Source organism: Lycium barbarum, chromosome 5 (genome assembly GCF_019175385.1).
Source record: "Lycium barbarum isolate Lr01 chromosome 5, ASM1917538v2, whole genome shotgun sequence".
Lineage (NCBI taxonomy): Eukaryota > Viridiplantae > Streptophyta > Magnoliopsida > Solanales > Solanaceae > Lycium > Lycium barbarum.
In genome coordinates, this window is record NC_083341.1 from 136,847,324 (window position 1) to 136,901,365 (window position 54,042).

At 34.6% G+C, this 54,042-nt stretch overlaps 2 protein-coding genes and 3 long non-coding RNA genes across 6 annotated transcripts; 3 read left to right on the plus strand and 2 right to left on the minus strand.

Moving 5' to 3' along the window:
- Positions 1-7,419: 7,419 nt before the first annotated feature.
- On the minus strand, positions 7,420-8,950 carry LOC132641786 (ethylene-responsive transcription factor CRF2-like). The gene has a single exon (XM_060358875.1). The coding sequence runs from the start codon at positions 8,852-8,854 to the stop codon at positions 7,622-7,624; it is 1,233 nt and encodes a 410-aa protein (XP_060214858.1). The 5' UTR covers positions 8,855-8,950; the 3' UTR covers positions 7,420-7,621.
- A 19,990-nt stretch (positions 8,951-28,940) lies between these two features.
- LOC132641787 (ethylene-responsive transcription factor ERF118-like) lies at positions 28,941-31,268 on the minus strand. Of its 2 annotated transcripts, XM_060358878.1 has the most exons (3): positions 31,155-31,268; positions 30,596-30,781; positions 28,941-30,485 (listed from the first exon to the last, which is right to left on the minus strand). In XM_060358878.1, exon 3 carries the CDS (start codon positions 30,274-30,276, stop codon positions 29,248-29,250), a length of 1,029 nt encoding a protein of 342 aa, XP_060214861.1. In that variant the 5' UTR covers positions 30,277-30,485; positions 30,596-30,781; positions 31,155-31,268; the 3' UTR covers positions 28,941-29,247. The 2 variants fall into 2 exon arrangements, with proteins under 2 accessions (XP_060214861.1, XP_060214859.1); XM_060358876.1 differs by lacking the exon at positions 31,155-31,268 and having other exon boundaries at positions 30,596-30,985.
- Positions 31,269-37,258: 5,990 nt separating this feature from the next.
- On the plus strand, positions 37,259-39,013 carry LOC132642786 (uncharacterized). The gene is made up of 3 exons (XR_009583334.1): positions 37,259-37,611; positions 38,041-38,099; positions 38,937-39,013. It is a non-coding gene; the product is annotated as an uncharacterized LOC132642786 (long non-coding RNA).
- Positions 39,014-41,815: 2,802 nt separating this feature from the next.
- On the plus strand, positions 41,816-43,570 carry LOC132642787 (uncharacterized). Its single transcript, XR_009583335.1, has 3 exons — positions 41,816-42,168; positions 42,598-42,656; positions 43,494-43,570. It is a non-coding gene; the product is annotated as an uncharacterized LOC132642787 (long non-coding RNA).
- Positions 43,571-46,374: 2,804 nt separating this feature from the next.
- Positions 46,375-48,129, plus strand: LOC132642788 (uncharacterized). Its single transcript, XR_009583336.1, has 3 exons — positions 46,375-46,727; positions 47,157-47,215; positions 48,053-48,129. It is a non-coding gene; the product is annotated as an uncharacterized LOC132642788 (long non-coding RNA).
- The last annotated feature ends 5,913 nt before the right edge of the window (positions 48,130-54,042 follow it).

Sequence of the window (54,042 nt, forward strand, 5' to 3'; positions counted from 1 at the left end):
GAACCGAAGGGAGCTCCATCCGTTCCCTTTGGAATCAATTGACAAATTCACGCAATAACTCGTCATCCCTTTGGGATATACAGAAAATATCCGCCCTACGGGCCTGTACCTTTTTGGCACCGGCGTGAGCTTTCACGAACGCATCGGCGAGCATTTCGAAAGAAGTGATTGAATGCTCGGGCATATGGTCGTACCAAGTCAATGCTCCTTTTGACAGAGTTTCCCCGAAATTTTTCAGCAGCACGGATTCAATTTCATCCTCTTCCATATCATTGCCTTTTATAGCGCAGGTGTATGAGGTCACATGTTCGTGAGGGTCCGTTGTGCCGTCATATTTCTAGATATCCGGCATCTTGAACCTCTTCGGGATTAATTTCGGAGCCGCACTAGGAGGAAAAGGCCTTTGGATGTACCTCTTCAAATCCGTCCCTTTCAAAATAGGCGGAGCCCCCGGGATTTGATCCACCCGAGAGTTGTATGTTTCCACCCTTTTCTCAGTAGAGTCCACCCACTTTGCCAATGTTTCGAGCATTCTCAGGACTTTGGTGGACGAGCCGACTCCGGAGCCATTACTCTCGGCCATTCGCATCTCGTCCCTTCGAGGTTCAGCAACACCTTTTTTGTCCTCTCCGGGATCGTTTTATCATTTTTGCTTTGCAACTTGGCGATTGCGATTCCTTGTTCGGCAATCGCTGCTCTCTGTTCCTGCAACATTTCAAAAATTAAACATAAGTCAATATTATCATCCAGGGTATCCGGTACTTTCCGGCCTTGTGTCCGGGACAAAGTAATTGAATTGTGAATATTTAAATGATCGGTGGCCGGCGAGGCGGCATTCTCCTGATTCACAGTGTTTTGCCGGTTGGGGCCCTCCCCCGAATCAACGGGGTTCGGGTCAGCGGGATTTGCTGGTAATCCTCGTTGCCCACTGTTTTCATTCTCGGCCACAATCTCGTTGTTGTTGACGTGACCAGATTGTCCACTGTTAGCCATTTGGTCCGTTTTCACAGAGACGAACAAAAGGTTTTTTCGATTCTGACGAGTAAGATAGAGACTAAGATCAAAGACCACTATTATCCTAGCCCCACGGTGGGGGCCAAACTGTTTACCCCGATTTTGGATAATCAATTAAATTTGTATGTGAGGTATATGATATGTGGTTGAACTTTAATATATTTGGTTGAAGAAAGATAAATATGAATATGTATATGATAATGTCACGACCCAACCCCGTGGGCCGTGACTGGTATCCTAACTGGATACCCGTACGTAATTACCTACCAAAGTTGGCGTGCCCAAAAAAACTAATTCACATTAGCTGTACACGGATCCATAATAAAATAAAATACAGCGCGCGAGAACATATACATACATAAGCATACTTAGACTTACACTTAAGCCGTTAAGGCTATCATAGCAGACAGAATAGCAAACTCGTACATACCTACCTGAACAGTGACAACCCATAACCCACATACATATCTACAGGCCTCTAATCGGACATACAGAATCAAATGACGGGACAGGGCCCCGTCGTACCCCAAGTTACCATACATACAGAATATATAGATGTCAGAAGATATATACCAAAAGTACACGCTCCGGATCAAAGGAGCTCTCCCAAAACAGCAGAATCAGTGTCCTAGACTGGCGGCGTATCACCGGGTGCGTTTGTACCTGCGGGCATGTAACGCAGCCCCCGAAGAACCGGGGGTCAGTACGAAAAATGTACCGAGTATGTAAAGCGAAAATATAACAAATATAATCATAGTCTGAACCAGAAGCACAGAAATATAGCGGACAGAATCATAATCCAAACGGATGGGCAGAAATGTACCGGACAGAATCATAATCCAGCCGGACAGACAGAATCATAATCCAGACGGACGGAATCATAATCCAGACGGACGGACGGAATCATAATCCAGACGGACGGACGGAATCATAATCCAGACGGACGGACATAATCATAATCCAGACGGACGGACAGAATCATAATCCAGACGGACAGACAGAATCATAATCCAGACGGACGGACGGAACCATAATCCAGACGGACGGACGGAATCATAATCCAGACGGACAGACAGAATCATGCATGCAGAGTCATATAGAGTCATATGCTTATACAGATGCAGATAGCATATACATACATACATACAGATCCCGGCCCTCTCATGAGGGACGCGGTAACAGAACCCGGCCTTCTTAGTACGGGACGCGGTGGACAGACAGATCAGATCATATGCCATCCTGGCCGCCAACCCCATACACACATCATAATATCATATACAGATGTAAACAGATCCCGGCCCGCACACCGAGGGACGCGGTGAACAATGCAGTGGAATATGCACGATAATAGAACCTGGCCCGGGCGCAGTGAAGGAAGCGTTGAGGCATCCACGAACAGATTAATGAGAAACCACATACATACAGACTCAATGGAACTGAAATAGGCCAAACGGCAGGTCAAATCAAAGTATTCGGACAGTATTCAAAATACGCGCCTATATATCACTTGGGATGGCACGACAGATTATTACCAGGATCAGATTTCCAGATGTCAAAAATATTTTGTCAGATTTATGAAAATAGCCATAACGCTTGCCATATAACGGATAGAATATTAGTCCAGATATTGTCTGAGAAAATCGGACAGAAACAAGGTAGTTAAAGTTATACAGAAAGTATCGGGCTTTGTGGGCCCACCTCGGACCAACTCGAGGCGGCGTACGTAAATTACAGATAATAGACCTTATGAGGTCGTCCATAATCATTTAGAAGCATACCGACTCCGTTTAGGAAAGTTGCATACATAAAGATTACTTTAAGGGCAAGTTATAAGAAAACTGATTCAATCTTACTGAAGGAAATGGAGCGGATTTCAATCTCGAATTCCGAAGAACAGAGTCGTATCTAAGGCTCACAGCCAAGCCTATTACGTCTAGAACATGCCTAAGAATGAAGGGGTAGGCTTTACATACCTTATTCGCTCCTTACGCCTTTCCAAATTCAAATCCCGTTTCGTCCGAAATCTGCATTTGGTCATGTTTACCAAATATTAATCATAGGGCCTAAAGGTTCAATTTTTGCCAATACTTGTCTACGGAAATTTGGGCAGCATCTCCCCTATACATACAACATCCCCGAGATTCAACTCGGCTCAAATAGCAACAACCAACCCAATCAACAATGCCAACAATATCAACAATCCATTAGAAATGCATTCTAACATAAATTGTCTTCTTTTTCAAATAATGCAACAACTTCCAAACCAACTTTACACTTTCAAGTCAATATCAACCTTCTCATATTCATTTACTAATCAAGATCATTACAATACAATTTGGAAATATTTCATATCATTTCCACAAAATATTCACAAGGTATACAAAATATACAAACTTTCCACCAAAGTCATAATTCATCCAAAACTTCTAATATTCAACCTACCTATCCATAACATATTTTCATCAACCATAATCATAATTCACATCTTAACAACTTCATTTCCATAATATAACAAAATCATTCTAAAGTGACATAATCTTCTACATTCCAACTTCAACCAAAATTCATTCAACTTTCATTCCCAATATAATTTTCACCATAACCACAACTAAAATACAACATAAAATTAACTCATTTTGGCTATACAACATTCACATGCACACGGCTACTTACACACATATAAACACCATACAAACTTCCATACTTTCATGAATTCTAACCATTTCTACATACTACAACATAAATAAACCCTTCATACCACATAAAAAGGGATTAATTCTTACCTTTTTCTCCTTACTTCTTCACTTGACCAAGGTGTGCATTTGATGAACCAAGGGTTCTATCTTCCAAAATAATTACACCAAGTTGTAGAGGACCCTTGAATTAGTGGGTATACAGCAAGAAAATAATTTTTAGAACAATATTTCATGGGGGGAAAATTCCCCCATCTTGGCTGAAATGGCCATGGAGTTTTCTCCTTGTTCTTTCTTTTCTTTCTCTCAAGTTTTCTTGAAACTTCTATGCTTTATGACTCATCCAAGGCTCTTATATTAATTAGCACATGGAAATTTAATTAAACCATGGGTTGGGCCTCACTTGGCCGGCCACCCCTTAAACATTGGGCCTAATATTTTTTTTCATTTCATTTTTTTTTGGGCCAACTCGGTTGGTCACGAGTTGGGCCTAGCCCACTGACCTTTCAACCTTAAAACGTCCATATCCCCTTGTACCGATGTCACCTATAGGCCCACGACCTACCGCTGAAAAGCTATTTCAATTATCTACAACTTTTATTTCTGGGCGTTTTCCAAAATTCCAAACTTATAATGCCGATTTTGCCCCTCCAAGTCAGGTCATCCGAAAACGTTTTCTTAAAAATATCCGTTTGGAGGGCTTCCACTTTGATTTGGCCCCAGGGCCCTTCACGAGTTGTGTTTAACTTTACATATGCGATTCATATAACTTGTCACATGTCCCAAAAAAAAATCTTGACGTGTGGGCCCCACCTCGACTTACAAATAATCTGACGTTCGAAAATACAGGATATAACAGATAATCTATGTAGCAATCGATGTTTTGTACTGAATGCATATATTAAATAATATATTGAGTACTTGTTTGATTGAACAAAGCTAAAGAGCACACTGAATCCGGACCAAAATCTGATAATGAGAGAGATTTGATATATTTTGCTATTACAATGTTCTAGAACTCAAGAAGCCAACTCCTAAAGGTAGGGTAATGGCCCCTATTTATAGTTTTGCCTCATGGGCTTCATACAACATAAAGCCCTTTTGAATAAAGAAAAACCCTAAAATGGATAAGGTTGGTCGTACGACCTGACACCTGTACGATTGACAGTACAAGGTGGCAGAACGGTTTTGATGCGTGGCATTTGTGTAACAGATTACCCGGGCCAACGGTCACGACAACCCGGCCAACGACCACGATCAACCGGGCCAACGGCTACGAACACATCGGCTATGGAGAAACCGGACCAATCGATTTCCCCCGCTTTCCTCGGATCAAACACTCCTCCGGTTCGAAAGAAAGCCTTCGTGCTCGTGCTCGTGCTGTTCCTTTCTTCACTCTGTCTCCGATCTTGCCGGTTTAGCATATATCCGATTTTTACAGTATACATATACGTGGATAAATAATGTAGAGACTATAATACAAAAATAAGTAATATAAAATTTGAAATGCATGAATTAGTAAGACGAAACTATTTATCTTTATATGTTTCATTTGATGTGTTAAAAATTAGCATACGATGTATAACCGAAATATGTGTTTACTTTTTAAACAAAATAAGAGTTTGTGCGCTATTTGAGCGTTAATTTTGTCACTGATACATGTTTGCCAATATTCACATACATATTCCACGGCCAAATGGCCTCTAATCACCCGAAATAATCGGCTATTACACGGCTCATTAACTTTGTCGTAATGTGGGTACCTGTTATGGTATGTGGACGCACACCTACAATACAAAGCCACCATGCTCTCCCAACTCACTTAAAGGATGTTGATTAATTCTATTATTGCCAATAAATTTCTTCCACGTTTGATTCTGCTCTATGTTGAAATATCTCTGTGAATGATATTCTGATCTAAATAGTCTTAGTTTTGCTAAATGCTATTAAGAACTAGCTAGAAGCTATCGCTTTGAGTCGGAGCACTAAAAGAAAAGGATAGAAAAAAACAATGATATAGGAACCACAAGAACCACCTACGAGTAAAGAGATAAGTCATCCCGCAAAATAATACACAGATTTTTGTAGAACTTAATGCAGATATTGTTTATGAGGAAAATAAAACAAAGTAACCAATATTTTATTAATAATGAGAGTTTGTCTATGGACTATGGAGATTAGATCTTCTCATGAGACCAACCAAACGACCGCTAGATCTCTGTTTTCTAAATCTAACTATTTTCATTCTGAAAATAAATATGTCAGTAGGAAATTTATACTCTCTTTACTAACAAACTCTTATGAAGTAGGGAGCAAGATGGCAAATTTCATCAAAACGAAGAGACCCTAATTAACACAAACTACAAACGAAGAGACAAGAACTCAAATTTCGATTGGAGGAACAAACTCATTGCCATGATCAAGTAAGAAGTTTGAACCTATATTGTTACGGTCTCCCCATATATACAGCACTTATATTAGATCCTTCAAATATTCATTACTTTTGGAGAATTCATCACGTACCCGTCGATATTTGAAGAGTCACCATAATCTATCTATTAGAATACTGACAATTCTAACCCACGTTTGTCGCTGATACATGTATTGCTAATATTCACATACAGATTCCACAGCTGACACAAATGGCCCCGAATCACCCGAAATAATCGGCTATTACACGGCTCAGTAACTCTGCCGTAAATGGCGGTACCTATTATGGTATGTGGACGCACACCTACAATACAAAGCCACCATGCTCTCCCAACTCACTTAAAGGATGTTGATTAATTCTATTGTTGCCAATAAATTTGTTCCACATTTCATTCTGCTCTATGTTGAAATATCTTTGTGAATGATATTCTGAGCTAAATAGTCTTAGTATTTGTTAAATGCACTAAAAGAAAAGGATCGGAAAAAACAATGATATAGGAACCATGAGAACCCTCTACGAGTAAAGAGATGAAGTCATCCCGAAGGATAATACACAAATTCCCATATAATTTAATGCATATATAGGTTACGAGAAAATACAACAAAGTAATCAATATTGTATTAACAATAAGAGTTTGTATATGGAGATCAGATCTTCTCATGAGACCAACCAAACGACCCCTAAATCTCTGTTTTCTTGATATCCACCCACCTTTTTTCAATCTGAAAATAAATATGTCAAAAGGAGTTCTATAGTCCCTTTTACTACCAAACTCTTATGAAGTAGGGAGCAAATACAGATGGCAAATTTCATCAAAATGAAGAGGCCATTATAATAACAAAATCTACAAACAACGAGACAAAGAACTCAAATTTTGATTGGAGGAACAAATTTACATTGCAGCGATCACGGTTTGAACCTATATTGTTAATGCTCTCCTCATATATACCGCACTCGTATTAGATCTTTCAAATATTCATTACTTTTGGAGAATTCGTCACGTACGTCGATATATTTGAAGAGTCACCATAAACTATCCATTAGAATACTGTCTATTCTAGTCCACTCATTTCATTTAAGACATGAAATTGAAATCTTTTCTTTTGATTTCGTTAATAGCTAAGAACTCAAAGTCAAGTTTCATTTAAATTAGTGTATAAGTAATCGTTTTGACGGACTATTTTCACGTAAATGATACGTAGAAAAGCAGATAATAAATTTTTGCATGTAATTTCAATGAATGAATATTAGATGATCTCGAATCAAATCAAAATCATGTAACATAAGTTTTAACCATCAATAAGAGAATCCATAATATATGAGCAAGCAATAACTCTTTTCAATTTCCTCAATCTCATAAACACTTATTCATTCACAAGCTATTCATTGACTTGCAATTGCTACTAACATTCACAAATAGACCTAAATATCTAAACTTGCTGCAAGTTTTAAAAACATGAGTATTTATGGAACTATAGTTATCTCAAACAGAAATACTAAGATCATCCAATTTGCTAAATTCACCTAACAAAAACCCATAATTATCAACTGGGACCCCCAATTTCATTGAAAACTTCACCTCTTTATCCTCGGAAATTTGCACCCAATGTCCCATCCATAGTTCGTCTTCACTTTTTAGCCCATCTTTTTCCTCAACTCCATTTGATGAATCCGAGGTCTGGGAATTAACCAACAATGCAGGATCACTAGAAGACGACCCAAAATCAGATTTTGCAGAAATAGCCTCTTTCACTTTTTCATTTTTAGCCTTCTCCAATTGCTCAACAAACTCATTCGATGAATCTAAATTCTGAGAATCAACCATTAATGGTGGATCACTAGAGGAAGAACCAAGTTCAGATTTTGCAGAAATAGCCTTTTTCACTTTTGCATTTTTGGCCTTCTTCAACTTCTCCTCAAACTCAAATTTCTTAGATTGATAAACTTGAGAAGCTTCTTCAGCAGTATTAAAAGTACCCAACCAAATTCTTTTCTTGGTAAATGGGTCTTTAATTTCAGTAACAAATTTTCCTGATTTTCTCTTTCTAACCATAGGAGGCAATTTTTCAGAAAAGTGATCAAAACTTAAAGACTTTCTTTTTTTGAATGAATCCGACTTCTGAGAATCAACCATTAATGACAAATCACTAGAACAAGACCCAGCTTTTGCAGAAGTAGCCTTTTTCACTTCTGCATTTTTAGCCAATTTCATTTTTTCCTCAAACTCACTTTTGAGTGAAAATCGAGTCTTTACCTTTGATGAATCAACCATTAATGGAGGATCACTAGAAGAAGACCCAATTTCAGATTTTGCAGAAATAGCCTTTTTCGCTATTACACTTTTAGCCATCTTCATTTTTTCCTCAAACTCAAGTTTCTTGGATTGATAAACATGAGAAGCTTCTTCAGCAGTATTAAAAGTACCCAACCAAATCCTTTTCTTGGTAAATGGGTCTTTAATTTCAGTAACAAATTTTCCTGATTTTCTCTTTCTAACCATAGGAGGCAATTTTCCAGAAAACTGGTCATAATTTAAAGGTTGCATTTTTAGCTTTTCTTGAAGAATCTCATGAACAATGAACTTGGTTTTTTTTTCTTGTTCATCATCTGAAGATGATTCTGTAGCATATGGGTCTGAGATTTTTACTTTTATTTTTCTCTGAAATTTGGTTTCTTGATTTTCATCTATAAAGTCCTGTTTGGTTGGAGATTTCATGGTGACATAGTGAAAAAATGGGTGTGTGAGATGAGATGAGAAGACGAATAGATTATATATTAGGATGTCTGAGGAATATAAAAGTTCTAGATTATATTTGTAAGGGGAAAGAAAAGGTCAAATTATGTCTAATTTTGAGAAATTAGTGATTCATGGTGTGGAAAGTTTGCCTTAAAAGATTATTACTCATCCTTTCATTATTAGTCTGACCCAAAAAATATCACATTTTTATGATTAAAAATAATTTAATTTTAAAATTTCACTTTTACAATTTTATTGAAATTATTTATAGCCACATAAATATCTAACATTTGTTTTATACGACAAATTTCAAAAATCTTCTTTTATCTTCTTAAACTTTGTGACAAGTCAAACAGTTTCATATAAATTAAGAAGGGAGTATAATTTTAATAATTCATATGGATTTTTTGTAGTTTGATCATGCATTTTATGATTTTTATCTCTATTTTTTTATAATCTCTGAAATACTTTATTCTATAACACAATTTTTAATTTTATTTTATTTTCGTCCATGGTCCTTTTGTAAAAGTCCTTTAAAATTTTATATTTTTATGAAAAACTTAAGAATATTTCGGTCATTTTAACTGAAAGAATATTTATTAATTCTTTTTATCAATTGCACTAATTTCAGATTATCTGATTCAATACTTGTAATAAAAAATGCAGTTGCTTAGTTATAAAATCAGCTTCAAAGTCTAAAAGTTCTTTTAAACACTTGATAATTATCAACTACTTTTAATAAGTTAAACCCGATTATAGCTTTTGATTTATTTTGACTTATAAGCACTTGAATTGTAAATTATGATAATTAAAATGCATAAATAAATCAATATGTATTTATTAGTTAGTTTGATCAGCTTATAATTTTAGCCAATCACCCTTTAAAGTGTATCATATAAATGATATCATCTAGGAGAAATTCTGTAAAAATATTTTCAAAAATATATATTCTTTTTGTTTGATATATTATATTAGATACTTAACCAAATAAGAAGAAGAAGAAGAAGTAAAAAGATAAAAATTCATATGAATTGGCAGATTGGGTTATGACCTGTTTATTAGTTCATTTTAATCCAAACTCAAAGTAGCTTTTTGGTGGCTCAAATAATCCACTTATTTATTAACAATTTAACATAACACCCGCCCAAATCCATGCAACTCTCTCATTTAACAACTTCAATAATTACCATTTTATAAGTGAAAGACACGGGTTAAAAAGAGACTTTGACTATGTAAAATATTTCTTCCATCTTTATAATCAATCAAGGAGACTTCTAAGTCCACGGAAAAAGAAAAAAAAAAGAAATTTACAAGACCAGGCAGGAAGTTTCACAGTACTATATTGTTCTCATTAGATGATTGATAAGTCCACGTAAAACCAAAAAGAAGAAGACCTCTAGGTCCTTAAAGCAAATCTTTTTTAAAGATAATACAGTTTTAATTCTTCTATTATGTAATTTTGCGTCTCTTAATCGAACATTAAATTTCCTATTGTAAGTATGTTTGTAATGATAAATAACATTTTTCAGAAAACAAATTTGGTATTTGATTACGAAAACATATCTTTCAAGGAACATATTTTTACCAATTAGAAAAATAAATTGATTTCCCTAATTGCTTGTACAAAAGTCATTTTTAAATTGGTTTTCTTTTATTTCTTTTTCTCTTTTAATAGTAACGTTTATGTCATAATTAGTTTGCTTGACATAAACGTATAAAATACTTATAAAAAGGAAAAAAGAAAGACTAGCTACTTTTTTACAGTATTGATATTTTAGAACTTAATAAAAACTACTCAAATTTTCATATTAGTAAACTGTTAGGTTGCATGACCTACTTCCTATCCTATGCGTACCTTATTTTTGCTTATAGGATGGAAGACGTTACTCTACATGTTCAATGATAATCGTCTTGCAGAATTTAATCAACAGGTAAGTAAAGGACACATGATATTTATGTAGAAACCACCCGGCTCAAAAGGTGATAAAAATCACAACCTACAGACCTGTATCATATATGCCTTTTACTTTTGGGAAAAAAATACAAAATACTCCTAAAATGTAAAATATTTATCCGAGTACCCCCTCGCCCAAAACCCTTCCTTCATAATACCATCGTAGTATATTCATATATCATGATTATATCATTGAGGATTAATAGAAGGATTGAAGCAGACCGACATGATACCATCTCAATATATTTATCTATCACGATGGTATTACGGATGATTTGTGAGTGTCTCATTGAAGGACTGAAGCAGTCCTTCATGATACCATCAAATATATGTATATAAGATATTGGCATCATAATTTTGGGGGCATTTGAGGTAAATAATTTGACGGCATGAAAGTAAAAGGGTAAGAGCGGGAAATTATTTTATTTTTCAGGAGAGTGACGTTCCTTCCCCTTTACTTTTTATCAGCTCTTGCTATCAAATTTTATCATGCAAGTTAATGATGGCAAGGCTAGCCCATGAAAATATAATCCATCCAACTTGTTCATATTTGGCCAGGTCATTAACCGCTCGTTTTGACTCTCCTAATAAAGCCCATCTAAAAGTGACTTGATATTTAGCCCAAATTGATCTAGGAGAAATTTAGTAAAAATATTTTCAAAAATATATATTCTTTTTGTTTGATATATTATATATATAGATACTTAGCCAAATAATAAGAAAAGAAAAAAAAAGTAAAAAGATAAAAATTCATATGAATTGGCAGATTGAGTTATGACCCGTTTATTAGCTCATTTTAATCCCAACTCCAAGTAGCTTTTTGGTGGCTCAAATAATCCACATATTTATTAACATAACACCGCCCAAATCCAGTGCAACTCTCTCATTTAACCCCTTCAATAATTACCATTTTATAAGTGAAACACACGGGTCAAAAAGAGACTTTGACTATGTGGAATACTTCTTCCATCTTTATAATCAATCAAGGAGACTTCTAAGTCCACGGAAAAAGAAAAAGAGAATTTACAAGACCAGGCAGGAAGTTTCACAGTTCCATTTTTTTTTTCTCATTAGATGATTGATAAGTCCACGTAAAACCAAAAAGGAGAAGACTTCTAAGTCCTTAAAGAAAATCTTTTTTAAAGAAAATACAGTTTTGATTCTTCTATGATGTAATTTTGCGTTTCTTAATCGGACATTAAATTTTCTATTGTAAGCATGTTTGTAATGATAATAACATTTTTCAGAAAACAAGTTTGGTATTTGATTACGAGAAAATATCTTTCAAGGAAAATATTTTTACCAAATAGAAAAAAAAAATGATTTCCCTAATTTCTTGGCCAAAAGTCATTTTAAATTTGTTTTCTTTTATTTCTTTTTCTCTTTTAATAGTAACGTTTATGTCATAATTAGTTTGCTTGACATAAACGTATAAAATACTTATAAAAAGGAAAAAAAAAAAAGACTAGCAACTTTTCCACAGTGATGATATTTTAGAACTTAAAAGAAACTACTCAAATTTTCATATTAGTAAATTGTTAGGTTGCACAACCTAACAAAGAAGCTCTGCAGGTTGGTTAACACAAAATCCTTTCCTAGTCGGTCAATGACATGTAATAAGGTTTGTGTAGTATTTGGATTCTTTCCTTGTTGAGTCTGCTCCTTGTACGTGTAGGAGGCTTACTAATCCCTACTAATATGGTAAGGAATCTTTCAAAATTGACAGCCAAATTCTTTCCATAAATTTGCAAATCCTAGTTATTGTAGGACGTACCCTGGAACGAGTGCGGAACCAAAATGACTAAAAAAAAGACTTGAACCAAAATACCCTAGAAGAAAAAAAAAGGTACAAAAGTATCTTTATCGCAGTAAAATACTGCATTAAAGGAGCTCCCAGTTTTTTTTTTTTTTTTGGTTAAACTCTCTTTGGTTTATATTTCACACTTTTTTACGTACTTTAGCCATAGATTAATCATGCTTCGGGATTCCGGAACTTCAATATTTTATATAGAACCCGACTTATTTTTGTACGATTAATAAGCTATGCTCAATACATCAAGGATACGCAAAACTTCTGATTGTCGTTTTAGTGGTTGAAAATTGCTCAAAATCCATATTTGTTTGAAGGTAGTCAAAATTGCATCATTCATAACAATGTGAAAAAACTTAAACTTGTTCATTAATAACAAATAGTTCATTAATAACAAACCCAAACTTGTTAAAATACAATCATCAAAGAAAGAAAAAACTTAAAATACATTCATCAATTCATGCTCTTGAGTCAATGCAAAACTAAACATACTAATATTCTTCAAATTAACAACATCATCATAAATTAAACATATAACTAAAATCAGAATATTCTTAATCATCATCAGAATTGAAGTCTTCAATATCGTCCTCAGATAAATATCTTGGGTTTCTTAAGACAGATCTTCTTTCTGTAGATGCTAGTATGCTACCGGTTGATGATGTTTGTTCTTCAGCCAACTTGACCATGTAAAATCTACAACATCGTGCTAGCATTCGTTGTTCTCTTTTCTAATCCTTTGCACCACAACCTCGCAAGAATCTTGATCAGTTCGAGGCATGCTCAATGAAAATTTTGTTGGGATTGGAGCGTTGAGATTTTCTAAGTCACGAACAAGACGTTGTGATTTGGTGTACCAATATGCCCATTCGCGACGTAAGCCACAATAATATTCACGTACATCTCAATATTTATCGCGAAAATCGTCATTACGCTCTATTAAAAGGTTGGGCTTAAAATCGTCTAGCACGAATTCACAGTTATCGGTTAAGGAATCACCGGAATAGTTGCTTATATTTGAGTTGTCATCACCACTGCTATTCGAATCCTTTGAAAACAATACCGACCCATCTACATTTCTACTATTCGACTTTGTATTTTTAGTAAATAGCAAGTAGCAAAAGGCTACTTACATAGGTATCAAACTCAATAGGTTGTGGGGTTATGACTATGACCCCACCAACTTGATTTAATACAGTACAACTATTAACAATATCATGGGGAATCATCGTCATCGAATATCTCACAGTCCGAATCCCACTTGGAGCTGAATCTGACGTAACCATGTTGACCATATTCTACCCTGAGGCAATGTATTTTCATCTAATTGTTCTCTTCGCAAAAACGGTTAAGAGAAAAATTCAACTCTTGTGGAGTGCTACGAGGCATTGACATAGCACGATTTTTTGGACATTTAAGCCCTAATGACCTCAAATTTTGTTCCAGTGCTGCAGGCTCCCTAATACGCCAATTCCACTCGTCTGTCATCATATTGTTGTAACGTTGATTGTATCTCTCGTTTGGGTTATTCGAGTATTCAAAGTCTTCACCCAATTCCCATGTCCTACCCATTGCTTTGAATATGTCTCCTGGAGAGTACGTTGTAAACTTGTAATACGACTAATATCTCCAAATTGGTTAAAAAATGACATAATAACTCAATTTTGTGTGGTTGGTAGTTATTCGTCAATTACGTTATCTAACACTCGCTAGCATCAAACGCGTGCATTCTGTTGCCAATCATGTTGGTGTATAACACAAATTTTAGATGCATTATGACGTTTTTCTGTATGACAACTTCGATTGATAACACACTGCACTAATTGACAACACGAGGCATGTGTTTGCCCAGCTTTAGGGCAGTAATTTACTGCGTTATGTTAGAATAACGCGGTAAATTCATGCGTTATGCTAGCATGCTCGCATAACGCAACAAATTCATGCGTTATGCAACACTGCACTGAATGACAACACGATCCGTACTTGATTTGACTTGCTGTAATGCTGTAGGACACATCACATGCGTTATATGATACAAACGCATTCAAACCTTATATAATACGGATTCTGGATGAAAGGAAAATGCAATTTCTAAGTTTCATCCAATTTCTGCATTTTATCCAATTTCTAAGTTTCATCCAAATTCTGCATTTTGTACTCCTAAATTAGTCAAAAACTGGAAAAAGTTTCAACTATTAGGGTTTCTTTATTCTGGGATGGAGAAATTATATTCGAGGATAATAGTTTGCATTATGACTCTCTCCCAAAATATCATGTTAAGTTTTCACTAAACTTAAAATACTCAAAACTACTCCAAGCCTTGTATAGTAAACTAAAAGTGAGTAGGGGAGATTTTGATTTAACTATAATTGCAAGATATTCAGTATCATTTACGCCGCAAGGTGTAGTTAGTCATAGACGGTGGCATATTGTAGACGATGATTCTTTGACGGATTATTTGAAGGCGCCTTACGATTATAGGGAATGTATAACTTTAAACGTCCTTGAGATGTACGTAGAGAAGGTCCCCATTAATCGTGTTGAAGTCATGGCTACAACTCCTCGGGAAGCTCGAAATAGACCTCGTCGGGAACCCACGTCTAGAATTCAGGCTGAACCCACTAAAGCGGACCTACTCATGAACACAATTACCCTGACATGAGTACTTATGGAGGCATTTTGAAGATTCAAATGCCTCTGAACAGTTTAAGTCAACAATTTAATGAGCATTATTATTATTATTATTATTATTATTATTATTATTATTATTATTATTATTATTATTATTATGTGTAGTAGCATATGTTTATTACTTGAATGCTACTAATGATGTTGATTATATCTTTTAGGGGTTATACACCTGATATGGATCATATCGGACAGTCCTCTCAATCGGGTTGGATAAATCAGGTTGGAACATCCTCAGCCTATCCAACTACTCAAAACGATGGTCCTTCCTCAAGTTTCGATGCAGTTGATTACTATCGGTACGTCTACTTTTTTAACATCAATAGTATTATTTTATGTTTAGTAGTTAAAATACCCTAGTTTCTTATGTAGGGAGAATGAGGTCGTTGCACCAAATTATTGGAAAAGACCTGCTCTGGATGGTGTGGATAATCCGAATTATATAGATACATCATCGAGTGATAGTGAGGAAATACCTAATGCGGAGGAAAATGAAGATGAAGAAAGTGAGGACGAGATTGAGGTTTGTACTAATCCCCAAGATCAAGTAGAACTGTTGCAAGACATGATGAATAGTCCGGCACACCGAGAAGAATTGAATTCACAGCACCCATTTGATCAGCAAGAGCCTTTGCCGCAAAGTCAATTTCAACAGCAAGAGTCGACCCCGGTTCAGTGGCATTCTGATGAGATCCCCTATCTTGATTATCTTCAAGATTGCCCTGATGCCTTTGTCTTTACTAGGGATGGTGATCATATTCGGCAAAGTTTATGGAAAGAGCCAGTGGATCTTGTAAAATAGATGATTCATATTGAATACAATTGAGATTATTAGGCGGACGGATGAGGAAGCCTTCCTCTGGTTGAATATAATTAATAAAAAAATGGACCTTACACTAGGCTGAAGGTAGGAGATAGGGGATGCTGACAACAAATAGCTCTGAGTCATTCAATGGCTTGTTGAAATCTGCACGGGAACTACCCGTCACCGTAATGGTGAGAATAACTTTTAAGCAGGTTGTGGAGCGGTTCGTCACTGGATCAAAAGAGGCCAAAGGACTTGCGGCAGACGGTCTAAAATGGATGCCAAAACCGTCACAATTGTTTGAGCATCACAAATTTAAGGCTCAACAACATGACCGCATGGAGTACAACTATGCAGAGCGCATATTTGGACTCACAACAAGTGTGCACCAAGGTAAAGGAGGTAACGTCCACACAATTTGTGAGATTCCAAGAACATGCACATGTGGCAAGTGGCAATCATATCACATTCCGTGTTCTCATGCCTTCAAGTGATTTATAACAACGGGAAAGAACGTCTTCACGTACGTGGCTAAGGAATATACACTTGAAAATTATGCCAAAAAGTATGTTGGAAGGCTCTACCCACTTGGTAGTGAGAGTTATTGGCCACTGGAGCCATTTTTCATGTTTGCAAATAAAGCATTTATCCGTAAATTCAAAAAGAAAGCATACTCCCATATTCCTAAAGAAACGGATGTTCCACCAGAGAGATACACTCGAAAATGCTCATTTTGCAATTATGTTGGTCATGATAAGCGTAAGTGTCTCTTATGGCATGGTGGTCAAAATACATCTCGCGGTGGAAGTACCTCTCGTGGCGAAAGAAACTTTTATGGTGGTAGCAAATCTAGTGGTGGTGGCACATCTCGCGGTGGTGGTGGAAGATCAACTCAAGGACATGAATTGATGAATATATTTTAAGTTTTATCTTTCTTTGATGATCGTATTTTAACAAGTTTGGATTTGTTATTAGTGAACAAGTTTAAGTATTCTCATACTGTTATGAATGATAGAATTTAATTATTTTGAGATTGGTATGAATGATGCAATTTTGACTAAAAAATAACACGCTTAAATCTAAACCCTAAAACATAAATAACTTAAATCTAATGACAACAAGTCTTCAAACAAAAATGGACTTCGAGCACTTTTCAACCACTAAAACGAGAATCCGAAGTTTTGCTTATCCTTTATATATCGAGCCTACCTTATTAATTGCACAAAAATGAGTAGGGTTCTATATAAAATATTCAAGTTTTGGAGTCTCGAAGCATGATTAATCTATGGCTAAAATATGTAAAAAAGTGTGAAAATGTAAAAGAAAGATGAGTTTAACCAAAAGAAAAAAAACCAAAACAAAAGGAAGAGCTTTTTAATGCAGTATTTTACTGCGCCAAAGGACTTAACCGCATCGTTACGGTTAAGTCCTTTAACGGAGTAAAATACTGCGATAAAGGTGCTTTTGTTACACTTTTTTTTCTGGGGTATTTTGGTTCAACCCTTCTTTTAATGGGTCATTTTGGTTCCGGACTCCCCTGGAATATGTTCACGAACCTGTTTCATCCACCTGATTCGTCTGCCTCTGAATCTCTGCACTGTCTGAGATAGAACATGTTCATATACCTGTTTTATCATCCTTTTCACGTTCATAGTTCTGAATTCTTCTTGAGTCTGCTTTTTGTATGGATGATGGAACATGTTGACAAACTTGTTTCATAGATCATGTGTAGCTCTGTGTTTGTCTTCTTCACATTCATTTATTCATTGCTGGCATAAATCATGTCTTCAATCTTGACTCACTTTTTGACTTCTGACTTTATTCTTGCTCTTTGATGGAACATGTTTGCAGACCTAGTTCTTCTATTAACCTGATTCACATGCTTGTCTGCAAACTCTTTAGCTGAACAATTTCTTCCTTTTGACCATGTCTTCTGAATCTAATTCACTTCACCTTTCCTCTTCTTTATTATCTCACCTCTACTGGTTATTCATCCATTGCACCTGATTCCTCCACTGTACTTGATGACTCCTTTATATAGAGCATGTGTCATGCTTGTTCTAATTTTACATTGAGCTGCACATTTGACTGAGTCATTCTCTCCCCTTCTCTGCATGTGCCTATGTGGACCATTCATTGTCTCTCTGACCTGCATTCCACCTGCCTTCGTACTAACACACATATATAAATCTACAACCTGTTTGTATAGAGCATGTGTCTGCATCTGTCTCTGCTGCTTTATTGCAGTGGAACATGTCCTTGGACCTATTCTTACCATCCTGCTTGCTGCTTCTTCAAACCTTTTATATTTTGTCTGGAACTTAGCTTCCCTCAACCCTGTATGTTATCACTGTGCTTTCTTGCTTGGAGCTTTCACCATGCCTTTAGGCTAGTTTACTTTTACTTGTTCAGGTCCATGCTTTGTCATATGGCTGGACCTGGTTTATTCACTGTGTTTCTTACTTGTTTTAGGTCGTTACTTTGTCAATTATCAAAACTTCACATATGGTTTTATGTTTACACAAATAATAGTTTTTATAGCAAAATCCAAGTTAATATATTGCAAACACATGACTAACATCTTCTTAATTTGAATGAACTATTACTAGGATTTACTTAATCAGTGTATTTCCTCAACAACTCATCGATCTACAAATCAAATAGGATGATACCTTTCTAAGAATGAAATTTCTCGCACCTCTTTTGTCCTTCTGTTATTATGTGTTTGAACTAGAGAGAGTAAATGTTGGTGCTTCGACAAACACAAAAAAAATAAAGATAACATAAAGAAAATGTTAAAGCAAAATAAATGTAGAAAAAACTAAAAAACTCCGCATCTCAACCTAATATGCCCACACTTGAGCCCTCAGTAGGCAAAAATATGGGCCTCAAATTGTCAATAAAGCCAACAAACTTATCCGCCACAAAGAGAAGGCCAGTGATCAGGTTTTCAATACTGATTTACCTATGAATTGTCTGAGCCTCCTATTCCCTTCAGACAATTCTAAATTTCTTTTTATAACAAATAATGTACATTCAGATCGAAAAAACAGGGAAAAGGGTCAAAAATATCCCCTCTACTTTATTTTAATGGCTAAAATTATCGCCCAAGTTTGGGTCATTTATGCCCCTCCGTTATTAAAGTGTTCAAATATGTCCCTACCTAGACAAAAATCCCCAAATCACCCAAAATAACCCGATTTCATATTTTTAACCCGCTCCATCACTTAAACCCAACCCAACCTAATTAATATGTCACTCTTTAGGTGGAACATTCTTTAGGTGGAAAAAAGGAGGGAAAATTGTCCACTCAAAATGTCCAAACAAATGAAGAAAAAAATGTCAGGTGAAAAACATGGGAACCTCAACTGAAAACGGGTCGATATCATGTCTTTTGGGCTGAATTTCTTGGCCAAACTTAGGCAAATTTCAAGTTTTTGATACCAAACATGGCCAGTACTTAAACTAATTCAATCCGCCCTTAATCCTGAATCTACTAAATGGAAGATCAATCATATCCTACCTAATCTTGCTTAGAAAACATCCACAAGTTAACTGCAACATTATTTCCATATGTGCTAAGCTAAACAGAACATTGATGTCAAACTGCAATGTGAAATCAGGGAAGCAAATTTGTAAAGGTGTAGCCTGACCTGAACATTGCTTGTCTTGAGTTTTCTACTAGGTTATTAATTAGGTTGGGTCGGGTTTAAGTGATGAAGCGGATTAAAAATATGAAATCGGGTTATTTGGAGATTTCTATGTAGATAGGGGTATATTTGAACACTTTACCGACCGGAGGGACTTAAATGACCCAAACTTGTAGCGGAAAATATTTTTAACCATTAAAAAAAAAAAAAAGTAGAGGGATATTTTTGACCAATCACCCCCCCCCCCCCCCCCACCCAAAAAAAATTGTCAGAATTTTATCCAAAAATTTTCTCAAAGAAATATAAATCTTCTAATCTGAGAAAAAAAAAAGATTAAAATAAATAACCTAAGCAGCAATTCGCTTGCCACATTCACCATAGTCTAGAATCGTAGTAAACAACATCCATGTTATACTTAAATTCCAAAGGTTTTTTGAAACTCAATTGGGATCCATCATCCAACATATTACTCAATGGAATGTATTTCCTGAAAAGCATTAGATCCATCACACCGAGTAGAGCTAGAAAAGGAAAAATAGAATACACAGACCATTTTACAAAATATCAGAGAATGAAATGAAAACTTTGTTTTCAAATTTGAAAAGTGATACTGTACTAGAGGAGGTAAAAGTCAGTGCTTTGAGAAATTTGAGCACTTCTCCTGATTAGTAGATAAAATGTAAGGATTAAATAGCTAATTTACGCAAATGTCACTTTTTAGGCTACTCTTTAGATTTCATCTTTATTTTTAAAAGTTCTGTAAATATAAGTTTTGGAAAATTATCCATCCGGCCAATTTTAGTAGGCGTTTGACCATGAAAATCAAATATTTTTCACTTTATTTGGTATTTTGGAGTTAGAGTTGAAGATAAAGTTGTGTTTGGTTATAGTTTTTGCAAAAAAAAAAAAAAAAAAATTGGTTGTTTGAATGTATTAAAGTGAAAAAAGTGAAAATAAGTTTTTTGGTGTTTTTCAAATTCCAAATACAACTCCAAGTTGTATTTGGAATTTCCATGGTCAAACGTTGATTTCCAAATAAAGTGGAAACGTTTTCCAAAAAAAAAGTGAAAAAATTTCATGGCCAAACGGGCCCTAATAGACTCCGGTCCAATGTTTACTCATATTTTTCTCAATCTTATAGATAAAATTATTTTAAAAATTATTAAATTGTCTCAAAAGGTATTTTTAGACTGTAGTCTTAGGTTCATAAGTTGCAAGAAAATTAAAATATAAAAGGAAAACTAACCCCAATACCCCTAAAATACAAAATAATTAGCCGCCGCATGCCCCTCCTAAACTAATTACCTGACGTACACCCTCGCACAAAACTATTTATCTAACGTACCCCCTCGCCCAAAACCCTTCATCCATGATATCATTGTCATATATTTATATATTGTGATGGTATCATGGAGGACTAATAGAAGGTCTCTTAGTCCTCCGTGATACCATCCCAGTATATCTATATATTCTCCATGATTCTCAGTATATTTATATAACATGATGGTACTCATGGTCCTGAGGAGTGTCTCATTGAAAGACTGAAGCAGTCCTCCATGATACCATTACAATATATGTATATAAGATGATGGTATCACCAAGGTTTTTTTTTTTTTCAAGAAAAGTGTGTCTTTTTGAATAAATGAACATGATCATCCTTAATACCATCTCAGTATATTTATATACCATGATGGTATCATGAGGACTAAGAGAAGAACTGAAGCAGTCTTCAATGATATCATCTCAGTATATTTATATACCATGGTGATATCATAATTTGGGGAGCCATCTCGGATAAATAGTTTTGATTTTTTCGGGGATACTAAAATAATGAAGGTATAAACGGGTAATTATTTTGATTTGCGGGTGTGCGCGCGCGTTCTTTCCCCTATATAAAAAGGACTTAATGTTGCTTATAGTTTCCAGGTTCCAAATGTTGAAAATGGGCTAGACTGGTTTTACCAAGAGGCAAAATCAGCCCAAAGATAAATGGGCTTATTCATATGATCCAATCATTATGTAGACCAGGAAACTCAATTTTATGTTTGTTATGCTCCTGGGATAAAATGGATAAAACAATTAGAAGGATTTCATGGCCAAACGGGCCCTAATAAACTCAACTTAACTTCTTCTTTTTTTCAGAAAAAAATTAAATGAATTTAAATGGATTATACTCCAAGGATAAAATGGAAGAGAAGCAAATTTTATTTTGGCCTAGTTGTTTTCATTATTCTTTCAACATGAATTCAAAGCTCAACAAACTTTGTGAGTACATCCTTTTGGCATTTGATTTGTAATTGTGTGTTCGAAAAAACAACAAAAGCTAAATATAAAATATAATGTTGTTGACAGGAATCAAATCTAGGACGCTAGAGACAATTTTGAACACCCTAGACCACTTGAGCTAACCTTTTACATTTATTTAGGGTGTTCAAAAGTTAATATATGTACGTAAACACAGAAAATCGACCCTAAGTATACACTATAAGTTTTTGCCGAGGTTGTTCGGGTGAACACCCTCGGCATCATGTAAATCCGCCCCTGATGGTACATGGTCAGCAGTTTACTACACCAATATCGAACCACCAACTAAAAAATGCATTAGAGAAAAGTAAACTAGCTTCACTTATATAACTTTACACTGAAACTGTAAAGAAATTTTTACGCTATTAGGTTATTCAAAAGATATTTGTAGGTGACCCTTCATAAAATGTAAATTTTTTATCTTGAAAATAAGATAGACTAACTGTTACGATGTACAAAGATGGCCTGATCTGGTATAAAAAATAAAATATCGATGTATATAAGTTAAATTTAAAGTATATTAAATAATGATCGTGGGATCGATTCTTAATTGGAGGAGTTTGAGTAAAAATACAACAAAATAAAAGAAAGAAAAATTTGCAAACCGACTCATATCCCATAAGAACTTTAATATCATTCCAAGAATATTTTCTGCATCTGATATCCTAAATATTCATTATCTAGAGGTCTTCTAAACTTTTAGTATAAGATCAAATTCTGTTAGATACTAAAATTTATCTCCTTATATATACTTTTAGAATTACATGTACACACTTCGAATTATATTCTAGAAAAGAATCTTTTAGAAAAAATCATAAAAGTAGAGGAACTTTCTCTTTCTGCACTCTATTTTTCTTCGTAGAGCTATTTATCGATTGCAAATATTTTTAAAACACCTCTAAATCGATGAGATACACACAAAATACATGTATATAATATTCTTGCATATTTTCATCCCTTTGTTAGAATTTCTGGTTGCAGTTTCCCCATTTGCTAACTTTTGTTCCCTATTTCACTTCCAAACAGCAGAAAAAAAACCAATGATAATAGTACACAAACATATGTGCTTTTATTTTATTCTTTCGATTTCTTTGACAATTTATAGGTCGAGTGGTCGACTATCTCTTTATTCTCCCATTCTCCATAGATTCCTTTAGAAACTGTATCCAAGAAATAGGACAACACTAATGTTGTTGGAATAAAGGACGATCAACTACCCCAAATTTGGGCCTACTTATGTACAAATTTTTACTTTGCAGACATCTTTGAAAAAGTATTTGAACAATTTATTTATTTTTACTTTTCTCCGAAGTTGACGGACTGCAAAATGATGTATAGCCATTAGCCAATGGAGATAAAGTCAGCCTAAGTTTGCATTAATTTTTTTAAAAATTAAGACTAGTACTTAATTCTACAGTTCAGGACGACCACATAATTATTAATGTTTTCACAAAGTAAAACATTCATTTGATTTAGACATCTTCTAAAATCATTGATGTCTAAAAGTATAACCCTCTCCGTTCTTTAATTAGGCACGAAGTATAAGAAAGATAGAAAGAATTTAAAACTTATGATCTAAAATAAGTCATAGATATTTGTGTGGCGGTAAATCATTTCACTAAAAAAGAAAAGTCTTAAGTTAAATTATATTTAAATATAGAAAGTATAATTTTTTTTTGGAATAAACTACAAAAAAAAGTGTATCACAAAAACTCAAACGGTGTGAATAGTAGTATTTTTCTTCCTTTTCTTTAGATGGGACAATAGCTATTTAATACATGTGTTTATTAGTATTTGGCTCTCATTAATCCACATTCCTATTTCTGAAACCGTAACTTCTGTACTTTCTTTGATAGTAGCAGTTTTGGTCCTTAAATATTGGTAAATTATAATTTTACTATTTGTAGTATCCGGCTACCTTATGCACTTTTAACACTTTTCTTGGTGACTCTTAATATATATTTATTGCTTTTTCAATCATGACACTACTTCAACAACAACATATCGGAATCTCATAAAGTAGGATTCGGAGAGGGTGAAGTCTACGAAGATCTTATTCCTATTTTGTGAGGGTAGGGAGGCTATTTCCAGTAGACCCTCGACATAAGACAATCATGACACTACTTTATTATCCATATTATGTAATGTTAATTTTATATTGTTATACAATATGAACGAAGAAAAAGTTATAAAGTGAAATATGCTAATCTTATATATTAAGAATTAAAATCAAAATTAAGCGGATAACTAAAGGGACTAAAAATATTATTCCCTTTTTCTTTTGCTATAGAGCAAAAATTGTAACGGGTCAATCATTGTGAATGTGAGAGATGGGCCCAATTTGATTGTGCTCAAAATCTGTCTCTATGAGGCCACCTTTCGATTCCTAGCAGGTCATCCTTCAAAGGAAAAAAGAAAAAAAGAATAAAGAAGAAAAAGAACTCCAACAAAATTATAAAAAAAAAAAAAAGAGTTAATAGTCCAAAAACACACCTGAACTATCATTTTTTTTGTGAGTTTCCTACCTGAATTATCGGGTGTGCGAGTTTCATACCTGAACGATCATCAACTATTTATCAAAACACACCTCAACTTTTACGTGTTCTACAACAATAACAACAATAGCATACCCAGTATATTCCTACAAGTAGGGTCTGGTAAGGGTAGGATGTACGCATACCTTATCCCTACCTTTGTGGGGTAGGGAGGTTGTTTCCGATAGACCCTCGGCTCGAGAGAGAAAAAAGGACAACTTTTACGTGCTCTCTCCGTTTTAATTTATGCAACATAATTTAATTGGGTTCCGAGTTTAACTTAAGAACTTAAAAGAATTACTTGTGAAATTCATAGTTTTAAACATGTCATGAGATTTATGTAGCTATAAAAACATATTACTAATGATAAAAGGAGAAATTTGAAGTTAAATTGTTTCATAATATAAAAGTATCATTTTTAACGGATTGATAAACAAAAACGTATAAATAGAATAAAGGGAGTAATTAACAGGGAAATAAAGTAATGCAGTATCGCGAGACTATTAAGATTAAAACTCTGCACACCGCGAAATCGAATTAAATTGTAGCATTTAGGTAGTGGACTAGGCGTATTTAATACTAAACCAAATAATTTAATCTTAGTAATTAAAAATTAAGGTGAAAATATATATCACTTCATCATAATTTAATAATAATATTATACAAATTAAAATATTCTGTATTCATGTATTTGGCATAAAAATCTTGTGGACGTAAATTTTTTACCTTATTCTTTGGGGATGGGAGACAAGTGTATGCGCTACACTAAATGTTAAACTTAATTTTGATGGGTTTGCCAGTCATCTAGAAATCATAGTGTTAATGAATAACCAAAATTCCCCTAGAAAAAAAAATCAACTAAAATTCCAAACTTAGTAGAAATGGCATAAAAATTATATGACCGATTTGTTGCTAAAGATGCACATAATCCTTATTTTGGAAGAAAATCGCTCACGATCTTTATGCATGGAAACTAATTTAACTATTATAGCCATCTTAGTTTCTAAATAATATATGTGTGTGTGTAGAATATTATTCCATTTCCTTTTACAGCTCTCCCGTCATATCAAGGGATTTTCAGACTTCCACCAGAGCAAATCTCACGCTTCTCAATAAAATTTTAAATACAACCTACAAACATTTCTTCATTGGCGCAAACAAAACTGATTCAGAATTTGTACTTGATTGATTTAATAGTTAAAGAGTGTGGCACAAAATTTATCCTACTTCTGAAATTATATTCAAAATATAATATTCGTTAAAATTTTAGCGGATTTTACATTTGTATTCAATTGTGTGTCAAACGTATTGAATTTAATTAAACACGTAGCTAAATTTTAGCGGATTTTACATTTGCATTCAATTGTGTGTCAAACGTATTGAATTTAATTAAACACGTAGCTAATAAGTTATCTCTGTCATGGGAGCAAAAATAGAACAAAGAGTAATGTGTAGGCATAAGTGTAATTTCTAAAATTAAACTCTAAAAGTAAAAAAGGAATAACAGTCCTAGCCAAATTAGGCAGGTACCACTACAAATTATAGATTCAACTATTAAGAAGTTTTTATATTACACGCAAGCATTATTTGTCGCAATGAAAAATAATGTATGCAAATACGACACACCTATCATAAATTTAAAGACAATTGCAATTTGCAATACCAATTATGACAATTATCCTAGTACTACCATTTGAGATCATTTGATTGCGAGACACAATATATTGATTACAACAACAACAACAAACCCAGTATAATCCCACTATGTGGGGTCTGGGGAGGGTAGAGTGTACGCAGACCTAACCCCCACCTTGAAAGGTAGGGCGGCTGTTTCCGAAAGACCCTCGGTTCAAGAGAGGAGAGAAAGAAAGACAAGACAAGACAAAAGGTTAGATATGATCAAGCGTATCGAAAACAAGAGTTTGTTGTACACAATATATTGATTAAATAGCAAAAATTGTTATACAAGAGTCAAGAAATACTATTTTTCTTTTATTGATAAAGTCCATATATTTTTGGTAAATACATGGTTCATCACATTAAAAATGAAACAAATGATACATTATATATAAGCTTATGATTTTACCCTTATTTTAAAGTAGATAAATAATGCAAAAAAAGATAAACCGGGATCACTTATTCGTTAGGCATTTTCTCTCAGTAAAATTTTCTAAGACCCCGAGAAGGGGTTGTGGTGCGATGGATAGAATGTTGTCCTCCATTATCAGAGGTCTCGTATTCGACTCCTGGAAATGGTAAAACTTTTGTTAAGAAACCTTTCTCTTTTAATATGTCTTACATTGTACAAATTTGAATTAGTCGGGGATCAAAAATGGATATCAAATATCAGGATGAAACAAGGGGAAAAAAAGGCTTCTTTTTTAGCTTTTCATTAAGGCGAAGAATCAAAAACATATTTTGTCTACTCATAGTAATGAGTCCACTAAAAATCTTGACCCACTAATTGCGTGAAAGAATAGCTCACAAAGGATTGCGAAAAATCTAAGCAATCAATACATGTATTTTAATCAAAATGAAAAAATGTCGTCAACAGATGTTACGTTAAAACCATATTTTATGTTCCACCAAGTTCTCTTGATTTCTTTCATCAAATAATCTTTGAGATGACAAGGCAAACCAACAAGTAGGAAAGACCCTTAAGACCATAGTGGCATGTGTAAATGTTTATCAAAGACTTAAGAAGGAGCAGCTTTTTTCTCTTCTCTTTTTTGTTTTTACTTGAAAAAGTATCATATCAAGTCAGCTCACTCACACTTCAAATAATTAATCAAGCGCATGTTGTCTTCCGCCAACAAAAATGTTGAGTTACTATGTCAATTAGAATTTAGACAAATGGAAAATATAATCAATTGGTACGAACCCATATCTTGTAAAATAGTAGCAGGAAACCGGTGAAATTAGTAACAAAATGACACACCATCGGCATTAAAAAAAAAAAGTAGAAGTAAGCATTAACAAATGCAAAGCACATTCTAAACCTCTAATTCATGCTTATGAGCAAAAATCCTAGTCTACGATTTCTCATTAAGCACCCTCCGAGAAGGAAAGGAAATTTACATTTACCATTAAATGTTTGATTTGTGATTCTGTTTGGATCTATGTTGTAGGCTTCTCGATTTCTTTCCATGCCCAAAAAAAAAAAAAAAAAACATGACCGAAGTCCAATGAATACATTTACTTTCAAAGTTCACTCAATTTAACCACTGATAGGGTGTGCCCACTAGAATGAAGTACCCTCAACCTCCTTCCCTACTTCGATCACAACTTGAACAAAGCTGATTAATGAAGTAGGAAGAGAATCACGAGTTCTCATATTCAGATTTCAGCACATTCGTGGCAGAGTTACTCGGTACTATGTTGGCGAGGAGTAATACACACAATGAAATAATTGAGATGCGCGCAAACTGACCCTAACACCACCGTAATCCAACAATAAGGTTCAACTTGATTTTAACCAATTTAGATTTTGTATGCTATAGTAACTCATGGGGAAATAATTTCTATGACGAAAGTCCAACAAACACATTGATCTCTCTTCCACACTAGCTACCAACCATACCCAATGTGTCCAACTAAAATTTAAGAGCAGCAGCAGCATTGCAGGACCAATTGGCATTTGGTTGTATAGTGTTCTGAAATTGGAATACAGCTGGTATTTCTCAGCTTACAAAGTCCAAAAAATCCCCAAGAGAGATAACATCTCTCATCAACCTTTAGTTCTTGATATCATTTGCTTGGCAAAGCAACCAAAAAAGCACACTACAATCTACACATCCAATCAAGAAAATACTAACCCAACACACCCATGAGAATTATCATCAAGGCGCTGCCCCAAAGCACAAAGAGAAATGGATATTCGTTAAGTAAACACAAAGCTAGTTCCACTAAGAGGGCCAATGATGGTGTTCAAGATTTTAGTTACACTTCACAGTTTCACTAGTCAGTAAGTAGCTTTTATTGTATAAAAGAACAAATGACACCACACTAAGGGGCGTAATGGGAGAACTAATACCCCTTCACTCTTAACCATCAAGCCCTAAAACGAAAAACTTCTTGAAACACCCTACAACCTTAACCATCAAATTCCAACTTTGGTGAACAAAAAAGAGCAAATGACAAAAGGATAAGAGTTGTAACTTTTAGCTTTCAATCCCAACCATAGAAACTTGCCAATTTAGCAATCAACAGATTATGCCAATGTCACAAACATGCTAAAATCATAACAAAAAAGATAAAATGAAGAGCCAAATATCATAAAGTGCATATAATAGTTCAAAAAAAGGGGCCAGAAACACAATATTTTTAAACGATTCCATCATATAGGCAATAAACAGCCTGAGACTAAACCAAAATCAAGATTCAATAGACCTTTGGACGGCTCTAGTAGCACGGGAAAAAACCCAAAGGGACTATTAACTCAATTTCTTCCAACACAAAATTCAAGTCTCAAATCTCTCTTAGACAAAAACAAAGTAAACATTACTCAAAACTCACTTCAAAGTAAAAGACCACGGTCTCAAGAACCTAAAGTTAATGATTCTTGAGACGTAAAAAAACTCTATTGATTACTACTAGTAAATACTAAAACTTCCTATAGCTGCAAAACTTATGGGCATAATGCAATATTGAGGGGCGTTGTCGTCGTTCCATTCATCAACGGAGTTGCTGCTGCTTCATCCATCCAAGCACAAGACTCATTATATCCATCGAAATCAAAGTCGAAATCGAAATCAGGCAAACCAGTAGGCAGCTTCTCATCACCATCAAGCCCACATATGGGCAAATCCTCAAAATCATTAACAACAAAGTCATCAAGATTTGAACCAAAATCATCACTACCAGCAAAGAACAAATCCATCTCCATATCAAACTCAATTCCAGCACCAATTTCAGCCAAAGATAAACTATCCTCCATCAATCCCATCTTATCATCATCATCATCATCGTCCACTCGCTTCTCCATGACAATTTCTTCATTGACTTTAACTTCAGAACCGGAAGTCAAAGAATCCATTTCAAGTACTGATGCTGGAGATGTGTGTGAAGTGTGTGATGACACCAAACTCTCAGCCGAATAGTTTTCCTCCTCAGAGACACAAACAACAACATTCTTTCGACAATTCTTGTTATTACGGCTTTCATTATTCGAGCTCGAATTAGTACTCTTAGCCATAGCTTCAAATTCAAGACGCTTAGTTTCATAAGCTTGCGAAGCTTCTTCAGCAGTATTATAAGTACCAAGCCAAACCCTTCTAGATTTAAACGGATCACGAATTTCAGCAGCCCATTTACCCCATTTACGTTGTCGAACACCTCGATATTTCGAGGAAGAGGGTTTTTGTCGGGTTTTAGCTAAAACCCTAGTTCTCTTTTTAGAGTTTTTGTCACCATTGTTGCTATCCTGACAAGAACTTTCAGTTTCAAGAACAACTTTTTTTGGACTAAAAGTGTTACCAACAGGAATATTAATTTCCCTAACAAATCTTTTAGGTTTCGATATATCAACACCTTCATCATCAGATGAATCAGTAGCATCCGGGTCATTACAGACAATCCGGATCTTTCTCATGGGTCGGGTCCGGTTTTCTTCCCTGTTCTTGATTTTTTGAGATTGTTGTCTCTGAGGCTCAAACATTTTTTTTTTCAAAACCCCTCAATATATGCCCCCAAGAAAATTGTTTTTTTTCTAAAAATTAATAAAAATGAAGTGATTTTATAATAGGTTAAAACTGAAAGAAAAAAAACCCAAAAAGGAAAATTTCTCAGGGTATTCTTAAGAGCAAAATAGGATGTAAAAATCTGTTTATGTGAAATCCACCAAAGCAAACGACACCAGAACAAGTCCTGTTACAAAAATAAAAAAAAACCCATAATAGATCAGCATAAGAAACAACCTTAAAACAAACAAAAACACAAAAAAAAAAAAACAGTTTTTAAGGAAAGAAAAACAGTACCTTTTGGGCCTCAAACGCATCGAAACAACAGAGAAATTGATTTGTTGCATGCAAAGAGCAAAAATCACTGAAGAAGAGAGCTTCTTTAATGGAGCTCTAATCACAACAGCCAAACAAGACTTTGCCGACATAAATCTCACAAAATCACAGCCAAACAAAGCCCTACTTCTTCTTCCTTTGAGTTTTCTTCAACCCAAAAAAAAAGTGAGCAAAAGAGAAGAAAAAATGGGATCAGATATTCTTATTTATAGATAGAAAAAAATCAAGAACCACATAAATATAGAGATTAGGAATCTATGGCCAAGATTTTTTTGACTAAAATGTAAATTTCATAAACCCTTCTTAGCCCTTTTGTACTGTATAAGTAGTGTACTCTGTGTGTGAATTTACTAGGTCTTTCTTGTCTATGTGTGTAGGTGTGTATATAGAGAAAAAAAAAGTGAAACCAAGACTTTACTTTGTCTATGTGGAAAAAATATTGATTTTACGCAAATCTCAACAAAAACCCATTAAAAAAAAAGAAGGATTTTTTATTAGTAAATTAAACAAATGGTGGTACCTGTTTTCTGGTCCGTCACGTACTTTTCTCTCTGCTTTTTTTCTCTGCTTTTTTTCTCTGCTAACACTGTTTGCTCTGCTCACTTTTTCCCAAGTGGTCAAAAATTGCATTAAAGGTTGGTTTGAGGGGTTTTTGTAATGAGGAAAAAAAAAGGAGTGTGGGTAAAAATGTGTGTAATTAATGACTTGGTGTTTTGTATGTATATGTGGTATGTGAATGGGTAATTAGCTGTCATATGGCATACATGTAACATGACCATAATCCTATGCATGATTCATTAGAGGAGATTCAGCTAGGTAGCTGACAGTATATTTCACGCGCGGCTGGTTATTGTGTTGTGTATTCTCTAGTGTCAGTTATGGTCCGTTTGATCAAAGCTTTTAATTTGAAAAATACTTATAAAGAGTTCTCTAATTATAACTAATTAATTTGAAAAAAAATAGTTTGGTCAATTTATATTAATAATTTGTGCTTATATATTTTTGTTAAAAGTATTAAAAATGTGCTTATTTTGAAAATTATTTTTTATTAGAAGTGCATGCCGTAATTTAGAGAATATCAGGTTATATTTAACTAATTAATTTAAAATATACTTTTATCAATAATAGAATAACAATTTGTGGGATAAAGTACCAAAAGTACTTCCTCAAAAAGATTTTTTTTTTTAGCTTATTAAATATAATTTCTATTACTATTCAAAAATATTTATTCATTTTCTAAAAGTTTGGTCATATAGATTTCAACTATCTAAAATAAGCACTTTTAAAAAAATACATTTTAATTTCCCAAAACCTTCGCGGCTCAAGCTATTAATTAAAGTTCCAAAAGAATTTGTTAGCAATGTATTTTTAACTTTTGAAAAACAACTCAGCTGCTTCCCTAAAATTTTAGCTATACACCTTATTCTCTAAATCAATTTTCTTTTTTAATTTGTCAAAAACTTGGTCAAACTGACCATTAATTTGTCATTATTTGGTTAATAATAGAGCGTGTATGTCACGTAGAGATATGGAGAGTGGGCGAGAAAGTATAGCGTTACAGTTTAGGAAGTGGGGTAGGGAAGTGATGGTACGAATCCGGGATGGCGGTTTCTTACTAAAATTAAGAGGATTACAGCTATATTTTCATTGGACCAAATTGGGACTATTAAGGTTTCATAATTACGATGATGCCACTGACAGAGTACTTGGTTCCCAAGGTATTGCCTATTTAAGAATTTGGTATACTTTCTTTTTGGCTTTGTATTTTCCTTTTATTAAGGACCAGATTTTATTTAAGGCTTTGGACTGTTGAACGGTTCTGCCTTGTCTATTCACTGAATAATCTTTTGGTCAAACATATTAATGTGTCATCCCCATATTGAATTATTGTGGAGTAATTTATTTTTTCTCTTGAGTTGGTGAGAAGTCTATAATTTGTGGAGATTTATTACTCTTTTCTATTTTAGCTTATGTAACAATTATTTTCCTTATTAAATATCGATCTAAAAAGATATTACATTATAGTTATATATAAAAATAATTGTATAGTCACCTGAATATTATGACGTGTTTTAAGGTTTTTAAAAAATTATAATGTGATATATTAGAATTATAAGTTTCTAATTTTTTTAAAAAAAATATTGTGTCGAGTCAAACTATGTGAAGTGTATTAAAACGACAAAGTATAGTAGACTTGTATTCACATAAATAATAAATTAAACTGCAAATGCAGAAAAAAGAAAACTTAGGGCGGTGATTGATGTAAGTAATTAATTGAATTCGCCATTCGTGTTAGCTTGGTGTAACCTTGACAAACTAAAATACTCCTACTATTTGTTGTGACTCCTTTCACGTACCAGATTAAATATGTGAGTAGCTATTTTTAACTGAAGAACACTTCCCTTATATAATTAAAAATATGGAGAATCATCAATCATGTGACATATGATGCTTAGCCAGAAAAGAGGTATTAAGAATTATTCTTATATTAGTATTTCCCTACCTATTTCAGAAAGGAACCAAATCGAATCTTGTGCATTGGGGAGGCTTTGACCTATTAAAAATAAAAAAGACTCTCTCCTCGTGCATGAGAGTAGCTATATATTCCATATTTATAACAAGGTCGAGAATTATTTTAGTGAACATCAAGATTATATTCGCAAACAAAAAAAAAGTCAACTTTTTGGAGCATCTAAGATCCTCCACTTTTTTGTGTGAAATATTCAAACTTCATATTATGTGATAGATACTCAAACATTTAACTCTAAATTTTTGGCCAGTTGAAAATAGTTCGTAACCATTATATACTCCTTAGGAAAGATGTTGAGTTTCATTATGGATTAGTGAATTTGATACAAGCTTAAATGTTTGTCAAACTTACTGTTGTTATTGTTGCTTAGCTTCACATTTGAAGTTGATTTGTCAAGGCCTAACTTCATACACAAAGCTCTGAAGTTTAAAAAAACAAAGTTCAAATATAGAGTGACTGGCTCATTTTGACTTCTACAAAAGCCTAATTCAGAATTCAAGTCTGGAGTTAGGCTACAGTGGAACCTAATTTCCACTGTATATGTCTCTTCGAAATTTCAGGCCTATAATTTTCAACTTCAGTCTCGCGAGTGTTAATTTGATTTTGAAGTGCATGATTTCGACAAGTTTTAATTTTTCAGTTATTCTTTAATTAGAGGGCCTAAAAATGGTTATTTACGCACTTCCCCCACCTTAAATTTTCAGAAGTACTTGGAAGAAATTCATCGGGTGAAATGATATTTTCCTGATAAAAACCCATCGATAAATGGTGTAATAATTTTTCAAAATTAATATACAATTCTTGACGGAAAGCCATCGAGCAGACTTTTACGAATGCGGTCATCGATAAAAGGATATACTATCAGTAACTTTTTAAATTGGAGTATGAAAAATTTATTGATGGCTTGGTTAATTTCAATGCAAGAGTATGTGTGCTAAACAAAGGTGATACATTCCAATGGCTCTTCAATTTATCCAGAAAGAGTACAATTAAAGTCAAAATGCAAGGACTATATTTTGTTTGAGCAAATAAGTCTGAAAATTGAGCCCTTGAACTAGTTTTTTCGTCGGCTTTTAACAATTGAATTCGTCTTACTACTTATTTATTTGCGTACCAGTAAACGAGACTGTTTAACAATTAAGTTTATTAATGTCCATGCTACTATCCTGCCACCTTTGTCTATCATATTTTTTAAAGGAACCACCCTTCTGCCGCAAATAAATAAAAATGTAGTAAATTATAGTATGTACATAAGATCTACCGCATACATATTATTTTTGATTCGGAAAGAGTGACAATCGGTACTCAATAGTTGAAAACGAATAATTTTAAAATTCTTTTTATTACGAAATATCACTGCCCTTTGAATGCAGAGTTGATTTGAGATCGTGCACAATTATGGTACATCAAAGATTCAAGTATATTTTAAAGTTTAACGAATGAAGAAAAATTGAACTTGGTCACATAAATCATCTAGGCACAATTTGTAGAAAGTATGCTTGTTAAATTACTAATACTGCCATGGTAAAATATGTATTTTACAACTTAAAATTGAGCTCGTAAAATGACTATATAAATATAACTTGGTCTCCTCATGATACTCTTATATGCATCAAATTAGCAACATAACTCTCATTCCTTCGTTCATTTGACCTGTCAAACTCATTTAATACTCGCACGCCTTCTGTCTCATTAGGTGACATTGTTTAACTGATGAAATTTGTGATCTAAACTAAATTGAAAATACTTTATTTTAATTATAAATTATTTGACTAAGGCAAAGTAAAAAATTTAAATTTATTTAAGAATAGTTTCAGAAACCTCCCCCTAGATTTGACTAAAAAAAGTGTGAATTGTGACCGAAGGAGTATTATTTTAAACTTTAAAAACGAATTAGAAGAAAGACTTCATAGTTGTTGTTTGGAGTGATTTATATTTGGGAAAAAAAAATTGGACGTCGGCGTTGTGTTTGGATATAAGAACACAATTATGCTTTATTTTCCAAATTTAAATATTATATACTCCATCAAATACTCCAATGAAAGTAAAATAATGCGACAATTTGATAATCAATTTCTTTTAAAATAATCTTCAAATTACATGAATAAAGAAGAACGAAGAGGTACTTACACAAAACAGGAGATAAAATTGTAAAAGTGAAAAGAGTAAAGGTAAGGAGGGGGTAGGGAAATCACGTGAGAATGTTGGGAAAGAGTAGCAAATCCCCAATGCATGAACGGTCTTAAGCCTGACACCTCAGCGCCCCATGTACGTTTACACTTCTTTTCTGTCCTTTGTCCTCCAACACAAACCCCCACGCCCTTTCCACTAGTATATAGGTCGAATAGTATTGACATATATTTTAAATATTTTTCATTGTATTGGAAATTTATGGATCTATAATTATACTTGAGTATTCTTTTTGTAAGGGAGAGAATATAACACTTTATTTGAAATTTACGAAGACTTAAAAAAAATGTTTGGAGCATTTTTCCAAATTTGCAATCTAACATAAAGTTGGATTTATAAATTCTATAACAAAACACTGATTCTGAAGTAAAGTGAAAAACTAATCAATAGAAACAAAGAAAAAAAGAATAATTGTCATAGCCAAAGGATTCCTTAAAGGTGCTTTCTAGACTAGTCTTGAGGCGGGACGCATTAAAAGCGCAACAACAATGATAAAATATTCAGTGAAATTTCACAATATGGGGTTTGGGGAGGGTAAAGTGTATACAGACCTTACCCCTATTTCGGAAGATAGGGAGACTGTTTTTCGAAAGACCCTCGGCTCAAGAGAAAAGATGACGAAAAAAGGTCATATAAGCACAAACAGTTCAAAGTAATATGAAAATGAAACTAACGAAAGCGAAAAAGTCATGATAAAGTAGTCTGAGAAAAAGAAGCAGTAGCTACCACAGATAAATAAGATACTCGAACTACAAAAAATAACATATAGTAGCAAGAATCAAAGGACAATAGACTATAGATCAAAACTGCCACTACTTGTACGAAGGGTTACGTGGGACTACCTACTAACCTTCTACCCTAATCTGAATCTTCTGTAACCTCCTATCTAAGGCCATGTCCTCGGTAAGCTGGAACTGCGTCATGTCCTGTCTAAGCACCTTTCTCAAATACTTCTTCGGCCTACCTCTACCTCTTTTGAAACCGTTCATAGCCAACCTCTCACACCTCCGCACTGCGACATCTGTGTCTCTCATCCTCACATGCTCAAACCATCTCAGCCTCGCTTCCCGCATTTGTCCTCTACTGATGCCACTCCCACCTTATCACAGATATCTTCATTCCTAATCTTATCTCGCTTGGTGTACCCACACATCCATCGCAACAGTCTCATTTCCGCAACTTTCATCTTTTAGACGTGAGAGTTTTTTACTGCCCAACACTCTGTCCCGTACAACAAAGTCGGTCTCACAACCACTTTGTGGAACCTGTCTGTTACACCTCGGAAAATTTTCCGTTCATGCACAGTGAATTGACTGACGAAGGACATGATGCATATGATGTTTTGATAAGTAAGAAATAATATTTAATGATTCTAAATGAGATTTCAACGACATTGGAGGTAGGAGACGAAAGTTGTTAAGGAAAGCAAGATATATGTTGTGTGTCAGGTAAGAATTTCGAGTATCGAATTAATGATGGCTTAATAATATTTTGGAGAAGAGTTATAATGTTCCTTATATTGGTAATGAAGTGTTAAGTAGGTGTCAAGAAGGACCCATAAGCCAAATATGGGCATAAGCCATCCAAAAGGGCGAGTTAAGGAAAACATTTTCGGATGATCTGGTTTGGAGGGGACAAAACGCTATTATAAAGTTGGAATTTGGGAAAAACACCACAGGATGAAAGTTGTAGATATTTGAAAGAGCTTTCTAACCATAGGTCGTGGGCCCTCACAGCATATCGGGATCAAAAGTTATGACCATTATACGACAGACTGTCTGAGCAGAGAAGTTCTACGGACCATTTGACGGTCCGTAGAAATTTTTGACGAACCGTAAAACATTTTTACGGTCCGTAAAATGGACCCAGACCAGCGTAAAACGGTCACAGAAACCCATTTTTTGCTGGGCAATTTTACGGTCCATTTTGACGGTCCGTCAAACAGTTTGACGGTCCGTAAAAATGGGCGTAGAATTGTCCGAAGGATCAGATTTCAAGCCATTAAAAAGAGGACCCAAGTTCATAAATTCATTTCATTTTCCACACTTCTCTCTAAGAACCCTCTAGAACCCACTCCAATATTCATCCACAAGAAAAATCAAAGGTAAATCAAGATCAACAACACAAAATTCATGGAACAAGGTGTATAAAACTTGATTGAAAGTTCATCTCTTTCAAGAAATCCCAAGGAAGGTGAAGAAGGGTTTTGGTGCAAAAGGAGGAATTCTACTCCAAGCTTGTTCCACTATCATTTGAGGTAAATTTCATAACATTCCCATATTATTTAAGGTATTGGAAAGCTAGTATACTTGAATTGTAGAAAAGCATGGGAAGTGGGTCTTGAATGGATGAGATTATATGAAAATCATGAAAATGGATATGTTGAGATTACAAACACGTTATAAATGATATTTAGACCACGAAATAAGAATTAGATATGCGAAAACGCGATGATGAACCATAAACCATAAATGTGAGTTAATTGGAAGAAAATGGTGGATTTTGCTAAATGTACATAAATGACGATTGTGGATTGTGATGTTGTGAGTAGTATTGTGAGTGTTGGGAGTTGAAATATGACATGGGAAAAGTAGTAGAAACAAAGGAAATGCTGCCCAATTTTCCCTAAAAATAGCAGTCCGTTCTTATAATTGCTTAGCTAATGACGGCATGAATTCTCTTGAAGGTATACATGAGTGCATCATAGGGGAAGCAAGCAAGCGATAAGAATAGTAAACGTCAAAGGTATGTGAGGCTAGTCCTTTCTTTCTATGGCATGAATCCGACGGTATGATTCTCCTTTCTCTACATGAATTCTCTATATATATCCCAGAAAGTCAAAAATCTATGATCATGAATAGCTATATGAGACGAGAGATGTTATGAGTCCAATGATGATAAGCTTGAGTCTAAAGAATCTAGAGTTCATGTTATGACGTTCCTATAATGCTAGTATGTCATGTATTGTATACACTCACCTTATGTATTGTCCCTTCAAGGTGAGGTAGAACACTATTAAGTTACAAATGTCTGTTATGGCATACACTCACCTTATACACTACTTCCTTCATGGTGAGGCAGAATACTTGTAGATGTCCATAATAAAGTCGGGGGATCACGACCCTACGTCACCCCGACAAAGTATAGTTGTCCTTGAGTTCTTACGCATGTATTATGATGAGTATATAAGGATGAGCATATTATGATGATGATATTACACCGCTCCTATATGGACGGGCAGACATACACACCACTATAGTGGGCAGCTTATACCCCGGACGCGAGAGGCCTGGACGCAGGCTATGATTATCACACCGATCCGATATGGACGGGCAGCTTATACATTATCACACCGTACCTATATGGACGGGCAGCTTATACATTATTGCATACATGAGATGATGATGATTATGAGTAAGTCAGTATGTGCTATTTCTTCTATAAGTTACAGTCATATACAGTTGCGTCCTTATTGATGCTTCATTCATCTCATTGACGTATTTTCATTGTTATTCCTCTCATACTCAGTACAATGTTCGTACTGACGTCCGTTTTCTTTGGACGCTGTGTTCATGCCCACAGGTAGACAGGGAGGTGAGCCTGATTCAGACTCATGGGAGCTGGCAGTTGATTTGAGAGCACTCCATTGTTCGGAGGTGCTTATGATTATCTTTTTGTATATATGTATTTTGGGCATGATGGGGTCTTGTCCCGTCCTTATGTTTAGCACTCCAGTAGAGGCTCGTAGATACGCAGTGTGGGTTAGATGGTCTCACGAGATGTTATTTAGTATAAATGTTATTTTGATGGCCAAGAGGTATATATATAAGTATTTATGTTTTATATGGAATATGATTTTCCTACGATTTGAGTATAAAAGTGATAAAAGAGCATTAAATGAGTATGATGAGACATAGAGCGATTGGTGCTCGGTAGTTAGCCCCGGGTACCCGTCGCGGCCCCTAGCTGGGTCGTGACAAAAGTGGTATCAGAGCAGTTCAGTCCTAGGAAGTGTCTACGAGCCGTGTCTAGTAGAGTTTTGTTTATGGTGTGTTGCGCGCCACATCTATAAACAAGAGGCTACAAGGCATTTAGGATGGTTACTCTTCTTTCATCTCTAAGATCGTGCGATAGAGCTAAGCCGTAGGAAATGAGATTCCTTATACTAACCCCTGATTGCAGCAGAAGAATGGTAATGATAGAAGAAAGTGATTGATAACAATGAAAGCCACGGAGGTAAGCCCCTTCGTTAAGGTTACGTTATCGAATTATGTAATGTTATGATGATGAATTGATTGTTATGAAAGTAAGAAAATGTTTATATGATAGAGGAGTTGATTAAATGTGTCTTTTGATGATAAGTTCAGTTATAAGTTGAGAACACAACAAATTGAATGAATCAGAATAAAGGTAAATGTGTCGAATAAAATAAGAATATTGAGATATGATGGAAATATAAAGATGAAGGATGAAAAAGGGAAATTAAATGGGAAGAGGTAACAGGGCAGATCGCTACAGGATTAGGTACATCTCGAAGTGTGAGATATGAGGTACGTTACGACATCTTTGTGCTTTTGCTTGAAAATGGGAGCCCTGCGTGGTTGAGATATGTCGTATATACATATATATATATATATTGGCCCTGTGAGACATTGTTGGTGTTTGCTGCGTGCAGGTTTTGAGATAGTAAGAAATATAGAGGAAACTCTGCCGAAATTTTCCTAGAATCCAAAGGAGATAAGAATTAAGCTTGTAATATGTCCTAACAAGAAAAGATGATGTGCAAAAGAGTAATGGCAGAATGAGATTAAGCTAGAAGTATCGTTAATGACTACAAGAATTGAGCTAGATACTATTGGATTGATAGTAATGGCAGTTATAAGAGCGACATTGATACGGCAAAGAGAAATGCTAGAGTGAACAAAGGAGATTAGTAGCACTAAAACATGACATGGATGAGAAAGTGTAACTCTAATAGAGTGTGATATTGGAGTAGCGATTGGATATATAAGCACGAGTAAAATATGATAAGTTTATTAGCAAAATAAAGTAGCAGCATCACGGAGATAGAGATACGAATATGAGGGGTTATAATGAATGTGAATACATTGGTGAGATAACTTATGTGGTAAGTAAAGTATAGGGAGGAAATGACTAAAGACGTGACATGTTCTATATGAATAAAGAGTGAATGCAAGTGTGAAACCAACAAGCGAGCCTTGGAGCAGTAGATGAGAAAGCTTATGAGACCTTGTTAAAGGAAAGTCCAGCATAGAGGTTCTTTAATGACAAGAGATGATAGAAAGCAATGACAAAAAGGGAAGCCAACTTGAAAAAGAAATTAGAGAAAAGTGATATGGAAAAGTCATAGTAGTTTGTGATTGGTATAATCAAGAGTAAAAGAGCATGGGACATAAGGGATATATGAATTAAATATTTGAAGGTGAGATAACTGATTTGAGAATGGTACAAGTAAAATCCTAAAAGGGGGGAAGCGAGTAAAGGTAATATAAGTGTAGAGATTGAAGTAATGGACTCTAAGATGTGACAGATATACACTCTAAAACAAGAGTTGTGCAGAAATAAGTCTAATGATGGGTAAATGAGTACGATTACGAATACAAATACGGATGTGGATACTTGTATATGTATAGAAATGTATGTACACGAATCACGCAAGAACGATTATGCGACTTGCAAGGAATAAGAGGTAAGCAAGAATAGTGTGGTTATGACACTCCGAGTCAGTTAAAAAAAAAGTGGCGAAAATTCGTAGAATCCCGAATAGTTTAACATTCGAGGACGAATGTTCCCAAGGGGGGAAGAATGTTACACCTCGGAAAATTTTCCGTTCATGCACAGTGAATTGACTGACGAAGGACATGATGCATATGATGTTTTGATAAGTAAGAAATAATATTTAATGATTCTAAATGAGATTTCAACGACATTGGAGGTAGGAGACGAAAGTTGTTAAGGAAAGCAAGATATATGTTGTGTGTCAGGTAAGAATTTCGAGTATCGAATTAATGATGGCTTAATAATATTTTGGAGAAGAGTTATAATGTTCCTTATATTGGTAATGAAGTGTTAAGTAGGTGTCAAGAAGGACCCATAAGCCAAATATGGGCATAAGCCATCCAAAAGGGCGAGTTAAGGAAAACATTTTCGGATGATCTGGTTTGGAGGGGACAAAACGCTATTATAAAGTTGGAATTTGGGAAAAACACCACAGGATGAAAGTTGTAGATATTTGAAAGAGCTTTCTAACCATAGGTCGTGGGCCCTCACAGCATATCGGGATCAAAAGTTATGACCATTATACGACAGACTGTCTGAGCAGAGAAGTTCTACGGACCATTTGACGGTCCGTAGAAATTTTTGACGAACCGTAAAACATTTTTACGGTCCGTAAAATGGACCCAGACCAGCGTAAAACGGTCACAGAAACCCATTTTTTGCTGGGCAATTTTACGGTCCATTTTGACGGTCCGTCAAACAGTTTGACGGTCCGTAAAAATGGGCGTAGAATTGTCCGAAGGATCAGATTTCAAGCCATTAAAAAGAGGACCCAAGTTCATAAATTCATTTCATTTTCCACACTTCTCTCTAAGAACCCTCTAGAACCCACTCCAATATTCATCCACAAGAAAAATCAAAGGTAAATCAAGATCAACAACACAAAATTCATGGAACAAGGTGTATAAAACTTGATTGAAAGTTCATCTCTTTCAAGAAATCCCAAGGAAGGTGAAGAAGGGTTTTGGTGCAAAAGGAGGAATTCTACTCCAAGCTTGTTCCACTATCATTTGAGGTAAATTTCATAACATTCCCATATTATTTAAGGTATTGGAAAGCTAGTATACTTGAATTGTAGAAAAGCATGGGAAGTGGGTCTTGAATGGATGAGATTATATGAAAATCATGAAAATGGATATGTTGAGATTACAAACACGTTATAAATGATATTTAGACCACGAAATAAGAATTAGATATGCGAAAACGCGATGATGAACCATAAACCATAAATGTGAGTTAATTGGAAGAAAATGGTGGATTTTGCTAAATGTACATAAATGACGATTGTGGATTGTGATGTTGTGAGTAGTATTGTGAGTGTTGGGAGTTGAAATATGACATGGGAAAAGTAGTAGAAACAAAGGAAATGCTGCCCAATTTTCCCTAAAAATAGCAGTCCGTTCTTATAATTGCTTAGCTAATGACGGCATGAATTCTCTTGAAGGTATACATGAGTGCATCATAGGGGAAGCAAGCAAGCGATAAGAATAGTAAACGTCAAAGGTATGTGAGGCTAGTCCTTTCTTTCTATGGCATGAATCCGACGGTATGATTCTCCTTTCTCTACATGAATTCTCTATATATATCCCAGAAAGTCAAAAATCTATGATCATGAATAGCTATATGAGACGAGAGATGTTATGAGTCCAATGATGATAAGCTTGAGTCTAAAGAATCTAGAGTTCATGTTATGACGTTCCTATAATGCTAGTATGTCATGTATTGTATACACTCACCTTATGTATTGTCCCTTCAAGGTGAGGTAGAACACTATTAAGTTACAAATGTCTGTTATGGCATACACTCACCTTATACACTACTTCCTTCATGGTGAGGCAGAATACTTGTAGATGTCCATAATAAAGTCGGGGGATCACGACCCTACGTCACCCCGACAAAGTATAGTTGTCCTTGAGTTCTTACGCATGTATTATGATGAGTATATAAGGATGAGCATATTATGATGATGATATTACACCGCTCCTATATGGACGGGCAGACATACACACCACTATAGTGGGCAGCTTATACCCCGGACGCGAGAGGCCTGGACGCAGGCTATGATTATCACACCGATCCGATATGGACGGGCAGCTTATACATTATCACACCGTACCTATATGGACGGGCAGCTTATACATTATTGCATACATGAGATGATGATGATTATGAGTAAGTCAGTATGTGCTATTTCTTCTATAAGTTACAGTCATATACAGTTGCGTCCTTATTGATGCTTCATTCATCTCATTGACGTATTTTCATTGTTATTCCTCTCATACTCAGTACAATGTTCGTACTGACGTCCGTTTTCTTTGGACGCTGTGTTCATGCCCACAGGTAGACAGGGAGGTGAGCCTGATTCAGACTCATGGGAGCTGGCAGTTGATTTGAGAGCACTCCATTGTTCGGAGGTGCTTATGATTATCTTTTTGTATATATGTATTTTGGGTATGACGGGGTCTTGTCCCGTCCTTATGTTTAGCACTCCAGTAGAGGCTCGTAGATACGCAGTGTGGGTTAGATGGTCTCACGAGATGTTATTTAGTATAAATGTTATTTTGATGGCCAAGAGGTATATATATAAGTATTTATGTTTTATATGGAATATGATTTTCCTACGATTTGAGTATAAAAGTGATAAAAGAGCATTAAATGAGTATGATGAGACATAGAGCGATTGGTGCTCGGTAGTTAGCCCCGGGTACCCGTCGCGGCCCCTAGCTGGGTCGTGACAAAAGTGGTATCAGAGCAGTTCAGTCCTAGGAAGTGTCTACGAGCCGTGTCTAGTAGAGTTTTGTTTATGGTGTGTTGCGCGCCACATCTATAAACAAGAGGCTACAAGGCATTTAGGATGGTTACTCTTCTTTCATCTCTAAGATCGTGCGATAGAGCTAAGCCGTAGGAAATGAGATTCCTTATACTAACCCCTGATTGCAGCAGAAGAATGGTAATGATAGAAGAAAGTGATTGATAACAATGAAAGCCACGGAGGTAAGCCCCTTCGTTAAGGTTACGTTATCGAATTATGTAATGTTATGATGATGAATTGATTGTTATGAAAGTAAGAAAATGTTTATATGATAGAGGAGTTGATTAAATGTGTCTTTTGATGATAAGTTCAGTTATAAGTTGAGAACACAACAAATTGAATGAATCAGAATAAAGGTAAATGTGTCGAATAAAATAAGAATATTGAGATATGATGGAAATATAAAGATGAAGGATGAAAAAGGGAAATTAAATGGGAAGAGGTAACAGGGCAGATCGCTACAGGATTAGGTACATCTCGAAGTGTGAGATATGAGGTACGTTACGACATCTTTGTGCTTTTGCTTGAAAATGGGAGCCCTGCGTGGTTGAGATATGTCGTATATACATATATATATATATATATTGGCCCTGTGAGACATTGTTGGTGTTTGCTGCGTGCAGGTTTTGAGATAGTAAGAAATATAGAGGAAACTCTGCCGAAATTTTCCTAGAATCCAAAGGAGATAAGAATTAAGCTTGTAATATGTCCTAACAAGAAAAGATGATGTGCAAAAGAGTAATGGCAGAATGAGATTAAGCTAGAAGTATCGTTAATGACTACAAGAATTGAGCTAGATACTATTGGATTGATAGTAATGGCAGTTATAAGAGCGACATTGATACGGCAAAGAGAAATGCTAGAGTGAACAAAGGAGATTAGTAGCACTAAAACATGACATGGATGAGAAAGTGTAACTCTAATAGAGTGTGATATTGGAGTAGCGATTGGATATATAAGCACGAGTAAAATATGATAAGTTTATTAGCAAAATAAAGTAGCAGCATCACGGAGATAGAGATACGAATATGAGGGGTTATAATGAATGTGAATACATTGGTGAGATAACTTATGTGGTAAGTAAAGTATAGGGAGGAAATGACTAAAGACGTGACATGTTCTATATGAATAAAGAGTGAATGCAAGTGTGAAACCAACAAGCGAGCCTTGGAGCAGTAGATGAGAAAGCTTATGAGACCTTGTTAAAGGAAAGTCCAGCATAGAGGTTCTTTAATGACAAGAGATGATAGAAAGCAATGACAAAAAGGGAAGCCAACTTGAAAAAGAAATTAGAGAAAAGTGATATGGAAAAGTCATAGTAGTTTGTGATTGGTATAATCAAGAGTAAAAGAGCATGGGACATAAGGGATATATGAATTAAATATTTGAAGGTGAGATAACTGATTTGAGAATGGTACAAGTAAAATCCTAAAAGGGGGGAAGCGAGTAAAGGTAATATAAGTGTAGAGATTGAAGTAATGGACTCTAAGATGTGACAGATATACACTCTAAAACAAGAGTTGTGCAGAAATAAGTCTAATGATGGGTAAATGAGTACGATTACGAATACAAATACGGATGTGGATACTTGTATATGTATAGAAATGTATGTACACGAATCACGCAAGAACGATTATGCGACTTGCAAGGAATAAGAGGTAAGCAAGAATAGTGTGGTTATGACACTCCGAGTCAGTTAAAAAAAAAGTGGCGAAAATTCGTAGAATCCCGAATAGTTTAACATTCGAGGACGAATGTTCCCAAGGGGGGAAGAATGTTACACCTCGGAAAATTTTCCGTTCATGCACAGTGAATTGACTGACGAAGGACATGATGCATATGATGTTTTGATAAGTAAGAAATAATATTTAATGATTCTAAATGAGATTTCAACGACATTGGAGGTAGGAGACGAAAGTTGTTAAGGAAAGCAAGATATATGTTGTGTGTCAGGTAAGAATTTCGAGTATCGAATTAATGATGGCTTAATAATATTTTGGAGAAGAGTTATAATGTTCCTTATATTGGTAATGAAGTGTTAAGTAGGTGTCAAGAAGGACCCATAAGCCAAATATGGGCATAAGCCATCCAAAAGGGCGAGTTAAGGAAAACATTTTCGGATGATCTGGTTTGGAGGGGACAAAACGCTATTATAAAGTTGGAATTTGGGAAAAACACCACAGGATGAAAGTTGTAGATATTTGAAAGAGCTTTCTAACCATAGGTCGTGGGCCCTCACAGCATATCGGGATCAAAAGTTATGACCATTATACGACAGACTGTCTGAGCAGAGAAGTTCTACGGACCATTTGACGGTCCGTAGAAATTTTTGACGAACCGTAAAACATTTTTACGGTCCGTAAAATGGACCCAGACCAGCGTAAAACGGTCACAGAAACCCATTTTTTGCTGGGCAATTTTACGGTCCATTTTGACGGTCCGTCAAACAGTTTGACGGTCCGTAAAAATGGGCGTAGAATTGTCCGAAGGATCAGATTTCAAGCCATTAAAAAGAGGACCCAAGTTCATAAATTCATTTCATTTTCCACACTTCTCTCTAAGAACCCTCTAGAACCCACTCCAATATTCATCCACAAGAAAAATCAAAGGTAAATCAAGATCAACAACACAAAATTCATGGAACAAGGTGTATAAAACTTGATTGAAAGTTCATCTCTTTCAAGAAATCCCAAGGAAGGTGAAGAAGGGTTTTGGTGCAAAAGGAGGAATTCTACTCCAAGCTTGTTCCACTATCATTTGAGGTAAATTTCATAACATTCCCATATTATTTAAGGTATTGGAAAGCTAGTATACTTGAATTGTAGAAAAGCATGGGAAGTGGGTCTTGAATGGATGAGATTATATGAAAATCATGAAAATGGATATGTTGAGATTACAAACACGTTATAAATGATATTTAGACCACGAAATAAGAATTAGATATGCGAAAACGCGATGATGAACCATAAACCATAAATGTGAGTTAATTGGAAGAAAATGGTGGATTTTGCTAAATGTACATAAATGACGATTGTGGATTGTGATGTTGTGAGTAGTATTGTGAGTGTTGGGAGTTGAAATATGACATGGGAAAAGTAGTAGAAACAAAGGAAATGCTGCCCAATTTTCCCTAAAAATAGCAGTCCGTTCTTATAATTGCTTAGCTAATGACGGCATGAATTCTCTTGAAGGTATACATGAGTGCATCATAGGGGAAGCAAGCAAGCGATAAGAATAGTAAACGTCAAAGGTATGTGAGGCTAGTCCTTTCTTTCTATGGCATGAATCCGACGGTATGATTCTCCTTTCTCTACATGAATTCTCTATATATATCCCAGAAAGTCAAAAATCTATGATCATGAATAGCTATATGAGACGAGAGATGTTATGAGTCCAATGATGATAAGCTTGAGTCTAAAGAATCTAGAGTTCATGTTATGACGTTCCTATAATGCTAGTATGTCATGTATTGTATACACTCACCTTATGTATTGTCCCTTCAAGGTGAGGTAGAACACTATTAAGTTACAAATGTCTGTTATGGCATACACTCACCTTATACACTACTTCCTTCATGGTGAGGCAGAATACTTGTAGATGTCCATAATAAAGTCGGGGGATCACGACCCTACGTCACCCCGACAAAGTATAGTTGTCCTTGAGTTCTTACGCATGTATTATGATGAGTATATAAGGATGAGCATATTATGATGATGATATTACACCGCTCCTATATGGACGGGCAGACATACACACCACTATAGTGGGCAGCTTATACCCCGGACGCGGGAGGCCTGGACGCAGGCTATGATTATCACACCGATCCGATATGGACGGGCAGCTTATACATTATCACACCGTACCTATATGGACGGGCAGCTTATACATTATTGCATACATGAGATGATGATGATTATGAGTAAGTCAGTATGTGCTATTTCTTCTATAAGTTACAGTCATATACAGTTGCGTCCTTATTGATGCTTCATTCATCTCATTGACGTATTTTCATTGTTATTCCTCTCATACTCAGTACAATGTTCGTACTGACGTCCGTTTTCTTTGGACGCTGTGTTCATGCCCACAGGTAGACAGGGAGGTGAGCCTGATTCAGACTCATGGGAGCTGGCAGTTGATTTGAGAGCACTCCATTGTTCGGAGGTGCTTATGATTATCTTTTTGTATATATGTATTTTGGGCATGACGGGGTCTTGTCCCGTCCTTATGTTTAGCACTCCAGTAGAGGCTCGTAGATACGCAGTGTGGGTTAGATGGTCTCACGAGATGTTATTTAGTATAAATGTTATTTTGATGGCCAAGAGGTATATATATAAGTATTTATGTTTTATATGGAATATGATTTTCCTACGATTTGAGTATAAAAGTGATAAAAGAGCATTAAATGAGTATGATGAGACATAGAGCGATTGGTGCTCGGTAGTTAGCCCCGGGTACCCGTCGCGGCCCCTAGCTGGGTCGTGACACTGTCTTTAAGCTTTGGTGCATGGCACCTTCTTATCACACAACACTCCTGAAGCGAGCCTCCATTTCATCCACCCTGTACCAATACGATGTGAGACATCATCGTCAATATCCCCATTTCCTTGTATAATAGATCCAAGATATTTGAAACTTCATTTCTTTTGGATGGCTTGGGTCTCAAGCCTCACTTCCATGCCAGCCTCATGTGTCACGTCACTAAAGCGCATCGTTACTTATTGATGAAATTCATGGAATGTAAGTATTATTAGGCGTAACTCCTAACTTTTCAGGCTCGTCTAGGTGTGAGTTTGGCGTTCAATTAAAATGCAAGTCCAAAAAACTTCTCTAAATTAGAATCAAAATTATTTAATAAATAATTTTAAAATGCTTAAATACTAAAAAATTATTTTGTAGTAAATCTCAAACAGAAAAAATTCATAAGTCAAAGATCTTTTTTGATTATTTACCCTAAAAATGAATAATTTTCATGGTCGAACGACTCCTTAGAGGTTCTTTTTGGATGAGTCTTGAGGTGGGATGCATTAAAAACGCATCGAGACCTATTGATGGAAATCAGGGAATGTAAGTATTATTGGGTGTAACTCCTAACTTTTCGAGCTCGTTTAGGTGTGAGTTTAGCGTTCAATTAAAACCTAAGTCCAAAAAACTGCTCTAAATTAGAGTCAAAATTCTTTAATAAATAATTTTAAAATGCTTAAATACTTAAAAATTATTTTGTAGTAAATTCTCAAACTGAAAAAATTCATAAGTCAAAGATATTTTTTGATTATTTACCCTGAATTCATAATCTTTTTTTATCATTTACTAAATAATAATTCTAGAATAAACAATGCAAATGGGATGAGATTGTAAATAAATTTTAAGCATTGAGTTTATTTGAATATGGTGTTTTTGATATATATAGAGTATTTTTATATGAAATTCTTTTAAAAAATAAATATTAAATTTAAATTTATAATTTTAAGAGTACAATTTTATCTTAAGAAATTTAAGGTTAAACCCATCTAAGATAAAACTCTGAAATAGCTAGTATTACCTATTATCGGGGGCTTGAACTCTAAAAATGGAGTTCGTTATGGTAAGATGTGGCGCAAAAAACCTTCATATTAGGCTTCATTGACCTAAATTTAAATTAATTCGGCTAGAAGTGAATTTAAAATTTAAAATTTAAAATTTGTATGAACCCAAAGTTATACGCTGGATCCGCTGTTGAGTTAGTTAAGTAGGTTATGAAAAACAGGATACTTATCTAAAAAAAAAAAATAGAATAAATTAATAAATCTTTAAAAATAAAAAAAGTATAAATAAAGAAGAAAAGATACTCTCAGTCCTAAAGCTAGTAAACAGTGTAAGCTCAAACAAGATACTACTGTATTAAAATTCAGAATCTTAAGTAAAAGTGCAGTGCTCTGCATTGGGTACTTAGAAAGGTTTCAGCATGCTGCCATATCTTCCCTTTGTCTATGTTTCCTGTTTTTTATATCATTTTTGTCTTTAGATATTTGTCTATCACGTGATCCACCTCCCATGACATATTATTAGTAAATAAATACTATGATTTTAAAATTTAATTTTTCTATTCTTATTTATCATTGGTGGAACACTTCGGTAGCTTTTAAAACTTATAAGTGAATTTCATTTATGCATTAGAAGGATAATAATTTTTTATTGAACATATGATATAATATTCTTATTAAACACTTAATTCAAATATTGAAAGAATTTATATCCATTTTCAGGATTATTACGTAGATAATTTAACTATTTAAATATAATACCTCGTATAATTATAGGTTTAGTCCCAATAAATCATAAAAAGCTATACCTTTTATCTATATTTTATTTATTTATTTTCTCTATTAGATATTTGGTTATCACGTGACCCTCACCTCCCACGACAGAATAATTAAAAATAATTATTATACTTTTTGCCAATTTAAAATTATTTTCTCTGATTTAATGTCGTGTATGTATGTATTTAATGTAGCACAAGGACATCATCTTATCATGAATGTACATCCTCGCACGAGTTTCCGTACTGCACATATTTCTATGGCTTTTAGTCTAGAATTTAATTCTCTTTTTATTATCTTCATTTATTAAAGCCGTTGCTTAGTATTCCTCCTTTTTCGTTTAGTATCGATTTTCAACTGACTATTTAAATATATTATACTAGCATTGAAAATTTTAAATCCATAAGTTGAAGAATCATATTTTTAGCAGGATTTTAATTTCTTTACTATAGCTAAGTATATGTGTGTCAAATTCATACTTGAACCGAGAAAATGATTTCACGTGTCTATTTAAATCGAATAGAAAAAAAAAATTGTACGAAATTAGGTGTCCTATTATCATTAGAGATGAACCTAGGACTCGTAAAATGATTGAGAGCACCTGTCTTTCACATAGCATAACAATTATTTTGCTACAAATTTGGTGTGGAGCTCTCTAAGCTATTTTACACACACAAAAAAAAAAAAAAAAAAAAAAAAAACAGAGTGTGTTACAACAAAAATGTTGATTTTTTTTTTTTTTGATGCATGCCGGAGTGAGAATCAAACCCAAGTTAGCGCACTAAATATCAACAAGTGCAACTGCTCAACCAACCTTAGTGAGCTAAAATGCTAATCAAAATATATGCTGCTCCTCCGTCTTAAATTATATCAACCTATTTAACTGAACACAAGATTTAAGAAAGAAGAGAAGATTTTGCAATTTGTGGAGAAAAGCACACATATATTTTATGTAGTTATAAATCATTATATAAAAGTAAATTGTTTTCAAATTGCAACACAGGATTTAAGAAACACATATAAATTGTTTTCAGATTTTGCAATTTGAATAAGAGGTACTCCCTCTGTTTCAATTTATGTGAAAAATTGCAAAATCTTCTCTTCTTTCTTATTCAAATTATATATACAAATATGTTTTTCGAACTTATTGGGGTGGTTCGCCTATGATTATTTATCATATAAAAACTAAAATACTGTAACATTTTTTATGAACAACAAAATGAAATTTCCTCCTTGAATCATTCTAAATCCAAGCACTACAATGTAGGAGTAAAATAATACCACGATTTTTACTCTTTCAACACAAAATACCAAAACTTCTACGAAATTTACAAGAAGGTGAGAAACTAATAATTCTTTTTTGTTTCATATAGAATTATTTCTTTTGGAGAAAAAAAACAAAAAAAAAAATGTAGGTGCATGTTGACTAATGCTAATAAGTGAGGAGTAGATAAGGACAAGTGGGCTACGCAAATACAGATAAGTGGACCGATTAATGGTTGCTTCCGTTTCCCGCCAAAATCGCTTACGTGGAGCCCACCTGTCACTAATTTTCCCGCCTTTATTCTTCGGCGGAAAGCCCAATGTAGAACTTGACACGTGTGGACAAAGGCCCAGCCCAAACTTTTGACGTATGTGTATTTTTACTTTACTTTTTTGGGGAAGGTACACAAGCTATTGCAGTGTACCTTTTTTATGTTTTTTTATCTACTAGTACTCTCTTTGTCTCCTCGTCATCATATGTTACACGTCCCTCGTTAGAAAGGATTTTTTAATTATTTACCCTTCCTTGGTATTACGATCATAACATACCGTTAGGGATCGTTAATACGCGGGCTGAATTATTTCGAGATTTCCTAAGTTTTGGTGTGCGGATTGAATTATTCCGAAATTATAGTTTTGGGATTAATTTATTCCATTTGAGAGATGGGATAAAATAATCTCAAAGTTAATGGAATAAGGTGGGATATTCCACCATTAAGTTTGGACTTCATTTTATACCGTGCACCATTATTTAGTTGGAACAAGTTATCCCAGGATAACTTATTTTGAGATTATTTATCCCGGTATTAGTTATTCTACCCTCCTACAGAAATAAAATAACACTATAATTTCGGAATAACTAATCCCTGAATAAGTTATACCATCATTTTATCCACACCAAACGTAAGATAAATTCATCTCAAATATAATTTTGGAATTATTTATCCTTATCCGTTGTACCAAACGAGCCCTAAATGATTTGTCAGTAGTCTTCAAGTGAGATGGAATAAAAATAATTACTCCTCCGTCTCAATTTAAGTATATTGCTTTCCTTTTTAATATATCCTAAAAATAGTGTCTTTTTTTATATTTTACTCTATCTGAATCAAAAAGAGTGTCCACTTAGCCATTTGCATACTCCTTAAGAAAATACTAACTCCTAGATAAAGATTTGACTAAATTTCCCTAATTAAATATGTATTGAAATTTGATCACATAACATTTAATAAGGGGAAATTTGAAAAAATATGGTTAGTTCTTTTTTGATTTGATAAGTGGACGCTCTTTTTGATCCGGAGGGAGTAGTAAGTTTACAATTAGCACATTCTACATTACAAGTTTAATACCACAAGATTTATATGACGCACGCATCTTTAATATAAGATCACAAGATTCAAAGGTTTTCATTTTTTCTTAAATCCCGTGCTAATTTAAACTAAAATACTTAAATTGAAACGGAGAAAATAATTTTATTTTGAGCTTACAAAACAACAACTATTATGAATTATTTTTAAAAATTACGATAAATAATTTAAGCAGAAAGAGTATTTAGTTTACTTTTCTGGGGAAGGTCCACTAGCTATTGCAGTGTTATTTTTGTTTACTTTTTGGTGACTGTGAAAGATTTTATTTAATTAATTAACACTCCAAGATTTTATTGAACTGTGTTAAGCGTGATGTGATACTGAAGATGTGTGACGTGTAGTGAGGTCTATAACAAATGGACAAGTCAGCATGGTCCGACTGATGCGCTGGATTTTTTGGATCCGACCCTATCAGTCTGTTTCTACGTCTAGTGGCCGTATCATAAATCGAATACATGTATACGCCAAAATCAATAAATCTACATCCTAGTTCGTAGGTGACTACAGTGTTTTAATAGGCGTTTGAGGGGCGAGTCACGGGGCAAGCGTACCAAAAACGTTTCGAGGTGTACAGACGGGGTGTAAGTATCGTGGGGCGTAATCTCTAATCTTTTCAAAAAATTTAAATTTGAGCCAAAATTGCTTAAAAAAACTTTTTCTAAAAGATAAATATCCAAAGGTTAACTCATAGTAAATTCTCAAACCAAAAATCTCAAAAAGTTATCTTTTCTTATTGTTTATCTTAAGTAAATAATCTTTTCTCTTTGTGTTTACGAAGTACCAAATACACTTTAAACATTTATATGCAAAGTGCAAACTACAGAGTAAAGAGTTTTGTTCTCTAATTCTTACTATGCTTCCATTGCATGCATTTTCCTTCCTTATGCTTTATTTTCTTCACGATTTTTTAGCATTCTTCAATTTTATTTTATTTAAGATACTTTTTTGTTTTAGAATTTCTTTTGGTATCTAGTTTAGATAATATTTTAAAGATTCTATTCTGGTTATTTGTATTATAACGAGTATTAATTAGTTATCTAGTTTTAGGTTTTAAAACAATAACTTTATATTATTGTCATTTTTATATTTGAATTATTAGGATAGAATACCATTTTTTATAACTCTAATTATATTTCATCATAGTCATGTTATTA

Coding starts and splice junctions, on each gene's coding strand:
- LOC132641786 (XM_060358875.1), bottom strand. CDS start 8,854: ATGAAATCTCCAACCAAACAGGACTTTATAGATGAAAATCAAGAAACC.
- LOC132641787 (XM_060358878.1), bottom strand. CDS start 30,276: ATGTTTGAGCCTCAGAGACAACAATCTCAAAAAATCAAGAACAGGGAA.